This window comes from Onychomys torridus, chromosome 12 (assembly GCF_903995425.1).
Source record: "Onychomys torridus chromosome 12, mOncTor1.1, whole genome shotgun sequence".
Classification (NCBI taxonomy): Eukaryota; Metazoa; Chordata; class Mammalia; order Rodentia; family Cricetidae; genus Onychomys; species Onychomys torridus.
Window position 1 is genome coordinate 1,461,872 of NC_050454.1, and position 68,178 is coordinate 1,530,049.

General features: G+C 49.8%; 4 protein-coding genes and 1 non-coding gene across 8 annotated transcripts in view; all 5 read left to right on the top strand.

Annotated features, from left to right (window-relative positions):
• Eif2b5 (eukaryotic translation initiation factor 2B subunit epsilon) overlaps positions 1-7,551 on the top strand; it is a 9,571-nt gene extending 2,020 nt beyond the window's left edge. The window contains exons 3-16 of the mRNA XM_036203988.1: positions 137-322; positions 402-579; positions 669-749; positions 1,022-1,099; positions 1,336-1,648; positions 3,171-3,316; positions 3,525-3,666; positions 3,786-3,887; positions 4,226-4,333; positions 4,479-4,569; positions 5,045-5,168; positions 6,045-6,170; positions 6,927-7,037; positions 7,165-7,551. Coding sequence (XP_036059881.1) covers positions 137-322; positions 402-579; positions 669-749; positions 1,022-1,099; positions 1,336-1,648; positions 3,171-3,316; positions 3,525-3,666; positions 3,786-3,887; positions 4,226-4,333; positions 4,479-4,569; positions 5,045-5,168; positions 6,045-6,170; positions 6,927-7,037; positions 7,165-7,224 — 1,846 coding nt within the window. The 3' untranslated portion in view covers positions 7,225-7,551. The remainder of the gene's footprint in view (positions 1-136; positions 323-401; positions 580-668; positions 750-1,021; positions 1,100-1,335; positions 1,649-3,170; positions 3,317-3,524; positions 3,667-3,785; positions 3,888-4,225; positions 4,334-4,478; positions 4,570-5,044; positions 5,169-6,044; positions 6,171-6,926; positions 7,038-7,164) is intronic.
• Positions 7,552-13,678: 6,127 nt separating this feature from the next.
• Dvl3 (dishevelled segment polarity protein 3) lies at positions 13,679-31,274 on the top strand. 2 transcript variants are annotated; one of them, XM_036203629.1, is made up of 16 exons: positions 13,679-14,008; positions 18,916-18,985; positions 19,422-19,543; positions 19,664-19,773; positions 19,946-20,081; positions 20,290-20,383; positions 20,577-20,646; positions 21,865-22,004; positions 22,127-22,203; positions 22,300-22,367; positions 22,501-22,650; positions 23,183-23,314; positions 23,465-23,632; positions 28,202-28,417; positions 28,502-28,903; positions 29,681-31,274. In XM_036203629.1, exons 1-16 carry the CDS (start codon positions 13,848-13,850, stop codon positions 29,710-29,712), a joined length of 2,148 nt encoding a protein of 715 aa, XP_036059522.1. In that variant the 5' UTR covers positions 13,679-13,847; the 3' UTR covers positions 29,713-31,274. The 2 variants fall into 2 exon arrangements, with proteins under 2 accessions (XP_036059522.1, XP_036059523.1); XM_036203630.1 differs by having other exon boundaries at positions 19,949-20,081.
• A 1,080-nt stretch (positions 31,275-32,354) lies between these two features.
• Ap2m1 (adaptor related protein complex 2 subunit mu 1) lies at positions 32,355-41,136 on the top strand. Its single transcript, XM_036203902.1, has 12 exons — positions 32,355-32,467; positions 34,645-34,761; positions 36,309-36,574; positions 37,459-37,541; positions 37,897-37,902; positions 38,094-38,229; positions 38,320-38,461; positions 38,817-38,936; positions 39,032-39,167; positions 39,268-39,365; positions 39,876-39,987; positions 40,579-41,136. Exons 2-12 carry the CDS (start codon positions 34,688-34,690, stop codon positions 40,711-40,713), a joined length of 1,308 nt encoding a protein of 435 aa, XP_036059795.1. The 5' UTR covers positions 32,355-32,467; positions 34,645-34,687; the 3' UTR covers positions 40,714-41,136.
• Positions 41,137-44,735: 3,599 nt separating this feature from the next.
• On the top strand, positions 44,736-56,813 carry Abcf3 (ATP binding cassette subfamily F member 3). Of its 3 annotated transcripts, XM_036203824.1 has the most exons (21): positions 44,736-44,940; positions 45,164-45,311; positions 45,436-45,515; positions 46,273-46,319; positions 46,537-46,634; positions 46,722-46,844; positions 46,982-47,248; positions 47,800-47,880; positions 47,963-48,022; positions 48,145-48,201; positions 48,308-48,330; positions 48,443-48,498; positions 48,603-48,803; positions 48,887-48,963; positions 53,905-53,949; positions 54,028-54,160; positions 54,929-55,017; positions 55,126-55,217; positions 55,372-55,504; positions 55,634-55,721; positions 55,804-56,813. In XM_036203824.1, the coding sequence occupies exons 1-21, from the start codon at positions 44,868-44,870 to the stop codon at positions 55,960-55,962; spliced, it is 2,130 nt and encodes a 709-aa protein (XP_036059717.1). In that variant the 5' UTR covers positions 44,736-44,867; the 3' UTR covers positions 55,963-56,813. The 3 variants fall into 3 exon arrangements, with proteins under 3 accessions (XP_036059717.1, XP_036059718.1, XP_036059719.1); XM_036203825.1 differs by lacking the exon at positions 44,736-44,940 and having other exon boundaries at positions 45,196-45,315; XM_036203826.1 differs by lacking the exons at positions 44,736-44,940; positions 45,164-45,311; positions 45,436-45,515; ... (1 more) ...; positions 46,537-46,634; positions 46,722-46,844 and having other exon boundaries at positions 47,149-47,248; positions 47,775-47,880.
• Positions 56,814-63,777: 6,964 nt separating this feature from the next.
• Positions 63,778-63,941, top strand: LOC118594344. The gene has a single exon (XR_004946340.1). It is a non-coding gene; the product is annotated as a U1 spliceosomal RNA (small nuclear RNA).
• The last annotated feature ends 4,237 nt before the right edge of the window (positions 63,942-68,178 follow it).

Here is a 68,178-nt window from a genome sequence, read left to right on the forward strand (position 1 = left end):
ATGAGTCTCTTTGAAGCCAAGGACGCTGGCAGGAACCCAGAGAAGCCATAGAGAAGTGTGGGTGCTGAAGGCAGGTTGACACTCAGGTCTGTGATCAGTTGCTTAATTTACCATTCCTCTCACTACCTTCCTGTAGGAAATCCAAATGGTGCCATCCTACATCCCTCAATGTTGTTCGAATAATTACATCAGACCTATACCGATCACTAGGAGATGTCCTCCGTGACGTGGATGCCAAGGCCCTGGTGCGCTCTGACTTTCTTCTGATATATGGAGATGTCGTCTCAAATATCAATATTACCAGAGCCCTAGAGGAGCACAGGTCAGGGTGGGGAAGTGGCAGGGTAAGACTTAGGGGCCAGCAGAGGAGCCTACGACCACCTGCCTCATGTTCTTTATAGGTTAAGACGGAAGCTAGAAAAAAATGTGTCTGTGATGACAATGATCTTCAAAGAGTCATCCCCCAGCCACCCTACACGTTGCCACGAGGACAACGTGGTGGTAGCTGTGGATAGTGCCACGAACCGGATTCTGCATTTCCAGAAGACCCAAGGCCTCCGGCGATTTTCATTTCCCTTGGTAAGTGGGTATCTGGGGAATTCCAGGTGGGAGGGGAGGAGCTGAGCTTCTAGAAGGGTAAGTTAAAGCCTCTGTGACCTCTCCCACAGAACCTGTTCCAGAGCAGCAGAGATGGAGTGGAGATTCGGTATGACTTACTGGACTGTCACATCAGCATCTGCTCTCCTCAGGTGAACTCTCCAGAACAGGGCCGCAAACCCAAAGAGTAGAGCCCTGGGGAGGGGGGGGGTGTTGTCTTCCAGGGGTCATGTCTTCTCCCTCTTTCTCTCACATGTTGTATATGGTACAGTAAAGAGCTACTATTACCTCATCCTGATGTATCGGAGACCAAGTCTAGGTTTTGTTCCATAGTCAGTCATTGCGAGGTTGAAGGCTCTCTGGGACTTAATCTTTATTTCCTGAGGAAGTACTTAACTTTAGCACATGCTATTTCCCCCCACAGGTAGCTCAACTCTTCACAGACAATTTTGACTACCAAACTCGAGATGATTTTGTGCGAGGCCTATTAGTGAATGAGGAGGTGAGAAATAGCTTCCAAAACCTCTAGAAGAAAGGATTATCTCACTCTGGTAACCTTTGGTTCCCTTTTATGTTTCATTAAGCCTTCAGAGGGAGGAAGTTACTCGAAAGCTGGGGCAAACAGTACACAAAGAAAACATGGGCCATTGTTGACTGGCAGTGAGGTTTAGAAAGGGTTCTGCTTTGGGACTGTCTTCCTGTCTTCTAGACTGGGTGATCTCCCTTTCCTTCCTTTAGATCCTAGGAAACCAGATCCACTTGCATGTGACAACTAGGGAATACGGTGCCCGGGTCTCCAACCTACACATGTACTCAGCCATCTGTGCTGACGTCATCCGCCGATGGGTCTACCCTCTCACTCCAGAAGTAAACTTCACTGACAGCACCACACAGAGCTGCACTCATTCCCGGCACAACATCTACCGAGGGCCTCAAGTCAGCCTGGGCCACGGCAGCGTTCTGGAGGAAAATGTGCTTCTGGGAGCTGGCACTGTCATTGGCAGCAATTGCTCCATCACCAACAGTGTCATTGGCCCTGACTGCCACATTGGTGAGCACAGGTGGGGAACCCAGCAGCAGTCCCACAGATATGGGCCTGGAGTATGTCTCCAGAAGCTAGGGAGGGTACGAAGGGTTAGCCCTTACCAATAAGGAGCTAGAGTGGCTGTCTTAAGACAGGCGGAGAGAGAGGGGAGATGGCCTCATGGTTAAGAGCGCTTATTGCTCTTGCAGAGGACTCGGGTTTGGTTCCCAGTACTCATGGTAGTTCACAGCTATCCTTAACCTCAGTTCAGGGGAATCCAATGAACTCTCTGACCTCCTCAGGCACCAAACATACATGTGGTACACATACATACATGCACAGGAAATATTAAAAATTCAGTTAATCTTGAGAGTGGGAGGAGAAAGGAAGAACGGGAGTCCTTGTGCTTGTTGGCACACTTGTGTTTTTTGAGAGATCTGGCCTTGAACTCACAGAGACCCACCCGCCTCCACCTCCCAAGTGCTGGGATTAAAGGCATGAGCCTCCACAGTGTTGGGCCCACATGTGCAATCCCAGCACCTGGGAGATGGGGACAGGATTACGTGTGAGGCCAGCCTGGAACTGCATATTGAAACCTCTACTGAACAACCCAGGCAGGAGGGCAGGAAGAAGGAAGTTAGCTGGCCACAGTTGTGTATAATCCCGTCTGAGTCAGGGCTTTGAGGCCAGCTTGGGCAACAACATAGTGAGACCCATCTCGAAAACAATTAACAACAACCAAAAAAACAAACAAACAAACAGAAAAGGGCACACAGGAGAGAATAAGAATTTGACAGCTGATACGTGCCTGTGACTTTTTGTGGTGGTGGTCATTATCAAGACAGGGTTTCTCTGTGCAGCCCTGGCTGTCCTGGAACTCTGTAAACCAGGCCTGCCTCTGCCTCCCGAGTGCTGGGATTAAAGGCGTGCCCCACTACGCCCAGCCTAGTGTGACTCTTAAGATGACTGTTCATATTCTGTGATGTCCTCTCCTGTGTTCATATTTGGATCCAAGTGGAGAGTGAGCATGTACCTGTGCTTACCCATTCCAGTTTACAAAGGGCATGTGTGTTCTTTAACCCTCCAAAAGATGGTCTTGCCTGGTAACAGCTAATGTGAGGCAGTGCTGGGTGTTCTGGGTGTGGACTTGAGGTGGTTTTTTTGCTCTCCTATAATGGTGGTTCTCCTCTTGACAGCTCACTTTGGTTGAAGAATATAAGACTACTAGTTAGCTCTTTGAATACAATAGTAGGATTCAAATTGTGTAATACACACATGACTGTAATAAGGTTTATTTATAGTTCATTCTGAGAAATCCTGAAGGTTCTCAGGGAAGCATATGTAGAGTGTAAAATTATTGTAAGCTTAGTAAAGGATGGGCAGTCTGCTCTTGGGGCTGACCTGGGAAGGGTCTGGATGTTTCTAATGTCGGCAGGTGAATGTAAGCGTTAGGTGGGAGCTGGGGCTGTGTCAGTCAGCCTTGTCCTCCGGGATGGGCTGTTTCAGAGGTGGACCCTGAGTGACAGAAGTCCTCCTCATCCTGAGCCAGGTGATAATGTGGTCCTGGACCAGGCCTACCTGTGGCAGGGAGTCCGCGTGGCTGCTGGATCACAGATACACCAGTCTCTGCTCTGTGACAGAGCTGAGGTCAAGGAGCGGGTCACACTGAAGTCACGCTGTGTCCTCACTTCCCAGGTAAGGCCCGTTCCAGGCTGAGCACAGTCCTGAATTGAGTAGCAATTGTGCCAAGTCGAGGAACCAGATTCCCTGTAAACATTTCTCCAACCTTCTGCTTAGCTTAGTATAAAACCAGAACGAAACAGGAAGCATTATTCTGATGGTCAAAATATAGTTCTCCTCATTGCAGTAAGTCTATGCCACTCCATCCTTTTTTCTCTCTCAGGTGGTTGTGGGCCCAGATATCACATTGCCTGAGGGCTCTGTGATCTCTCTGCACCCTCCAGATGCAGAGGAAGATGAAGATGATGGCCAGTTCAGTGATGATTCTGGGGCTGACCAAGAAAAGGAGAAAGTGAGGCTGAAAGGTGTGAGGCTCAACAGGTGTGGGGCATCTGTGCATCTCTCTGCCCCCTAGAAGAGCCTGTCTTTCCAGAGAAGTCGATGCTGCTGCTGGGCCTTCTCAAAATATCAACGCCTTTTCCAGGTTACAATCCAGCAGAAGTAGGCTTTGAAGGGCAGGGACACCTCTGGAGAGCTGCAGATGTGAACGTGGAGGAAGAGGAGGGACTGCGGCAGAGTCTGTGGGGTAAGCTAGCCCTTAGACCTGCCTGCCTGCTGCTTCATCTGAGTCGTTTTGAGAACTTTGACTACCTCAGAATCTAATTATTATTGCATCCTCACTTCATACTGACAGGACACATATTTTGACGTCTCTCATTGTTTAGGTCTGGTCGTTTTTTAAACTTAGTGATGTGTGTGTGTGAGGACCGTGCTTGCTGTGTAGCTGAGGGTGGCCTTGAGCCTCCTGCCCTCCGTCGTCTCAGTGCTGACGTCACAGGCGTGCACAGCGCACCTGGTTTGTGTGGTGCCAGGCTTCTTACGGGGAGCCAAGCACTGCACCACCTGAGCGGTTCCTGTTCTTAGGACTCACGATCAGGATGGAGGAGGAAAGTGAAACTGAAAGTGAGCGAAGTGTGGCCTCTGAGGAGCTGGACAGCCGAGCGGGGTCCCCTCCATTGGATGACATCAAAGGTGTGAACAAAGTGGGAAAGTTTACTCTTTGCTTGACCCAGCTAGCCAAAGGCTCAAGTTTCTCCCATCGAGGCTTTGCTGTGAAAGTCTGAACTAGATGACTTAAAGCAGAGCATTCTGGAAAGGTGAATTTCTTTCCTTTCAGTATTCCAGAATGAGGTCCTGGGAACACTGCAGCGAGGCAAAGAGGAGACTATTTCTTGTGACAATCTAGTCCTGGAGATCAACTCTCTCAAGTAAGAGCAACCCCTTCCTGTTTCTTCTCTGTGCTGCCCCAAGAACAAAGATGTTCTCTCCAAGTGTTTCTTCCCAGAGTAGGAGACTGGATAGGAGAAGGCCAGGAGTGTTTGGAGCAAAACATTAGCATCTAGCCTGAGAGTAGATTTCCTCTCCAGTATGCTGTCAGAACCCTCCTGCTCTTAGAGCTGAAAGACAGCGAACCCTGGAGCCTTGCTCTAGTAGTTACTTCTGCTGCAGCAAAAGGCCTGGAGAGAGCAACTTGGGGAAAGAGGGCTTTGTTTTGGCTCACGGTTTGAGGATAGAGTTTGTGGTGGCGGGAGCTGGGAGCGGCTGCAGAAGTGAATGCTGGTGCTCAGCCCAGAGACTAGGTCTTCCCACATGTCCAGAGATCTGTCTACTAGAAGGATTGATTCCAGGTCCTGTCAAGTGGACCATCACTATTAACCATAACACGTGTGACTCTCCCCACAGGTATGCCTACAACATTAGCCTAAAGGAGGTGATGCAGGTCCTCAGTCACGTGGTCATGGAGTTCCCTCTGCAACAAGTAGATTCCCTGCTTGACCCAAACCGCTACTGTGCCATGCTGCTTCCTGTAAGCAAAGACTGAGGCCAAGTGCAAGGGAGTGAGTGGAGGCAGCTAAATGTCTTTGCAGTGCTTGTCTTAAAGGAAGTTGGGAGTCAGTGGGCTCCCTGTGGGGCATATGTTGCTTCTGGGTCCATTCTCCTGGCTTTTGGAAGGTGGTTGGTTTCTGGAGTTGCAGTAGCAGTTCCAGATCTGGTAATATTTAATACTGAATGGTCTTTGGGACCCCAGGATTGAGAGCATTCCAGGCCCCCAAAAGGACATTCAGAAATAGTACTGGAAATCAGCTATTATGGAACATATCTATAGTTTAACTCTTCCAGGAAGTTAAGGCAAAAGGATCACTGGAGCCTAGCTAGGATAACACAGCAAAATTCCATCTCAAGACCAAAGTCTAAAACAACATGAAGTAGAACTGCTGTTACAGAGCCCATGATTTGACCCAGAACAAGATTAACCCCTGGCTGGGAATAGGTTTTTTTGTTTGTTTGTTTTGTTTTTTTGGTTTTTCGAGACAGGGTTTCTCTCTAGCTTTGGAGCCTGTCCTGGACTAGCTCTGTAGACCAGGCTGGCCTCGAACTCACAGAGATCCACCTGTCTCTGTCTTCTGAGTGCTGGGATTACAGGCATGTGCCACCACCGCCCGGCTGGGATAGGTATTGAGACAGCATCTATCTGACCCACTTTTCCCTTCCCTGAGAAAGGTAATTCTTTCCAGCCTCTCATTGGAGCAGTTCCCAGGTGCCTCTTACATGATTCTGTACTGCCTACCTCATCTCCTCGTGTCCTCCTGTGTCGTCGGTATTGATCCTCTTTGCCGTTCAGCTTCGGGAGCATGCTAAGGAATATCTCACAGTTCACTCCCCTTCCCCTCCTTTCCCCTAGCTGCTCAAAGCCTGGAGCCCTGTTTTTAAGAACTACATAAAGCGAGCTGCTGACCATTTGGAAGCCCTGGCGGCCATTGAGGACTTCTTCTTGGAACATGAAGCTCTTGTTCCTTCCATGGCCAAGGTGAGCACTGTCTCACACTTTGTGCCCTCCGTGTGCTTTGGAGCAGGCCTTCATGACCCTGCAGAAACACAGAACTGAGGTTTGCTTTTGTCTGTCCTAAGTTTGTTCACCCCACCATCTCTCCCTGTGGTCTAGAGCCAGACTGGTGCTGCTGAGGCAGCCTTGGGGCTGGCCTAAGGGGGCCCTAGCCAACCTCTCATCAGGAGGTCCACGGGCCATGTCTGTCTCAGTACAGTTCACTCTTGTCTTTTTCTTTTTTCCCCCGAGACAGGGTTTCTCTGTGTAGCTTTGCGCCTTTCCTGGAACTCACTCTGTAGACCAGGCTGGCCTTGAATTCACAGAGATCAGCCTGGCTCTGCCTCCTGAGTGCTGGGATTAAAGGTGTGCACCACCACCACCACCACCACCACCACCACCACCACCACCACCACCCCGGCTCACTCTTGTCTTTCTTTTGGGTGATGGTGATGATGATTTGCTTGGTGTCTATTTGTTTTCCTCAAACTGGCCTTAAACTTGTGATGCAGTTGACTTTGGATTCCTGATCCTCCTGCCTCTACCCCAACCCCCAAATGTTGGCATTACAAGCACATACCACTCTGCCCGCTCTCTTGTCTATTTTGAAGGGGCTACTTGGTGTGGGGAGGATGCTGAGAGCCTGGGGGTGCTGAGATCTCCTCTCCGATGTTAGCCACTGTTATTATATCCTTGCTGGATCCGAAGGACCCTGAGCTCCCCTTTGCTGACTTCCTGTAGGTTCTGATGGCTTTTTACCAGCTGGAGATCTTGGCCGAGGAAACAATCTTGAGCTGGTTCAGTCAAAGAGACATAACTGACAGAGGCCAGCAGTTGCGCAAGAATGGACAGGTAGGTCAGGCTGCCGCCCCCCTCGCCGGTGTCCTGGCCCTCCCTCCACTCTAGGGACTTTGTGGTCAGAGCTGTTCATCAGCAGCAAGAACAGGGGAATACGTGTTTCCCCTCCGCTTCCTTACAGCTGCAGAGGTTCATCCAGTGGCTACAAGAGGCAGAAGAGGAGTCATCTGAGGACGACTGATGCTGGCTGCCGTCCCCGGGGCGTGTCACTGGCTGCCCTCCTAACAAGAGGAGAACAAGAAAGCTAGCTGCAGAAGCATGAGTGGCCACTGCAGACTGAGACGTAACAGAAGTTGCAACCACAGTATTCTTCTACTGCCAGCAACTGTGTGCTGCTCATCCTGCTGACGTTGGGATGCGGGAGGTTAGGAAGGTTTAGACAGTCCCTGCAGTTGGAGGTAGGCTAGAGGAAGCCCTTTGTCCTCCAGCTTCCCTCGGGGACAGTAAAGAGCAGCTGGCCCTCTCTCTTGTTTGTATTTGTTAATATTAAAAAGAGGGGTGTGTTGGGCTTCTTGCCAACTCTGTCCGATCAGCCAGGAGAGAGTTAGGTGATCTGACTTAGCTGCTTTTCACCGACACCTGGAGGGAAGGCTTGTGGTGGCCACAAGGTGGTGCTGTGCTACCTGATTGATTCCGTTCCCCTGGCACATGGGAAGTGAATGGCTGAACTGCCTTCCCAAGCTCCAGAGACCAGTCTGTGGTCGTGGAGTGGTGCGCCAGAGCCTGTTTCCAAAGCCTTTCCTGTTCTAAACACCCTCTACCCCAGCATGATGGTGCCAAGCATACATGAAGCCATCTGCCACTCTAGCCTTTTCCAGTTGATCCAGTACTGGTTCTGTCAGAGATACTGGGCCACATTCATCTTAACAGATAAGGAAATCAATCCCCTGGATGTGAGCACACGCCTTTAATCCTAGCACCCTGGAGGCAGAGGCAGGTGGAGCTCTGTGAGTTCAGGGCCAGCTGGGGCTACACAGAGAAACCCTGAGGGCAGTGGGGAAGTAAAGAAACCCACCTAAGATGTTATGAATCTTTCAGGGCATAGCTAAGGACTTTGACCTTACAGTTCAGAACTCTGTCTGCTTTAGTGAAGTAGAAACTGTCCCAGAAGCAAATGTACCCACAAGCCAGGGATGCACATGCTAAGAACATAGACATTCCTGTGAAGTGTGCTTTCTCTTAGGCTGAGTTTAACATGTGGCAGGAATTCTGCTAAATAGTCATGTGTTATTTCATTTGACCTTTGCCATCAACCTTGTGAAGTAGTTCTTGTCATTTTCTGATGATGCTTGCAGCTCAGAGAGGCCATGGAACTAATCAATCACTACAGAGGCAGAGTTTGCCTCTGACCTTAGAACTGGAGCTTGTCACTGCTATGCAGCTCCCATGACCTCAACACTCTCCTTTTGTGAGGTCTTTGTTGCCTTCATATAGAGTGGGTCATTAAGTTTTTCGTGACACTAACCTGTAGTAAATGTCACCCTACATACACCTGACATCATATACGAAAGAGGTGCCTTTGTTTCACTTGAGTGGAAAAAAGATAAGCTAAAGAAGGGGCTACTAAACTCTACTTGGTGCAGAGGCATTTTTTGAAAAGGAAAAACAAAAAAATCTTGGTGTGGTAGCAACACTTGTCAGCACTTGGAAAGTGAAAGCAAGCAGTTCAGGAGTTCCAGGCTAGCCTGGGCTATGGGAGACCCTGGCCAGGTCCAAGATCTAATACCTGGAGCGTATACAGAGATGATGGCCTGACCTATGGGACAATTAAGCTGTAAGACATCTTGATCTGTTCCAGATAGTGCGCAGATCAGAAATGACAGAGCTTTAGGCAGGGATCCTTATAGTTATGGTAATAGAGAAGGCTTCACCAAACTGTGATGCTAAGTCAGCTTAGGAAGGGAAGAAGGAAGGTTAGAGCATGTCCAAAGCAGAGATCTCCCAAGTCTGTGAAGGGATGGTAGGAAGGCACGTGACTGTAAGAACAGGAGGGGTGATGAATGGTGTGGCAACCTGTGAAACATTGAAAATGGAACAGCAAGGGCTAGAGAGTGGATCAACAGCTAAGAGCACTTATTCTTACAGAGGACCCAGGTTCGATTCCCAGCGCCCACTGAGCATAACTCCAGCTCTAGGATACACATGATACACAGACACACGTGTAGCAAAACACTCACATGAATCAGTGTTGCTGGGCAGTGGTGGCTCATGTGTTTAATCCCAGCACTTGGGAGGCAGAGGCAGGTGGATCTCTGTGAGTTTGAGGCCGGCCTGGTCTACAAAGTGAGTTACACAGAGAAACCCTGTCTCAAAAAACCAAAAAAAAAAAAAAGAAAAAAAGAAAGAAAGAAAAAAAAATTAATAGAATAGTAAAAGGTGACTTAGACTAGATGGTTCTTCTTACTGGGGTAGTGTTATTAACAAGCCAGTACAAGGTCTAGCACAGTGGTCCTCAACCTTCTTTTGCCTTGATCCTTTAATACAGTTGCTCATGTGGTAACCCCCAGCTTTAAAATCATGTTCATTGCTACTTCATAGCTATAATTTTGCTACTGCTACAAATTGTAATGTAAATATCTATGTTTTGTGGTGGTCTTGGGTGACCCCCCCAAAAAATGGGTCTCAACCCACAGTTTGAGAACCACTGGTCTAGAGCCTTAGAGGAAAGTAAAGCTGTGGAGAGAGGAACTTGCACAGAGATCCACTTACAAAGAAGGCCCTGCACACACCATTGCCACTTACAGATCTAGCCAGGTGACTAGCCGCCTCTCTACAAGAAAATGTACAGTTACGTCTGTGAACGATGGTAGGGAGGAAATCACCAAAGAAATATGCTCAAGAAAGCCATGAGAAACCAGGCACAGAGCATGACTGTAATCCCAAGATCTGTGTATAGAGTTTACTAGTGAGTTTCACTATGGTAATGGAGCACTTGGGACGTGAAGACGGAGATCAGGAGCTCATGGTTATCAGTCATACAGCCAGTTTGAGCTCAGTCCAGGCTGTGTGACACTGTGCCTCAGAAATTGTCACAAGTTTTCAGACTTACAGAGCCTGTGGGTTCCCAGCATGATGAAAGTCCCATGAGATTTCAAGATGTCAGAGCCCTCGACTCAGTCAGAAATATGGTTGGGATGGGTTACTAAGTTGACTGAAGAATTAAGGAAAACTATGTGAGTGCTGGAACACTGCATCCACACATTTACTAGAACCCCAAGTCTGAAACAACTACAGGGGAGAAAATGTGGCCTTTGAATGTTGACACTTTCCTTCCGTTGACCCTCCCGAAGAACAACTTCCCCCCACTTTACCACCCTGCAGTGAGACTTAGTTATTAGTAGTAGCCCTTGTGCACAGAGCTCCCAACCTGCATTTTAGTGCCTTACATGCATTAAAAGCCAAGGCTCAAACATTGAAGAGTCCTCCAGCATGAGAAGAAGAAACCAAACACATGAAGGAGCTCCGGTAAAGTAGGGTACTCTGAGAAGTGTGAGGGCAGCAAGCTATAATCAGGATTCTGAAAACTCAAGAGGGGGAACTGCTGTGCCCACCAAGAAAAATGTCCCAAAGGGGGAGGATTGCAGGGAATAGAGTTCTTAGAACTTCTGAGGGCTGCCAAGATGACTGAGCAGGTAAAAGCACATGCACCCAAGCCTGCTGACCTGAGGTCAGGGGAAAGTTCAGTGCCCAGGACTCAATGGCAGGCGAGAACTGACTCAGAGTTGTCTGGCCCGGACATACTTGGGCCACTGCGGTAATGATAGTGACAGCCTTCAGTGACTGGAAGACTGCACAGGATGGGGGCGCTTCGTTGCATGCTCAGCCGGAGAGGTCAGCTTGATTTCATGCTCCCCAAACCTTGCTACACTTGTTTTTATCCTCTCTAGACGTATGTAAATACCAGTATATCTGATTACTGAACCTGATATATTGGATAAATAAGTGACTAGAAGGGTTCTAATAATAGGAACTCTTATAATAAGATGAAATTGTCAAAAATAGTAGAGGCAAAAAGGATAGGAAGAGTCAGTCCAGAAGGTCCAACATCTAATGAGAATGGCAGAGAGGAAGAAAGGTTAGGACAGTACCCATTCAAGACATTGTTGCATTTCTAGATACTCCAAATGCCTGGCACTGTGAATGAGGAAAGAGCCCCACTAAGCAAAGCTGTTACATACCTCTAATCCAGTTTATCAGACACTGAGACACGAGGATGATTTGAGCACAGGAATTAAAACCATCCGGGCAACACAGAGTCCCAAGGATTACAAAAATGCCCAAAGGCTTCTAGAAAGAAGCCAAACTTTAAGTGATATCAAGCCAACCCCTTATTGATGGAACTAGAAAACAAATGCCTTCAGAATTCTGAAGGGAAATTATTTTCAACTCATTTTTTTTTAATTATTTTGCTTGTATGGAGGTGTTGGCGAGCACACACATGCCAGTGCACCTGCAGAAGTCAGCCTTGCAGGAGTTAGTTCTTCCTCCACCTGGACCCTGGGAATCAAACTCAGGTTGTCAGGTGTGGCCTTCACACTGAACCACTGCACCAACCCTCAATCATAGATTAGCTATGCAGCTCAAACAATCTGGGCCTTAGTGGTAGAATCTCGCTACATTCACAAGACCCTAAAAGGGGTAGGGGCTGATTTCAGTACTTTAAGAAAGTAAAAGGTGGAACATCAGTAGGCAATATCTAGAATGTGTAAATCAAGAAATAGACCAGGTGGTGGTGCACGCCTTTAATCCCAGCACTCAGAAGGCAGAGGCAGGCAGATCTCTGTGAGTTCGAGGCCAGCCTGGTCTACAGAATGACTTCCAGGACAGCCAGGGCTACACAGAGAAACCCTGTCTTGAAAATTTAAATAAATATATTGTAGGCTTTTTTGGACTGCCAGCGCCCAAATCAAGACACGGAAACTTATTTTTAGTTATGAATGCTCAGCCTTATCTTATACTTGTCCCATTAGCTCTTATAACTTAATTTAACCTGTTTCTCTTGATTTATATTTTCCCTCGGGGCTTTTTACCTTTCATTCTGTTTACCCTTACGCATCTGGCTGGCTGGCTGCTGCCTGGCTGCCCCTGGGTATCTCCCTTTCTTTTTCACTGGTTCTCTCCTCTCTTCCCTTATTCTCTCTGCTGGCCAGCCCGGCTTATCTCTACTGCCTGGCCATTCAGCCTTTTATTAGATGAATCAGGTGCCTTAAGCAGGCAGAGCAACACATTTTTACATTGTAAATAAGTGCAGCATAAACAAATGTAACACATCTTTACATCCTTAAACAAGTGTAACAGAAACAAATGTAACATGTCTTTAGTAACACATCTTTACATCATTAAATGCAACAGAAACGAATGGGACACATCTTTGCCTAAAGTAATATTCCACAACAATAAACCTTGAAAACAAGTTTTAATACTGTTTAGTTATGCATACACATTACTTGGAGAAAAAGATTAAATGAAGGATATGAAGTTATGTAACTGCTACTGATTATGTTCTTTTGCCTGTAATAAAAAATTTGGTTATGATGTAATGAGAAAGACTATAGAGGAAGATTGATGTTAGATTATGAAGAACCTTGTGTAACATGTTGAGGGTGAAAGGCCTGTTGGGTAATATGAAGGTTTTTGAGCAGAGGAGGTCGTGACATCTCAGGTGACTGAAATAGGTCCTGAAATGCAGCCATAATAGCACATGAATCCGGGAGTTTTGAAGCCACCGCTGGTATACATTGTTACAACAGAGAAGCTGAACCACAGACTGGCTATTCCCAGTTTTGGTTTTGACACCTACTGTCCCAATCATATACATTCTCTCCCTCGCTCCCCCCCCCCCTCTCACACACACATTTTATTTTCGCATATGAGGGTGGGGGGTCAAGACGGTTTCTCTGTTTAGCCCTGGCTGTCCTGGAATTCAAGAGATCTACCTGCCCCTGCCTCTGCCTGAGTGCAGGGACTAAAGGCGTGTGCCACCAAGCCTGAATGCTTGCATTCTTTCTTTTCTTTTATCTTTTTTTTTTTTTGGGGGGGGGGGGGTTCGAGACAGGGTTTCTTTGTGTAGCCTTGGCTGTCCTGTAGACCAGGCTGGCCTCGAACTCAGAGATCGGCCTGCATCTCTCCTGAGTGCTGAGATGCAAGGCGTGCACCTCCACACCTGCCCAATCCACTTCTCAAACTACTTGCGCATAGGCGCTGAGGTTATAAGGATAAGAACTCGAACTTGCTCAGCCCTCAAGGAGCTTAGTTTAGTATCGTCCTATGACAGCAACTGTGTTGTCAGCAGAACCCAAAGCTCCACGCCGAAACCACCCTCCTCCGGGGATCCAGTTGGGTCTTCAAATCCATCCTCTTCCGCGGAAGGTGGCACCTGCGTCCCACCCCTCTCGGGTTGCACAGGAGCCAGCAAACCGTCCCCTTGGCCCACCCGGTTGAGACTTCACCTCCAGCCGCCTGAACCCGGAGCGCCGCCCGGCGGGTGGGCGGGCAGTCGGCAGAGAGCAGCCAGCGCGGCTCGGCGTCGGGGCGGGGCGGGGCCGCGCCGGGCTCAGCCCAGAGCCGGGAGGGCCGAGGCCACCGGAAGAGTCGCGGTCGCCAGCCGAGCGCCGGGGAGTGGGGAGCGGAAGCGGCGGCGGGCGGCGCTGGGACCCGGGAGCGGCCGGAGAACAAGGGAGCTGGCGCCCCGGCCGGCGGCTGAGCGGGGCTGAGCAGCGGGCCGCGCCGAGCGCAGAGCGCCGCGGGAGAGGCCCGGCCCCGCCGCCCGAGCAGGCCGCGCGCCGCGGGGCCGAGGCCGGAGCCATGGGCGAGACCAAGATCATCTACCACCTGGACGGGCAGGAGACGCCGTACCTGGTGAAGCTGCCCCTGCCCGCCGAGCGCGTCACCTTGGCGGACTTTAAGGGCGTTCTGCAGCGGCCCAGCTATAAGTTCTTCTTCAAGTCTATGGATGACGATTTTGGGTGAGGATGGCCCCCGCCCCGCCCCCGGGGAGCCCCCGCCGCTCCGCTGCTAGGGGCCAACGCGGCCAGTTCGGACTTCCCTCGCTGCACTGGTTTCTAGCCCCGCTTGCAGCAAGGGAGCGGCTCGGTCACTTGGGATCCTCTTGACTTTGAGGGACTCCCGATCACCTCTTGGAGGCCTTGTCCCCCTAGTTCCTACCATTCACGGATCCGCGGCCCCCACAGACGTACATCCCTTCCACTCCAATCCAAAGTCAGGAGTCCTCAGCCCTCCTTCCAGGTGCCACCTTTTAAGCATAGAGTTGGGGTTTACTGACACCCAGCCTGCCTTCTCCATCCTCTGAGCTCGGCGAGTCAGAGCCTTATTTGGAGTGTGCTGTATCTAAGGCCGCAGCCGGTGGGACTTTGAACTGGAGAAGGAGTTGGGGGGTGTTCTGCCAGGCTAGATGCTGGACCTGATGTTTACTGAGCGGTCTCCCTCTCCCCTGGGCTGATGGGGTGTTGCCTGACCCGGAGGAGGAGTCTTCACTGACCAGGTGCTGGGGCCTTTTCTCGCCAGATGGTGATCCCAAAGGAGGTGTTGCATAGGCTTCAGAGCTTGGATGGGAAGGCCTGGGAGGGCCTGTTGGTGTTCCCTTGTCTTCCCCTCCCTACCCAGCTGCAGTTTGGAAGCGGGGACTGCCCCTTTAAGGGAGGTTGGAATGTTGGAGCCTGAGGGTTCTGTAGCAGCTGGCCTGAGAGGACACACACACACACACACACACACACAGACACACACACCCTCTTCTGGACACACACACACACACACACACACACACACACACACACACACACTCTCCTCTGGACCCTCCAGGCCTGAAGGTTCCTCTGATGCACTTGCCTGAGGCCTGCGCTGTACTTGCAGCTGAGGCCCCAGACCTGGGTGAGGGGAGACATTCTTCTCCCCAGCGTTCATTAATCTGGCTTCTCTCCCAAGGCCCGCCCTCCAAGCCCCAGGAGGCAAGCACCTTCTGTCTCCTGCCTGGCTTACTTGTCATCCTCTGCCCAGGAACTCCGCATTTGATGAGCTCTTGAAATAGTGTAGAATAGAATAGATCTGACTAATCCTGATTCCGTTCTTGCCCCAGGATGAGTACTCCAGTGTGGTGATGATTGTCTGTCTTTAGTCTAGAGTTAGGCATACCTGGTTGGAAGATCTTTTCAAGATCTATCCAGAAGAGCTGGGGAGAGGGGGTGAGTGTCTCAACCTGACTTGAGCGAAATAAGGGAAGCAGGGCCTGAAGGAACTGGGATAATATTTCAGGGTATGCTGGGCCAGATGCCTTGAGAGATTAGAATAGTCTTGTATCTCCACCCCCACTTGCCTCTGCCTCTCGAGCAGACCACCGTGGGCTGCTTCCTGCCTTCCCAAGGTTGTTGTGCAAGCAGGCCTCAGTACAATTATAAAAGGCCTCCCCTTGCATCTGCTCACCGCTCACAGAATGTTTTCTTGAAATCAACCTCTGTCCACTCTTTTTTTTCTTAGCTGACTAAACTAATAATACTATATCAGCCAGGCAGTGGTGGTTGCACGCCTTTAATCCCGGCACTCAGGAGGCAGAGGCAGGCGGATCTCTGTGATTTCGAGGCCAGCCTGGGCTACAGAGTGAGTTCCAGGAAAGGTGCAAAGCTACACAGAGAAACCTTGTCTCGAAACCCCCCACTCCAAAAAATACTATCAACTACAGGCCTGATTATTTGTTTCCATTTATTTCTACACTATGTCACAAATAAATATTAAACTATTGAACTGAGCAACGTTTATCATGTACAACCTGAAGCCATCCTGTACCCATCTGTGGTCCATGAAGCCCCCTTTGCAAAATATCAGTTGGCTGTTATAGCAGGGTTGAGAACATGCTAAGAATGAAGTGGATGTGATTAATTGATTGGTTCCTCTCTCTCTCTCTCTCTCTCTCTCTCTCTCTCTCTCTCTCTATCAGAGATTGGCTGGTATGGGGGTCTCACTCCAAAATCTCACGTCTTGATCACACCACTGTAGGGGTGTGTGTGTGTGTGTGTGTGTGTGTGTGTGTGTGTGTGTCAGAGAGGGAGGAGAGACATGACAGTGAGGACTGCTATGTAAATGACCGTTTTATGGATTTTCCTCTTCAAAAAGATAGAAGCCCTGGCAAACTAAGAAACTAACAGGGCGCTCCAGCCAGCCCAGGCCAGGGACCCCTGTTGAGAAGAGAGAAAGCAGGCGGGGAGGAGGAAGCCTGCCTCACCTCAGCCTCGGAGGTTAGAATGTGAGGCCTTCGGAATCCCATCTCCCATCTGCTCTCCAAAAATATTTGTCAAGCTCGGGGTAGACTTAGCTCTCCTAAATTACTTGGGAGAACCAGTAAAGGCCCTTGCCTTGGTGAAGCCTGATGACCCGGGCTCTAGCCCCAGGACCCACATGGTGGAAGGAAAAATCCAACTTCCACAGATTGTCTCTGACCTCCATACACCTGTACACACACACACACACACACACACACACACACTAAAAAGTAATAAAAATCTGGAAAAGAAAGGGGGATTTACATTTAATGAGAGGGTGTAGATCTTACTCAAACTAGAGAGAGCCAGTAACTAGTTTTTATTCTATTCTAAGAGTCTCTTTTACCGGGATGAGACAAAGGCGTGGCTAAGTTAAAAAGACATCTCTAGGCTGGGAGAACTAAGTGGCAGGATAGGGATTTGAGCCCAGTTTTGTTTATCTGACTCTAATCTGATGTGGAGCCCCGACTACCCAGCCCTCCCGCCAAGGGTGCAGTCTAAGCTTCCTCCAAAGCTGCTGAAGTCCAACTGGACATCTCGAGTCAGCAGAGGCTTGTAGGCCCTGTTGGTGACCCCCAGAAAGAGAAGAAACATCTGGAAGATGGAGTGGTGGGGGGACTCAGCTGCACCTTACTGCCGCAAGGACACAGTGGGTCACGGGAACCCTCTTTTCCTCTTGAGCCCAGGTTATCATGCAGGGCTACAAGCTTGGAACCCAGTGGCCAGGCTGGCTGAGAGGTCTGGGCCTCTTTCTTAGGGTTGCTGTGGGGTTAGAGATGGTAGGGAGCCAGATGGAAGGGAGACGATAGCCTTGGCTCGGGAGCTTCATTATAAGTTCAAGAATGTGAGTGTCCCAAGGAAACCACTGTAAGAGTGAGGGGGACTGAGCTTGACTCGTCCTCCCTTGCTGCATTCCCAGAACTCTGAGCATGTGTCCTCCGCTAAGCCATGGTCTACTTGTGCTCCTCGGGTGAGTGAAAATGTGATGGTCCACAGAGTTTCCAGGCCCATCTCTGGCCCCAAACCATAGTCGGTATCTAACTTTTCCCAAGGCCAGACTGCATGCCAGGACCACTTTCTATGGTCCTTCATGCCCCACATTACTTACTTCCCCTCATCCCTCATAGACCCATGATTACATCGTCATCAAATGGGGAAAAAATAGAGTGAAAAGAAAATTGAAGTCAGAACAGCCTGGGGTTCGATTCCAACTATAACAACCATGAATAAGTTACTAAATGTCAGTTTCTTTATTCATGAAATGAGAATTATGTTGTCTACCTAAGGAGGCTGGAGTACAAATTATATATTTTATATATGTATGTATATGCATATTTTTTTTTTTGAGGCAGGGTTTCTCTCTGTATCCCTGGCTGTCTTTGAACTCTCTTGTAGACCAGGCTGGACTTGAACTCAGAGAGCCATCTGCCTCTGCCTCCTGAGTGCTGGAATTAAAGGTGTGTGCCACCACTGCCCAGCTTTTTTTTTTTTTTTTTTTTTTTTGGTAAAATTATGTGTTCTGACTATAGTAGTAGAAGACGTACTAGATAAAAATGGAGAGTCGCGCAGACTAGGATTCAGACACCCCTTTCCACTTGTTAGTGGTGTGTTTAGGTGGATTTTTGAACCTAAGCTTAGTTTCCCACTTTTCTCCCCTTATAGCATCATTGTGGGAATGACATGATGCTACAGCATGATGCTTAGCATGATGCTGGGCACATGACGCATGCTCAGTAAATAAAACCAATTGTCACTGATCATTCTCTTCCTTCTTCAGGGGCAGGGTGGGTGGGGGTCCTCGTGTATCCCAGGCTGGCCTCAAACTCACTCTGAAGCTAAGGTGACCTTAAAGCTGCTGCTCTGGTCTTCACCTCTCTAGTGCTGGATTACAGGCACCCAGTATGTGGTGTTGGGTCAAATGGTGTTGTGAATGCTAGGCAAGCACTCTGCCATCTGAGCTACGTCGTCAGCCTCCTTTCTTCCTTATTGTTTATTCCTGATAAAATCTCATTATATTGCCCAGGCTTACCTCATAATCCTCCTGCCTCAGCTTCCCAAGTGCTGACTGGGATTACAGATATGTACCACATGGATGCTTGTGAATGCCTTCTCTCCTCCTTCCTAGTTCCTTAAACTTCTTGCCCACAGCTCTCAGAATGAAGTCGGGCTTCCTAGTTGAGAAGTGAAGAATAGTAAGAATTGTGCTGCCTTTTCCCAATGTGAAGGTCAGAGGGTAAGGACAGTCACGCTGGGAACAGAGCATGTGCCTTAGGGGTGCTGAAGTGTGGCGTGGGGCCATTATAATTTGCAGTCACCCAGTGGCTGAGCCATGCTCTAGCAAGGCAGTTGGCCCAGATATGGCCCTGCCAGAGGGGTGGCCCAGAGCATAGTGTGTGTTCCTGACTTCTGATTCTCCCCCACAGCTCCTTCCTCTCTGTCCTGCTCTGTGGAGATGCTAAGGATATGTCCCTAGTCCCTCCTCACAGCTGAACAGTCTTGTGTTGATGGTTTGACCTCACACCTAGGGTAAAGGACATCTCAGGTTATGAGGACCCTCAACCCTACATCAGAAAGTCCTTTCTGACATCCTCCTTTCCCTGCAGAGTGGTGAAGGAAGAGATCTCGGATGACAATGCCAAGCTACCCTGCTTCAATGGCCGAGTGGTGTCCTGGGTAAGGCCGTCCGCCTCTGGCTGTATCCCTGTGGTGGCCAGAGGGAGGAGCAGCTTAGCTAAGACTTCAGCCAGTGATTTGATGCCCCCGTTTAGTTTTCTAATGATTTTTTAAATCTAGAGTCTTCAGCCTTTAATGAAATGTGAGAGAATAGTGGAAGGGGGGAAGGGGAGAAAGGGGAACACGGTGTTGATTCAGAGGTCTCCTCTGTCCATCCAGACACCTGCTGCCAGCTGCCTCCCCTGTCACTTGTGCTGTGCCCCAACTCTGCTACAGTAACCCGGGCCGCCAGCCCTCTCCCTCATGCACCTGGCAACTGCCCTGGCGTGGGCCTGACGTCTTCTCTGTCTCACCCTCTCCTGCCCTCCATGTCCTGCTGAAGCCACAGCTTGCTTTTCCCTGGCACCCCTGTGACTACTTATTTTCTTGTTGGCAGCTGGTATCTGCTGAGGGCTCGCACCCAGAGCCAGCTCCCTTCTGTGCGGACAACCCATCAGAGCTTCCACCTTCAATGGAACGCACGGGAGGCATTGGGGACTCTCGACCCCCGTCCTTTCAGTAAGTGGGACTTGAAGGTGGGAATGGCCCACGGAAAAGGCGCACCTCGGCTCACCCCAGGGCTGGATAAGGGAGCCCCCAGCCTGCTCTCTTCTCCACCAAGTTCTCTCTACCTTTTAGCCCTCATGCTAGTGGAGGTAGCCAGGAGAACCTGGACAATGACACGGAGACCGACTCCTTGGTGTCTGCCCAAAGAGAGCGGCCCCGACGGAGGGATGGCCCAGAGCACGGTGTGTATTCCCCACTTCCAGCCCCTCCCCCAGCAGCTTTCAGCCAGCTCCCTCCTTTTCACCCTATTCCCGGAGTTATGGATATGCCCGGCTCAGCCCCTGGCCTGCCCGCCTCATAGCCCTTCTTCCCTACATTGGGCCTTGCATGGACCCAGCTGCCTGCCTCTTGCAGCAGCCCGGCTCAATGGAACTGCCAAGGGGGAGCGGCGGCGGGAGCCGGGAGGCTATGACAGTTCATCCACCCTCATGAGCAGTGAGCTGGAGACTACCAGCTTCTTTGACTCAGATGAAGATGACTCCACCAGCAGGTGGGGCTTGACTTTCATAGGTACTGGGATGGGAGTGGGGGCTGCAGGGGGTGTGGGGGGGCGGCAAGTGACTCATGAGGAGGCCTGAATCCTCTGATGCTTCACCTCTGGGAGGGGTGTGGGCATTGCGTTGGAACCAGGGCTGTGGAGTGCCTCTTACCGGGCCAGGATGGGCCAGCCTGGTGGGGAACGACTTTGGGCCCCACAGGTTCAGCAGCTCCACAGAACAGAGCAGCGCCTCGCGCCTAATGAGGAGACACAAGCGGCGGCGGCGGAAGCAGAAGGTCTCCCGGATTGAGCGGGTATGGGCGACTCGGTGGTCGGGACGCGCAGGGCAGATCATGAGTCCCTCCCACGCAGGACCACAGCCCTCTTCCTCCGAGCCCTTCTGTTTGGCTCGGTGTTGGGAATCTCAGTGGGCAAGGGTGGTGGGCTGAGGAAGAGCCAGGCGGGAACACCCACCCCTGCCTGCTGCTCACAGCCACTCTCTTCCAGTCTTCGTCCTTCAGCAGCATCACGGACTCCACCATGTCACTCAATATCATCACTGTTACTCTCAACATGGGTGAGTCGGGTGAACAGGTTCAAGCGCCTTGGCTGGGAAGGCATCAGGGGTTTCTGGGAAATACAACATACATTTTCTGGGACTTGGGGTGGGATCTCAGTGACAGAGTACAAGGCCCTAGGTCCCATATCCAACACAGGAAGAAAACATATGTTCCCTATTCCCAAGTTCTTTTATGAATAACACTGATAAGTAATATAATCGTTTCAGTATTTCATTGTCAGGGCTATAACAGATAAACTCGGAGCTGTGGGAGCAGAACGTGGCACCCTGGGAGGTTTCCTGTGGGAGGTGATCTCTGAGAGCCCTGGCCCTGCTCATCTTGCCCTTGCATCCTTACCTCTGACTTCTGACTCTTTAGAAGACAGCTGGTGCCTGTGCCGCAGCAGGTGGCCTGCCACTGAGCCTAGTGACAGGACTTCAGTGGTCCCAGAACCCACATGGGAGAAGGAGAAAGCTGACTCCCACGGTTCTCCTCTGACCTGCACACACACAGACACGAAAGAGTGCCCTCCACAACAAAACAAATGGATGAAATCTAATAAAGTTTAAAGGCAGTTAAATATCACAGAAAGAGTTTACCTTGAGTCCCAGTTTCACTCCTGACACCTACTGGCTTAGGAAGGGCACTTACGTCTTGCTGATTTGTAAAAGTAAGTCTGGAGGGCTGGAGAGATGGCTCAGCGGTTAAGAGCACTGACTGTTCTTCCGACGGTCCTGAGTTCAATTCCCAGCAACCACATAGTGGCTCACAACCATCTGTAATGAGATCTGGTGCCCTCTTCTGGCAGGCAGAACAGTGCATACATAATAAATAAATAAATCTTTAAAAAAAAAAAAAATGGGGATTTAGCTCAGTGGTAGAGCGCTTGTCTAGCAAGGCCCTGGGTTCGATCCTCAGCTTAAAAAAAAAAAAAAAAAAAGTAAGTCTGGAATCCCTGCCTCATAACCAGTAGAAAAATCAAAAACATGTTTATGTGCATACTGTACAGTAATATTTACATGGCCTCTCTCTCTGCCCTGTACTAATGGGTAGGAACCCTATAGCCGTTCTCTACCCTGTGCTGATAAGGAGCCCTGCCCCTTTCTACTCTGTACTAATAACCAGTTCTGGCCCCTCTCTACCCTGTACTAACGGATAGGGGCCCTGCCCTTCTCTTCCTTGTACTAATGGGTAGGAGCCCTGCCCTTCTCAAAGTGTTAAATTATTCCCTGCAGAAAAGTATAACTTCTTGGGCATCTCCATCGTGGGCCAAAGCAACGAGCGAGGGGATGGAGGCATCTACATTGGCTCCATCATGAAAGGCGGGGCTGTGGCAGCCGATGGACGCATAGAACCAGGAGACATGCTGTTACAGGTATCATTGCCTCCCGGGGTGGTGGAGAGTGAGACGTCCCTGCTGTCTGGGGGAAGGCCCTCCACCAGTCCCCTCCATCTCCTGAGCCTACTTCTTATCTCAGTCCTAACCCTCTTTCTCAGGTAAACGAGATCAACTTTGAGAACATGAGTAATGATGACGCAGTCCGGGTACTTCGAGAGATCGTCCACAAACCAGGGTACGAGTGGAGTGGGGCTCTGGGGAGATGGGAAGGGCATTTCTGGGAGCAGGCTTGGTCTGGCCTTCATACATCCTGCCATTACATTGTTTTCAGGCCCATCACTCTGACTGTAGCCAAGTGCTGGGACCCCAGTCCACGTGGGTGCTTCACCTTACCCCGGAGTAAGTAGACAAGGGATTCAGCCCTAAAGTTGGTGTTGCTGTATGTCGACTCTGACCCTCATGTCTTCAGCTTACATGCTGAGCACCAGAGTGGGTGGGGTGGGCAACCTGTGACTCCTCGTCTTCCCTGCAGGTGAGCCTATCCGGCCCATTGACCCCGCAGCCTGGGTCTCTCACACTGCAGCCATGACAGGCACCTTCCCTGCCTATGGCATGAGCCCCTCCTTGAGTACTATCACCTCCACCAGTTCCTCCATCACCAGCTCCATTCCCGACACAGAACGTGAGTATTCAAGCCTGTGCCCTGGGCCAGCAGACAAGGCCAGCTGGGAGGCCCGATGACCCGATTGTGCACCGTGGAGGGCCTTTGGGGGGCTCTGCTCATCCCAGGTGCCTCACACCGCAGCCCTTCCCCAACAGGCACTTAGAGCTGCACTGCATATACTTGCTTCCTCACATACAGTGAGCACCCACAGAGCCTCAGTTTCCCCATTGGACTCCAGCATATACTTCACCGGGTTCTTGTGGTGTTTAGTAAGAGGCTCTAAGTAGAGCGTTATTACTGTGTGGTATGAAGGAAACACTCATTTTTATTGTCATAACATGTACATCTACACTGTGCTAAGTACCTTCATGAAATCATTGAATTACTCTTTCATGTGTTCTCTTGGGTGTACATTAAAATACTCATTTTTACAGAAGGGGAAACTGTCCGAGAAGTCAACACTGGGCTTGTCATTGAGTGGGAGAGCTGGGATGCTGCTCTTCCTAACTCCACGGTTCCTCTTTGCCTCACTACCCTACCTCTCCCCCAGGCCTAGATGACTTCCACCTCTCCATCCACAGTGACATGGCGGCCATCGTAAAAGCCATGGCCTCCCCTGAATCAGGCTTGGAGGTTCGAGACCGCATGTGGCTCAAGATTACCATTCCCAACGCTTTCATTGGTGAGAGAACCTTACAGCTGGAAGAAGGACGGGACAGGGTGGGGAATCGTGGAGCAGGACAGGGGTGGGAGGCCCAACAGTTCCCGTGGGCAACTCCTCTGAGCTGTTAATTGCCAGAGGCACCCAAATCAACTGGCACCTTATCCCCAGGCTCAGATGTGGTGGACTGGCTGTACCACAATGTGGAAGGATTCACGGACCGGCGGGAGGCCCGCAAGTACGCCAGCAACCTGCTGAAAGCGGGTTTCATCCGCCATACCGTCAACAAGATCACGTTCTCTGAGCAGTGCTACTACATCTTTGGTGACCTCTGTGGCAGTACGTGCCTCCCCACCACCTTTTCCTTCTTTTTTTTAGAGACAGGGCCTCGCTATGTAGATTATATTGGCTAATACCTGCTGTGTAGCCAGCTTGACTTTGAAATTGCAGAAACCCTCCTGCCTCAGCCTCCTGAGTATTAGATTATAAGTGCACACCACCACCATACCCAGAATCTCCACCTCCTCCTTCTTGTCTTCTGAATGGGAGGGAGAGTAAGGATGTGATATGATAGCTGACTCCAGGAAACCTAGGTCGGCTCCACAGAGCTGGGGGCTGGTTCAGAGCTTGAGCCCTATGATCTAAGCAGCCCAGTCTAACCTCTCCCTTGTTCTTCCATCTCTGTGTTGAGCCTGGCATTCTCCAAGTGCCTGTTTTGTGATTGGCATGGTACCAGTGGTTTCTAAAGTGTCAACCTACATCCCACTCAGTCTTACCTCTCAGTGGGGTGGGGGTGATTCAGGGGAGGCCATGGCTTTTACGATGGCCGCCATGTCACTGTGGATGGAGAGGTGGAAGTCATCTAGGCCTGGGGGAGAGGCAGGGTAGTGAGGCAAAGAGGAACCGTGGAGTTAGGAGAGCAGCATCCCAGCTCTCCCACTCAGTCAAATGAGGAAATAGATTTATTGGTGTAAAGTAGTCTACCCCAGATCCCACAATTTGAAACAAAGGAGTTAGACTTGGATCCGGATCGTTTGGTTCTAGTCCCCACTGTTCTGGGCTGCTCAAGATACATGATGCTCCTCAGACATTGTCGCAGCAAGACCAAACAGAGTGCCTGCCCTTGTCCATGAACCAACAGGTACTACTGGGTCAGGATATGGATGGGCCAGGGAGTCCTGTCTTTCCAAGAGCCTGGGGGTGAACCGTACCCTGGAGTAAAGCTGGAGAAATTGTCAGTCAGGTTGCAGAGGACTTTACAAACTGCACTAAGGAGTTTAAATTTGATTCTGAGAGGGTGCAAAGCCACTGAGCATAATTAAGCCGAATTCCCTATGGAGACCCTTCCTTCTCGGTTGCCTCTCGATGGTGACCTCAAACAGACATTGCTGTTCACACCAGCAGCTAAGTCCCAGCCCCAGTGCTGGCAGCCACCTCTACCCAAAAGAGCTTTCCTTCACACCTGTGGTGCTGGCTGGCACCCAATGACTAACTCAGAATGCTTCTGGGACTAGAGTGGCCAATACCACAGAACGCCATCCCTTGGTAGAGGGTGGGGCTCCTGGCCCTCAGCAGCTCTTACAGAGTTGAGATGGGCTTTGGACTGGCAGTTCTGGGTTCAAATGTTAGCTCTGCCCTTACTGTGAACATCAGTAGGTGCTTCAGCTCCTAAGTCAGAGGTGGAAGGAAGGAAGAGTAGAACCCAGGCCACAGGGCTGTCTCGAACATCATATAATGTATGTAAACCACTTAGAACAGTGTGCAGCCCACAAGAAGTGCTCCGTAAAAGTTGCCTACTGTTCATATATTTAATTGATTATAAGGTGCACTTCTTATTTTCACATTCCATTATCTTTTTTTGTTTGTTTGTTTGTTTTTTGAGACAGGGTTTCTCTATGTAGCTTTGCGCCTTTCCTGGAACTCTCTTTGGAGACCAGGCTGGCCTCGAACCCACAGAGATCCACATGCCTCTGCCTCCTGAGTGCTGGGATTAAAGGCGTGTGCCACCACCGCCTGCCGTTTTTGTTTTTTTGGTTTCTTTTGGTTTTTTTAATTGTGGTTTTTTTTGTTTTTTTAAGATTTATTTATTTATTATGTATACAGTATGTACATCTGCAGGCCAGAAGAGTGCACCAGATCTCATTACAGGTGGTTGTGAGCCACAATGTGGTTGCTGGGAATTAAACATTCCAATATCTTAAATAGGGTATATCTTCCACTGATAGTTTAGTAGACTCATAGAAACTAGTTATTATTGATATTGTTAGCAGACACCAGCCCAGGGTCTCAGATCTCTTGTGACACACAAAGCTTCCAAAACAGCTATGGCAGTTTTGCTCAAAAGATGTTTCTTTCCTGGCCCCAACTGGGTCCTCCACCTAAGCCCCCCAAGGCTCAGCTTAGGATGTACTGACAGAAAAGCCTTTTCCTTTGAAGAGGCTACAAGTCTGCTGAGCTGGGAATGTGACAGGCTCAAAGAGGGACTGTGTGCTCACCCTGGAGTTTACTGATGGTCCCCAGGACAGCGCCCTACAGCTCTCTGCATTTGAGCCAGTACAGGCCACTGCTTCCCTTCATTGCCTGCATGCTGCCACCCCTCTGGACAAGTTAGTGGCTTGGCTGGCAGGCTCCATAGCAGTTTCAGAGTCCCATACCCTGGCTTCTTCCTGCAGAGCTGGCTGGATCACCTTGGTTCTTGGAAGAAGATCTAATGGTATAGAAGGCTTCTGTAGAGCAATTATAGCTTTCTTAGAACTCATATGCACATGAGCAAAGGATGTCCTAGGCAGGTGATCAGTCCTAGTGTCCCTTTATACCCCTTCAAGGAAGTTCTAGCTCTTGTGAGGACAGCTCACCTTTAGGAAGTGCACAATTTCAAGAATGGAAAGGAAGTAGTGTTGTTGGTGAAGTAGTATCAGTTCTGGCTACAAGCAGGGTGGGGAGTTTTTTCCTGGCCCTTCCTACATCATCTCCACTCTCCACAAGAGCACCAGGAAAATGTGATCAGGGCAAGAGCCTTCTACAAAGGAGGCCCCCCAAAACCATGTGTTCATTTAGGACTCCACCCTCCTCTTGCTCTTCTAGTTTACCCTCCATGTGGGTTAGCTGACCTCTCAGTCCTGCTGGAGTGGCACAGGTGTACGCCCCATCCTCTTCTTTTGAGACAGGATCTTTCTACATAGCTCTGGCTGTCCTGGAACTTACTATGTAGCCCAAGCTAGTTGTTTGTTTGTTTGTTTGTTTGTTTGGGGTTTTTTTGTTTTGTTTTTAGAGACAGGGTTTCTCTGTGTAACAGTCTGGCTGTCCTGGAACTCGATTTGTAGCCCAGGCTGGCCTCAGACTCACAGAGATCCACCTGCCTCTGCCTCCCAAGTGCTAGGATTAAAGGCATCTCCACCACCGCCCAGCCCAAGATAGTTTTGAAGTCTCAGGGATCGGCCTACCTCTGCCTCCTGAGTGCTAGGATTAAAGGGGGGTGCTATCACACCCACCTCATTCTGAACTTTGTTTTGTTTTGTTTTTGTTTACTATGTATACAATGAGTGTTTGGCCTGCAGGCCAGAAGAGGGCACCAGATCTCCTTGTAGATGGTTATGAGCTACCATGTAGTTGCTGGGAATTGAACTCAGGACCTCTGGAAGGACAGTCAGTGCTCTTAACCTCTGAGCCATCTCTCCAGCCCCTGAACTTTTTTTTTTTTTTTTTTTAAGAATTATTTTTATTTTGTGTTATGAGTCCTTTGCCTGCATGTATATCTGTGCACCATGTGCATGCAGTGCCCAGGAAGGCCAGAAGTTGCTGGGTTCCTGGAACTGTTGTTACAGATGGTTGTGAGCCACCATACGTGTGCTGGGAATCAAACCCAGATCTGTCAGAGCAGCAAGTGCTTTTAACTGCTGAGCTATTGTTCCAGCCTCATTCTGGACTTTTAATAAATCATCATCCATATATTATTATTATTATTATTATTATTATTATTATTATTATTATTATTTGTCTTGAGGGGGGAAACATTCACCTTAGCTGTCCCAAACATGCCCCTCCTAATTAATCTGAGAAGGTAAATGTATAAGCCCACTCTCTGCTCTGCTCTGTCTGCAGCTAGGTTAACTCAGGCTGCTCAGTTGACCTCTCTGGACTTTTGTTTCCTTGCCTAGAGAATTGACAGTTAAACCTTTGTGAGTTGCTGGGTAGTGTGTATTGTTTCAGGTTTTGTTGTTGTTGTTGTTGTTGTTGTTGTTGTTGTTTTTTAATGTGCATTGGTGTTTTGCCTATATGAGGGTGCTGGGTACCCTCAAACTGGAGTTACAACAGTTATGGGCTGCCATGTGCGTGCTGGGAATTGAACCTGGGTCCTCTGGAAGAGCAGCGAGTGCTCTTAGCCACTGAGCCATCTATCTCTCCAGCCCCATCTGTAGTGTGCTTAATGAATCGTAGGACAATACGTACAGGCTTCTAGTACTTAAGCCTTCCACTCCCTGACTTATTTCCTTCTCAACAAAAGAGAAAATGGCTAACAAGGTGAGAGTGGGTGGGAGGGCCAGGTTGTTTTTGTTTGTTTTATTTTTGCTTTGTTTTTGTTTTATTTTGGAGATTTTATTTTTCAGTTCTTTGAGACTGTCTAATAATGGAGCCTTGGCTGGCTTCCAACTTGCCATGTAGCCCAGGTTGGGCTTGAACTCATTATCAGATCTCTTGCCTCAGCCTTGAACAGTACTTAGGGAAACCTTGAAGGCACTGGGTATTAGATGTGGTGGATTGGCTGTAGAGCTATGAGGAGTGGCCAAGGAGATCTGCAGGCCTTCCATTCTGGCTATAAACTTAGCATTGTTGCCTGCCATCCATCTTTGGCTGCAGACCTGATTGTGGGCATGGGACACAAAACAGACCAGAGTCCTCTTCCCACAGATATGGCCAACCTGTCACTTCACGACCATGACGGCTCCAGTGGAGCCTCTGACCAGGACACACTGGCTCCTTTGCCGCACCCAGGGGCTGCCCCTTGGCCTATGGCTTTCCCTTACCAGTACCCACCACCTCCGCACCCCTACAATCCACACCCGGGCTTCCCAGAACTAGGCTACAGCTACGGCGGGGGCAGCGCCAGCAGTCAGCACAGTGAAGGTAAGTCAGAACACCAGCTGCAGGGCATCTGCAGGGAACCCAGGCTACCTCTGTGCCTCCATCCTGGCCGTTTGTTCCATACAGGCAGTCGAAGCAGCGGTTCCAACCGAAGTGGCAGCGACCGGCGCAAGGAGAAGGACCCAAAAGCCGGGGACTCCAAATCGGGTGGTAGTGGCAGCGAATCGGATCACACTACACGCAGCAGTCTGCGGGGGCCGCGGGAGCGGGCGCCCAGCGAGCGCTCAGGCCCGGCGGCCAGCGAGCGCAGCCACCATTCGCTGACCAGCAGCCACCGCAGCCACCACACACACCCGAGCTACGGCCCGCCCGGAGTGCCCCCTCTTTACGGCCCCCCGATGCTTATGATGACCCCGCCGCCTGCAGCCATGGGGCCCCCAGGAGCCCCTCCAGGCCGTGACCTGGCCTCGGTGCCCCCGGAACTGACGGCCAGCAGACAGTCCTTCCGCATGGCCATGGGAAACCCCAGTGAGTTCTTTGTGGATGTGATGTGATCAGGACCCTTTCCTGCCCCCGCCCCCCCCCCCCCCCCCCCCCACCCCCACTCCCAGCCGGCTGCATCCCTTTCTCCATCAGTCGGTCTTTTTTTTTTTTTTTTTTTTTTTAAACTTTGGTACCTAAAAGGGAAATAAATGGAACTAACTGCTACTGCTTGCTGGTAGCAGCAAGGATGAGGGGGTCTCTGCTCATCCATGCTACAGCCCCTAACCTGCCTCTGGCCCAGCTGGTGCCTCTGCCCACTAACCAGCACCCATTCCATCCGGTCTGGCTTCCCAGAATTCCGTGCCCCTGGCGCTGCACTGCCAGTCACTTCCCGATGCTCCATTCTACATTTAGGAGCTGACCCCAGTGGTGTCACACCCTAATACCCCCCTTCCCCACCTCCTCAAGCATGTGTGCAGAGATCTTGACTTTACCCCACCATACTGACACCAAAAAATGGCCTTCCCCTTCCTAACTGTCCTACCCACTACTCCAGGCCTTCACCTACAGCTGGAACCACCTCTAGTAGGCACCCATGCTGTCTGTCCCTGCTTGGAGCCGGCCCAGAGAGCCCCCCTCAGGTGCCAGGACCACTCATGGCTTGCGGGGAATATCTCTGCTGGGCCTGGACCCTCATCTATGCCTGTCTTGTGTGCTGGCTCTCTCAGATCTAACCCTACTAACCAACAGGCTCATCTGATTTCTGGGCCTGAAATTGTTTTCTTCTTTTTCTTCCTTCAAATTTCCCTGGGCCTGGAGCAGCCAAGAATTTCGGGCTCTTTGACTTTCTGTGAGCCCCCAGGAAAGGGAGGCCCAGCCTCCAAGGAGACCAGGAACTCTGCTTCAGCAGCCCCTCAGGGCTTCCCCAGGATGTCCAGCCCCCACACCCACACAAGTGCAAAGTTACTAGACTTCTGAGAAGGACTCAGCTTCACCCAAGTATGACAGACTGTTCTTTCCAGAGAGAAGTAGAGAAGTTTTCTCCCTACCCACTCACACAGACAGACAGACACACACACACACAGTGTGCCTATGCAAGTTTACATAAGCCTCAGGGCTGGTCCCTGCCCACAGGGCTGGAACCTTTCTCCAAGTCATCTCCTAGATAGTGGGGCTGGTCCCTAACTGCCCTCTCCCCTTCCCGCTTGCCCGAAAGCCTCCCACACATGTCCCCAATACCTTGGTACTTGGATAAAGGCCAAACACAGAGGGCTCTCTGGGTAACTGACAGGTCGTTCTCTACTGCCCTCCTGCCCCCGTGTCCTTACACCCTGCCCTGTCTTCATCTTCACCATGACACCTGAGAACAGAGTCAGGAAACACAGGCCAACTGAAGTTACACAAGAGGACCACTGGGGCTTCCAGAAAGTTCCAGTTATTTTTAAAGTTGTTTTCCACCTTAAACCACAATTTTCTCTTTAACACTCTGCTATAAACTCTACTGACTTCCCAGACTCACATTTTCAGGGCAAAGGTATCAGAGCTGGGGATGTAGCTCTGTAGTAGAGTGCTTGCCTAGCGTGCCCTGGGGTTCAGTCCCCAGAAAATGCCTCCTGCCATCAAGATGCCCTTAGCCCATGTTTGGGGGCAAACTGAGGTGGGGATATTTTGACATTCATTCATTTAACAAGTATTTCCTAGAATTTTAATGAACAAAGGGCTATGTTAGAAGCATGACTCAGTCTTACCTGTCTTCAGTACTCTCTGACTCTGCCATGGCCTGTTCTTTTGAGACCCCTCCCCAGTGCTCATGCATTGGATGCCTGTGTTTCCGCTGCCCCATCTTTTGCTCACTTCTCTTTCCCAAAATAGTGCCATCCATTCTCCTTTCAATTGCTGTTGATATGCTGGCCACTTCCTCCACTCTTCAGATCTCTTTTTATTACTCACTGCACATCTCCATAGGCATGTCCATAGGTCCCTAGTCCAGTATCATTCCTTTTGAATTCCTGTCTTGGTGACCTCCATCACAATCTACATAGGCCCCCCAGCCAGAAACATTTATGCTCTTAAAATCCTTCTTCCTACATGGTGTTAGTCAGCATATCACACCCTTCCACTCTGACACTCTTTCTGAGGTTCAGCTGTTCCTCTCCCCTTCTTAATGTACAGAGCATGGGATTTGGCGTCAGGTTGGTTTGGGTTTGAATTCCAGCTCTCCATTTTTGGTTGTGTAATAGAGTTATTTAACCTCTCTGGAGCCTCAGTCCTCCTGTATGTAAAATGATGATAATAATACCTACCTCACAGGGTTGTTGTGAGGATTTAAATTAGATATTGTACGAAAAGTGCCTAGCACAGTGCCTGGCACACAATAGAGTAGGTGCTCAATAAATGGTAGCTATTATTATTAGTATCATCACTAGTTTAAACTGGCAAACATTTAGGGTATTGGGAAGGCAATGCTTTTGCAAAGAGACATGAAGCCTTGGATGGTGGTTCAAGGGTTAAAAGTATCTGACTTTGATCACTGAATAATGTCCTAAAGTGACGACCCTTTGAGAAGTGTCAGGTCTTCGTCCTGCTATGTCCTGCCTTTTGGAAGGAGGTTGCTAGGAATAGTAAGGTTAGCAACCAGTTTCCCCTTCCTTTCGGCCACAGCAGTCTTGGGCCTGCTCAGGCAACAGGCTGCCTCTGCCTGCTGAGAGAGAAGAACCAAATTTTCTCCATTGGCGAGAACCAGACAGGCTGTTTGTGTCCAGCATTGGCTCCGCCCCATCTCTCGGTTTGGGTATCATGAGAGATGGAATTTCTTAATTCCATGCCCAGCTAAATTGGGGTGGAGGGCAGACAGGGTATCCTCGAACTAACTGTCTCTGCCTCCTGAGCGCTGGAATTAAAGTAGTCCATCACCAGCACACACAGTCACAGGTTTAGCTGATAAAAGCTGTAACTAGTTTTGCCAAGAATTAGTCTCCCTCCCCGCCCTTTGTCTTTGGATAATTATCCCTGGGAAAAGGCTCAGTCATGACTGCAATAGACAACATATACCCTGGGAGAATCAATCGTGGTGTTAAAAAAGCAGTCAATTCAGCTTATGCCAGGTTGTGTTCGTAAAGTGAAGATAGCCAGTCTTCATAATCTGGAGACAATAAAAGACTTATGTACTTCAAAATTTACAACTGGTTTCGACAAACAGCTTTGATCTCTCGAAGCCTGCCGAAACAATCTGGAAACAGGAAGACTTGCAGAGACTACACCTCCCGTGATACTCAGTGAAGCAAAGGAATGGGTGGAGCGTACCACGAAGCGTGTTAGCGCAAGCAAGACGCACTAAGGCCGGCGTCGGCTCTCTCTCTCGAAGGTGGTCGGTAGTTGTAGTTTTGCTAAACCTAGGGCGGTCTGATTTAGCAGCTTGAACGCTGCCGGGGCTGCCGGGACTTGTAGTCGCCGCTGGAGGCAAGCGCGCAGGCGCAGCTGAGATCGGGGCGGGGCGGGGCGGGAGCACTGCAGTGAAAGCCGAGGCAGCGGACAGGCGAGCAGGGGGCGGGCGGACATCTTGGGATCCGAGAGTGGCCAGGCCGGCCTTTGGGGGGCTGCGGACTCCAGGTGAGCTGGGAAGCTGGACTTACGGGTCCTTACCGGGCCAGCGAGGGCGCCGGGGTCGCCTGCCGTCCCCTGCACTGCGCTGGGTGGAACTGCCCGCACTCGGGAGTGGCCTCAGCCTTCAGACCCGGGAGGGAGCAGACGACCGGGCGGGGGTGCCTCGGGCGCGATTGCAGCAAGGGCGGGGAGCGACGCCCTCCGGTGACCCGCCGGGCGTCTCTGGGGAGAGACACGGGCCCGAATCCTTGAGCCGGGACGCCGCGCGGCGCCCCATCCCTAGAATCCTGACAACCGCTCAACCCTGAGGCTTCCCATCTCCCCATCCCCCCAGGACAGTGACACCTCCTGTGCCACTCCCTTGGACGGTGACAGGTCTCGAACCTTGCGATATTCCTTCCTCCTATTTACCCCCACGGCTCTCTCCCCTCATCCTGTGACAGCCCCCGCATGCCACCGTGCCGTCTCCCCGGCCTGGATATCCTCCCTCGGCTGAGAAAGCCCCACCAGCTTCTCATGCCTCGCGAACCTCAGAGTAGGCCCTGCCTCAGCTTTCCCTTTTTCTGCTGTCAATCTTCTCCGCCGTTTTATGCTCCTTTATGTGACCTTTGCCATAGGAGAACTTCTTTAGGGACTTCACGGCCGTGTTTGCTGCTGTGGGGTCACCCTAGTGTATTGCTAGCAAGTACAGCTAACCGTTCCCTTAACTAAATATCCCATTTCTGTCCAGGGGACACACACACACGGACACACACGGACCGACACACACGGACGGACGGACGGACACGGACGGACACGGACGGACACACACACACACGGGACACGCACACGCACACACCCAGCCTGCGGTTCTAGTGCCCTGAACTATCTACTGCTTGATACCTGTGGACTTGGTCCGGACTTGCTCAGGACTCAACCTCCATTTTGCCTTTTTTTTTCCTCTGAGCTTTGGAACTGTGAGATTCGAATGAGTCCACCACCTTAAGAGACTTGTCATTGGTCTTGGGTTTATTTTCCAGTTTCAGAAAGAAGGTCTGTTAAACTAACCCCTGTGAAATTAATACCTGGGCTAATCCAGAAAATCTAGAACCAGATTAACCCCTTTTCTCAAATAGTCTAAATTAGTTTTGACCCAAATAATTTGGACAATGGAGGCACTCTGTTATCCCTGACCATTGCTGATAAACATCAGGCCTGCCATGAGTTACTGCTAGATCTGGAGTCACAATTTAGATGGCAGGATTACTGCTACACACAGACCTTATTTTAATTGCACTTTGAAGTTTTGAAAGGACAGTGACCAGAAATAACTGTAATAGGGAGGGACTCAGAGTTTAAGAGTACTCACTGCTCTTCCAGAGACCTGAGTTCGGATCCCAGCACCCTTGTCAGGTAGTTCACCACTGCTCCCACATCTAGCTTCCACACACACAGCGGACACACTGGCATGTACATTCGTGAAGGTAAAAATTAATCCTTTTTTAAAAGAACTGTAATAAGCAATTTGGATCCTTAAGTGTGGTTTGTCTGCGCTGGGGCCTCTGCTCCTTTGCCTGCTTATCTCACTGGCCTGGGAAAGATGTGCCTGCTTCAGCCACATTCCTGGGTCCATGTTAGAGCCTAAGGGCCGGCTTTCGCTCTCCTGTCCTCCACCCTCCTCACCCTGCACACCCTTTCCTGGAATGTGTAGACTTCTAGAGGTCCGTGCTCTGCTGCCTTCTTGGAAAGGTAGTGCTTGCTCTGAAGGTTGTGCCTGGTGGCGGTCCCAGGCCCAAGCCAGCTAGGGTAATTCCTACCGCCATTCCTGCATCAGCAGGCAGGCCTTCTCGGTGACTCACGGGAAGGAGCCTGAATGAGACTCTTCACAGCAGGAGGTGAGAAGAAGCCTTGCGGAGCCAGCACTGTGGAGAAGGAGTGGGGGTTACTCTCTGGTTCAGCCCTCAGAAAAGGCTGGGTGAAAATGGCCTTAATTCTGGGCCCTCACTCTGAAATTGCTTTCTCCTATCCAGTGTGGAATAAACAGGAACTGGAGCCTAGCTGAGGGGGAGGGGCTTCCCTGGGAGAGCTGCAGGGTCACTTGCTAGAGGACTGAGTCAGGAAAAGAAATCCCAGCCTGTCCAGCCCCGACATGGGCAGGGGTTCTGAAGATTTCCTCTCCCTGCCCCCCCCCCTTTCCTTCCTAGGTCTGTTCTCAGAGCAATGGGTCACAGAGCCTGAGCTGCCACCATGATTGGAGGTTTATTCATCTATAATCACAAGGGGGAGGTGCTCATCTCCCGGGTGTACAGAGATGATATCGGGTAAGTTCCTTGGCTGAGCATGCTGTGCCCCAGCCTCCCTGTTGCCTCAGCCTGAGCATGCGATATAGCCTGGTCCCCATTAGGCACTGGCCTAGCAGCAAGGCTCAGGCCCTCGGAATGACACCCCCAGCCCCCAGCTTAGGAATTCCCGCCCTTCCTGTTCCTGTGTCTTTTAGGTGTAGGTCTGTCTGGTTGCTAAAGATGAGGGTTTTCCCAGTCAGACTGATTCTTCCTCTCAGGAGGGAGCACTGTCTCCAGTGGGTGTAGTTAGTACCAGGGGTACTAATCCATCTAAATCTTGCTTTCAAAATGCTTCTCATATTGAGAGCCTTCCCTCAATCCCTGTCAAATCCTCCTTGGTGTGTTAACTCAGCTGTTCTCGGTTGTCCTGGGCCCTTCCTGGTTGTGAACGGGTTTGAAGCGCTCCATGGGTGCACCGTGTCCTGAGCCCCTCAGACCCTACAAAGAGCTCACTGCAACCTTGTTTCTCATTCTCCTTCACACCGTGGGTCTCTGCTGACTGAGAGATCCTCCACTGCTCTAACCTGAGGCTAGGCTTCTCCAGTACTCCCTACCTCGTGATTCTTTCCCAGAGAGCCTGAGATAAATAGTCAGAATAGACCTGTCCTAGCTCTTCTGTTTTCGTCTCCCTGGCTGATGGGCTAGCCTGGTGTGGCCTTGTGGCTGTACCCATTGTTTGGTGGTAAAGCTGAGCTAGACTTTGTGGCAATGCCTAGCCTAAGTGAGCCTGGCTGGTCCGACCCCTCCCTGTTCCTCCCATCTCTGATGGTCCTGGGTGATGCTACAGCTGGGCCATGTGACTCCCTGCATGCCCTGGTGTGCTGTCTACCTGTTGCCTGTCTTGTCTGCCTCGTCACGGTGTGTGCCGCCCCACTGTGGTGTGTCCTGTGCTCTAACCCTCTCTCTCCTTGCTGTCACTCGCCTCCTCTTGCTGATGTCATTTCTCTCATCCCATCTCATTGGCTGATGTAGCAATAGGTAAGCAGCCTGTCACGCTGCCACTCAGGTGCAGGCGGGTAGGGGGTCCTGCTCCACGTAATTGTTTTTCTTCATCTTTTTCCATCCCCTGAATTTCTGGAGTTGGATCTCAGGAAAGAATTGGGTCGTACGGTCCACAGCCCCTTCTCACCCTATAGAATAAAGTCTTCCCCAAGCTCATTCTAGCTTTGTCCAGCTTTCAGAGGAGTTGGCTTTCCCCACTGGTGGGCCCAATAGAGAGCTCTCTCTTCAGGGTCTGGAACTTTCTGGAAACCTAGAAAGGTGACAACTGGGGTCTATCTGGGAAGTTGAAGTCAGGCCTGGGAGTCACTTCCATCATTATCACTTGACTCCCTACTTCTCACGGCCTTCAGAGAGCAGCCCAACAGGCCTTCTTCCCATGACCCTACTGGGTGCTCTAAGAAGGATACCCTAGTGGTTCAAGCCCTGACTAAATATACGGAGGGTGGAGCTGCCAGCACCAGGTGACCTCATGGGCTGAGGTCTGCCTCGATGCTGAGCAGACTCTTGGCATCCTTTTCCCTCAGGAGGAATGCAGTGGATGCCTTTCGGGTCAATGTGATTCACGCACGACAGCAGGTGCGCAGCCCTGTCACAAACATCGCTCGCACCAGCTTCTTCCATGTTAAGCGGTCCAACATCTGGCTGGCAGCAGTCACCAAGCAGAATGTCAATGCTGCCATGGTCTTCGAATTCCTCTATAAGATGTGTGATGTAATGGCTGCTTACTTTGGCAAGATCAGCGAGGAGAACATCAAGAATAATTTTGTGCTCATATACGAGCTGCTGGATGGTGAGGCTTTTGGGGACTGATGGCCTTGGTGGGGATTAAGCTAATTGGGAGGGATCTGGAGACTCCACCATACTCGGAACTTTGTTTACTGAGCCTCTGAACTCTTAGGTGATGACCTCTGCCCTCGATACATCCAGTCCAAATCCAGACCTAAAGGCTGTTCTGAAGTAGAATACAAAAATAGGCCGGCTGTGGGGTGGGGAAGTTTTGGTCTTCACTGGGGCTGGGAACTTGACTGTGGGCTTTGGCGGCTGAGCCACTGTTCCAGCCTTACCTTTGCAGTTTGAGCCTTAGTTCACAGACTGTCTTCCCAGCTGTCATCTCCACACTTCTGCAAGGCCTGGGGAAGAGGAAGTCTTGGCAGTCCCTTTGCCTGTACGCTTTCCTCTCCTAGAGTCTGACGGCTTCCCCTTTAACAACATCTGTGTTCTGGAGAAAATGAGGACTCGTGATTTTTTAGCCTCTTACCCACTGACCATGTGACTCTTCTGTGATTTTTTTTTTTTTTAACATTTAAAAAAAGTTCTATTTTCTTATGAAGAGCAAATCATAAGCTGAGTGCTCTAAACTGGAAGGCCTTACTGCAGATGGTTATGTATAGGCATGAGGACCTAGCTAGCCAGGTCTACCCAGACCAGAGGAAGGGCTGGATTGAAGGAAGGAGCCTTTGGTTTTCTCTAGAGGCTAGTAATTCCCTTTTTATTCTGTTTTTTGTTTGCAAGACAGGTTTTATTTTCTTTGTGTAGCCCTGGCTGTCCTGGAACTGACTCTGTAGACCAGGCTGGCCTTGAACTCTGAGCTCCACCTGTCTTTGCCTCCGGATTGCTGGGACTAAAGGCGTCTGCCACCACTGCCCGGCTATAATTCCCCCCTTTTTTTTGCAGAGATTCTGGACTTTGGCTACCCACAGAACTCAGAGACAGGTGCACTGAAGACCTTCATCACCCAGCAGGGCATCAAGAGTCAGGTACTTGTATTGGCACTCCACACCCCTTCCCTCCAGTTGGTCTCCAGATTTTCCTGGCTGACTCATGGGCCTGCCCAAGACAGGAAGTGCTGGCCTCAGCCTTCTGCCATGCTTGCAGGCCTGTTTTGCCCTGGGTCGGTCTCCTACCCCACAAGCTGCCAACTCAGCCTGTCTATTACCAGGAATACAGCTCAGTTGGTTTCTCACCGAGGGCAGGGGGTGTGGCTGCTCTGGAGGCCTTGTGTGCCTCTGAAGAGCACGTGGGCTCTCCTCTTGGACTCGAGCCTCATAGCTTTCCCTTTTTTTGCTTACTGTGCTGCTTCCTGTTGGGACCTTGCTGGCTCTGCGGCCTCAGCATCAGGTAAGTTGTTCCTTCCCATCTACCACGGTGATTTCGCCTGTACTGCAGACCTCGCCCTGTCAAGGTTGTGAGGGAGGGTAGGTGACAGAGTAATGAACAGAAAGGAGGGCTTTCTTATGATAAGGTTGGAGTAGGGAGAGGGTAATGGAAGGGAGAGGAGTGAGGTCACTGGCCACCTTTACCCCATATAGACAAAAGAAGAACAATCCCAGATCACCAGCCAAGTGACTGGGCAGATCGGCTGGCGGCGGGAAGGGATCAAGTATCGGCGAAATGAACTCTTCCTCGATGTTCTGGAGAGTGTGAATCTGCTCATGTCCCCCCAGGGTAAGTACCTTCTCATGTGAAACCCGAGGGGGTCAGGGCAGACCCTGGCCTTTCTGCCGGCTTAGCTGCTCCCCCATTTCTCTGTCACAGGGCAGGTGCTGAGTGCCCATGTGTCAGGCCGGGTGGTGATGAAGAGTTACCTGAGTGGCATGCCTGAGTGCAAGTTTGGAATGAATGACAAGATTGTCATTGAAAAGCAGGGCAAAGGCACAGCGGATGAAACAGGCAAGAGGTACTGAGCCGGAGCTCAAGGGAACAGAGATGAGTAGGCCTCTGGGAGTCGGGTAAGACCTAGGAAGCCACAGGTTCCTTTGGACTTCATTTCTTCTGGAATTGCTGTCTTTCCAAGATCATCCAATAAGACAGATGAAGGGACTGTCAGTGTCCTCAAAGAGCAGGCCGCTTTGTTTGGTCCCCAGCAGCAAGGTCTCAGGTGCTAAGGAACCTGAAGGCTCTCCCTCAGCTCAGCCTGCAGGACAGGGAGCCCCGAGTCAGAAGCTACCCCACAATCAGAGTGGCTAGCCTGCTGTGGCGAGGTCTCTGAGTCTGGTACATACTGTACTGTGAGCATCCGCCTCTCTTTGCAGCGGGAAGCAATCAATTGCCATTGATGACTGCACCTTCCACCAGTGTGTGCGACTAAGCAAGTTTGACTCGGAACGAAGCATCAGCTTCATCCCCCCTGATGGAGAGTTTGAACTCATGAGGTGCCACTGGGGTGTGAGGAAGCAGGGTACACCTGGAAGGGGTGGGGGAAGGTGGGACCCGCCCCGTGGTATCCATCTGTTCTCTCCTCCCTAAGATACCGTACTACCAAGGACATCATCCTCCCTTTCCGGGTGATCCCGCTGGTGCGGGAGGTGGGTCGCACCAAACTGGAGGTCAAGGTGGTCATCAAGTCCAACTTCAAGCCCTCGCTTCTGGCCCAGAAGATTGAGGTGAGGACAGGAGACTTGGAGAGGGAGAACTTGACTCAGGGAATAGAGACAGATGCTCTTAGGCCTTCACAGAGCTCACTGACGGGTGTGTCGCTCCTAGGTGAGGATCCCAACCCCACTGAACACAAGCGGGGTGCAGGTGATCTGCATGAAGGGGAAGGCCAAGTACAAGGCCAGCGAGAACGCCATTGTATGGAAGTGAGTCTTGAGGAGGCCACAGCCAGGCTCAAGATGCCATAGTGTACCTTCTCGTTAAGTTTCACCTTCTGCCCTCTTATGTGGAGTATGGGGTGAGAGAAGTGTGCCTGCTTCTCGAGGAACCTGTGCTTGTATTGTCAGCCTTGAGAGAGAGTGTGTGTGTGTGTGTGTGTGTGTGTGTGTGTGTGTGTACGCCTGCCCTTGAGCTTGTCTGTGTGTCTATTTTTCAAAAGTATTTCCCACTGGCCCTTGTCTTGTGTCTGAAGCATACAGTCTGGGTAAGGGAGAGCTCACCCATTCATCTAAGAAGAAATTGAAGCCCCAAGTACTTAAAGGTGTAACGAGTAGTTCTCAGGGACCTGATCTCTCATCCTTATCCTGGCACCTCTCATAAGCTCATATACCCTTATTCCCTCTCCCCCTCTCTCCATGCTTGAAATAAGCAATCCCTACTTTAAAAATTCTCCAAACTGCCACAGGCTGCTACTGCCCATTACCCTGTGTTCCTAGGATCAAGCGCATGGCAGGCATGAAGGAATCACAGATCAGCGCAGAGATTGAGCTTCTGCCCACCAACGATAAGAAGAAATGGGCTCGACCCCCCATCTCCATGAACTTTGAGGTATGGTAGAGACGGCCTAGTGCCTTGGCTGGATATGATGGGAAAGTCAGTGATGGTTCAGATCAGTCTCTGCTCCTTAAGGATGAGGAAGCTGGGCCTCCACTGAGAAGTCTTGAGTTGATAGACCCATTCTCTTTAAGCCTCTTAACAGAAGTTGAAGTTTAATCTGACAGAAAGCTTTGACCTCTCTCATCACAGAACAGCTCTTAAGAAACATTTAAAGAATTTTGTTAGAGATAAGACAACAAGCTGACTTTACTTGTGTGAATTAGACTTAGAAGCTTTCTCCACTTCATTTTTGCAGTCCATAGTGTTGACAAGGTTAAGTATGTTCAAAGGTAGTTCTCTAGTTACCTCCTGACATTAGAGAAATGGTTAGCATCTCAGCTGGGGCCTTCTTCAGACATGATTCCTAGGGACTCTCACTCGGTAACCTCCTAGTGGCTCCCGCTCGAGTGCTCTTCTGTTGCTTCTGGACCCCAGCCATTCAAAACCACCTGTGGTAGATGAGGGGTGAACCATGGCGCTTGCCAGAGTAGCGCTGCTGTGATAGGAAAGCGGTGTTCCTAACTGGAGCTGTCCTCTGCCCAGGTGCCGTTTGCGCCCTCTGGCCTCAAGGTGCGCTACTTGAAGGTATTCGAACCGAAGCTGAACTACAGTGACCATGACGTCATCAAATGGGTGCGATACATTGGCCGGAGTGGCATCTATGAGACCCGCTGCTAGCTGCCTAGTGGCGCTGGCCCACCCCCACCAACCTTTCCATAAGTCCAGGACCCCAGCGACCACTCGCCAGTGTCTCTCCTCCCTCCTGCTCTGCTGCCTTTCCTTCACACCGGCCCCTGAACATAGGTCTCAACCAGCCACAGTAGGACTGGTGAGGCAGTCCCCGGCTTCTCTTCCATCTGTCTGCCCTGGCTTAGTGCCAGGCCCTGAGTTTTGTGACCAAAGCCAGGTGGCCCCCTCTCCTTTCTACCCTTGTGGCCACACCTCTGCAGTGGGAAGGTTGACTACCCCTCACCTCAGAGCTCCCCCAAAGGCCAGTAACAGATTCCCAGCCCTTAGCCCTACTCTGCTTTGGGATAGTATGCTTTGTTTTGTACACGTGTGACTTCGTCCAGTTATAAACCCAATAAACTGTAGAGTGGAGTTGTTGACTAAGTGTTAATGGGGCTGTCGGGAGGGTCAAGTGGGACCCTGGCTGTCCTAGAACTCTGTGTGTAGACCATGCTACCTCTACCTCCTGAGTTAAAGTGCTGGGATTAAAGTGCTCTGGTTTTTGGGTCTTGTCATGTGTAGCCCTGGCTGACATAGAACTTCCTGTGTAGGCCAGCTTGGCCTCCCAAGTGCTGGTATTGCAGATATGTGCCTTCACTCCAGGCTCTGTTTGCTTTGAGGTGGGTTTTCATTGTGCAAGCCTAGCTGGCTACATTCAGGATCCTCCTGCCTCCACCTCCCAGGTGCAGTGTTGCAGATGTGCAGTTTTCCTAATTAGCACATAACAAGGAAGATTTGTATTGGTTCTTGCAACTGTCCTGAAAAGCTGATGTCTCAACTCCATCGTCTCTCTATTAAGCTAGGTTCCAGTCTTGCTGTGTAAAGCACCAGAGGAAAGATGTTTCTTTTCCCCATGCATCTTGTCAACTCCTCTGGTGAAAACCATCCCTCCAGAGTCTCTAAGAGGGTTGTGTGTTAGGACAGAGAGAGTAGGGTTGCCCTCGCCTGTAGCAGGAATCTTAAAAGTACTTGTTAGTGAAACTCAAACCCGAGGCCAGTTATTGGGGTGAATGCTGGAAGATCAGAGAAGCAGAACAAGCCACAGCTATCTCACCTTGCTAGTTCCTCAGGTGATCCTGTTTCCTCAGGCTGGAAGCTTCTGAGTCCTCGTCCCAATGGTTCTCAGCTGAACTGTGTTGCTCCAAAGCCTGAACACTTAACCAGCCAAATGCTTAACTAACTACATGCTTTACTCCTTTAGTTCCTGGTCCTCACGCCTTATATACCTTTCTCTTCCTGCCCCCTCTCCCTGGGATTAAAGGCGTGGGTCACCATGCTTAGCTGTTTCTAAAGTGGCCTTGAACTCAGAGATCCACCTGGCTCTATCTCCCAAGTGCTGGGATTAAAGGTGTATACCACCACCACCCAACTTCTGTTATGGCTTACTCTTCCCATTACCTAGCCACCATTTTTGGCTTTGTTCTAGTGGCTGTCTGTTCTCTGACCCCAGATATGTTTATTTCAGGGAACACACAATATTTTGGGGAACACAATACCACCACACTCGCCTGTTACAGCTTGCCAGGTTTCAGCTTTTTTAAACAGGATAAAAAAAATCTACTAAAAGTAAATTTCAAGCATAAGCAAAATAATATAACAAACCCCACATCCTGTCAACCAGCTTCAACAGTAATTAACTCATGGCCAACTCTAGTGTGTAACTGAACCTAAGGTAGCCTATAACATTTCTACAATTGCATCAGGATCGTTATGGTATCAGATCCCCTGCAGCTGGAGTTAGAGGCAGGTTGTGAGTTGCCTGATACGGGAGCTAAGAACTACACTTGGGTCCTCTAAGAGCAGTATGTGCTCCTACCTACTGAGCCATTCATTTCTCCAGCCCCAACTCTTTTTGGTTGTTTATGTCCTTGAGTGGTGCCTGCACCACATGCATGCAGTACTCTCTGGTGCCAGAAGGGGGCACTGGATACTTTGGAACGGTGCAGAGAGTTGTGAGGTTCTAGGAAACAAACCCCAATCCTTTGAAAAAGCAGCAAGTGCTCTTAACTTTTGAGCCATCTCTCCAGCCGGGTGTGTGTGTGTGTGTGTGTGTGTGTGTGTGTGTGTGTGTGTGTGTGTGTGTGTGTGTGTGTGTGTGTGTGTGTGTGTGTGTGTGTGTGTGTGTGTGTGTGTGTGTGTGTGTGTGTGTGTGTGTGTGTGTGTGTGTGTGTGTGTGTGTGTAGGACAGTGTTGGTTGAACCTGGAACTCTGACTTGGCTTCCCTGTCGAGCTAGTGAGCCCCAGAGATCTTGCCTCTGCTTGCCCAGCACGGGGAATAATACTAGAGACTTAAAGCAAAGCAGTTGATTTTTTGACTTTGCAGAATCTGTCATCACCCTATGATTTGGCACCAAACAGTGGTTTTTAGAGTTCCTGATCATAAATAAATAAATAAATAAACAAGTAAATGAATAAATAAAAATAAATCTTGACCTTCCCCCAGCCCCAGGCTGATATTCCAGAGAGTCACAGTCTCTCCCATTATCTTTTCTAGCACTGTCCCCACCCCAAACACCCCATCGCCCTGGGTTGGAGATCCTTCCTCAATTTCCTGTTATGTAGCTAACTTCTCAGCCCTAAGGTAAACTTAAAGTGCCTAAGTAGCAGTTAATCTCTGCAAGCTAGGGAAAGCAGGGACGTCTTGCCTCCTGCTTGCTGTGACTGATGAGCACTGAGTACACCTCACACTGATAATAGACCATAGGGACTTACTTCTTACAGGTGACTTTCATTTGGATCAAACTCAGGTCCTGGTGCTGGCATAGACGTGCTTTGCTCCGTCATTCCTCCAGCCCCTGATCTGTATTCACTGTACACTGGTTATAACATTGCTGGTTGTGTAGCTGTGGCTGACCTTTTAGTTTCCTTCTGAGACAAGGTTTCTCTGTGTAGTCCTGGCTATCTTGGAACTCACTCTGTAGACCAGGCTGGCCTCGAACTCACAGAGAGCCGCCTTTCTCTGCCTCCTGAGTGCTGGGGTTCAAGGTGTGCGCCACCACCGCCCGGCGACCTTGAATTCCTGGTCCTGTCACTGCCTCCTGATGTTAGGGTCACAACATGCCACCATGCCCAGTTTTATGAGGTGCTGGGGGTCAAACACAAAGCTTCGGGCACAGTAGACAAGCACTGTATCAACCAAGCTATATCCTCAGGCATACTGATAGCTTTTTTTAAACTTTGAACACCAGGACTGCTGCCCATTGCAGTAATGCTTAAGATGGGTGAGTGGGCAGTCCAGTGTAGTGGCTCATGCTTTTAATTCTAGCACTTAGGTGACAGGCAGGAGGATCAGGAGTTCTGGGTTAGCTTGGACTGTACATGTAGATTGTCTTAAACAATACGGGTGTGATTTGAGCACATTAGGAACAATTTTCATGTGGTATAAAGCAGTAGTGTTATTTACAAAGTGTCCTTTTACAGACCCTGGGATTCAGTTCTAGGGTGTAAGAAAGTCTGCTTTGTAGATCCTGAATAAACAATTTATAAGGGCTTCTTGTTGATCGGGTTTTCTGGCGGCGGGTGAGGTGGAGCCTTGGAGTGGTGGAAGACTTGTTGAACACCTATGGAGTGTGAAGGCCTGGGCATCACCAAGCTGATTCAACACGAAACCGATAGATTCCGGACTGAGCAGAGCTGAGCGCTGGCGTGAGTCAGCAAACGCCGCGGCCTGGAGGCCCGGGAGCCGCACAGCGCCACGTGCCTGCGGGGAGCCTCCAAGCGCCAAAGCAGCCCACTCCCACGACAGCGGGGCTCCCCTCGCAGCACCTCCTGTACTCCTCGCCCTGATAAACCTCGGGCGACTCCGCCACACCCCTCGATCCCTTCTCCACTTTCCAGAAGGCGGTGAAAATCGCACAGGTGACGTAAGAATGGCGAAACAGGAACTGCGCAGGCGCACAGCCGCCGCCCCTGCCGGACTCCGCGGCGCTTGTGTGCAGTTCCTTAGCCCCGCCCCCTGAGCTCACGCAGACCCCGGCTTTCTTACGTCATTACTGCGCGTGCGCCTTGGGAGGAAGGGGGCGCGGTTTCGGGGGGGGAAGGGCAGAGAGGCGGTCCTAGACCCAGGTCTCATCACGACTGCGCAGACGGGATTCCGACTGAACATGGCGACTTGCGCCGATATCCTGCGGAGCGAGTTCCCAGAAATTGACGGGCAGGTCTTCGACTACGTGACCGGTGAGCGGAACGGAATTAACTGCCCGGGGAGGCCGAAATGGAGATCGTGGGGGAAGACTGAGGGTGGACAGTGCAGCAGACTGCTACCTGGTCTCTCCTCTGCGTGACCTCTTATCTTGAGGGCCGGTGGGGTCTGGAGCCCCGAGTGGGCTGAACAGACCCTGAAACTGCTTGTCTATCTGCCCTACCCGGTGTCTTTCTTGTTCTGCGGTACCCGGCCCAGGCGTCTTGCACAGCGGCAGCGCGGACTTCGAGTCTGTGGATGACCTAGTGGAAGCTGTGGGGGAACTATTGCAAGAAGTGTCCGGGGACAGCAAGGATGACGCGGGCATCAGGGCTGTCTGTCAGCGCATGTACAACACTCTACGCCTGTAGGTGCTAAGGGAAAGGAGTTGGTGGGCAAAGGGAAGCGAATGGAGTGCAAACGAGCGGGAAAGGCCTGAAGCCTGTAAATCTTTTCTCTCAACTGACTGCTTTCTGTCCCTACCCACGCAGGGCTGAGCCACAGAACCAGGGAAACAGCCAGGTGCTGCTGGACGCCCCCATCCAGTTGTCAAAGATAATGGAAAACTACGGTGAGAGGGAGGGAGATTGAACTAGCTGCCTTCTGCCTCCACCCCCAGCCACCCGCTCCTTGCAGCTCAGGACTCCTTCCATCTCTTCTACAAGTCTTGTAGGAGCTTGTGATGTTTTGTGACCATAAAAGCTTGTGATGAGCAGGGCAGTGGTGGCACATGCCTTTAGTCCCAGTATTTGGGAGGCAGAGGCAGGCATGAGTTCAAGGCCAGCCTGGTCTACAGAGAGAGTTCAAAGACAGCTAGGGCAACACAGAGAAACCTTGTCTGGAAAAACCAAAAACAAAAAAGAGCTTGTGATGAAGAGTATGGTCGGAAGGTTCTCCAGGCTGTTGCCTGTAGTAGGAGGCACAGAGCCTTGGAGCTAAATATACTTGGTTTTGCTGGGTTTGTGCTTTAACCAACAACATAGTCTTGTCTTTAAGTGTGAGATCTTTTTCTTCTTTATTTCACATTCAAGGCTGATAACCATCTATCCCAGTGTCATAATACTGTCTTAAACACTGTCTTTTCTGGGCAGTGGTGGCGCACACCTTTAATCCCAGCACTCGGGAGGCAGAGCCAGGCGGATCTCTGTGAGTTCGAGGCCAGCCTGGGCTACCAAGTGAGTTCCAGGAAAGGCACCAAAACTACACAGAGAAACCCTGTCTCGAAAAAAAAAAAGAAAAGAAAAAGAAAAACACTGTCCTTGGTTCTTGTTAGTCAGAGTCTTCCCTTCCCTCATGGAGAAGGTGACTGCTTTTCTTATCACTTACAGACTGTGACACCAAACTTCCAGGACTGCTAAAGAGGGAACAGTCCTCGGTGAGGAGCAGAGGGGGGAAGGGGCTGTGCATCGGTGGTGGGTGTGAGAGTCAACTGTCTAAAGAGCGGGTATATCTTTGGGGGAGGTTTCTGATGTTCCTCCTGTGGATCTGAGATTCTGTCTCAGTGGGTAAGTGGTAAGGGTTTGGAGTGGTCCCTGGAGTGCCTTTTTGGACCTGTACTCTCTTCTAAACTGCTATGTCTGGAATTCGCTCAGACGGTGGATGCGAAGAAGCTAGAGAAGGCTGAAGCCCGGCTGAAGGCAAAGCAAGAGAAGCGCTCAGAGAAGGAGACACTGAAGACCAGCGGCCCGCTGTGAGCTTGGCAAGGAGGGAGCAGGGCAGGTTCCGGTGTTGAAGGCTGTCGGGAGCCCTAAAAACTGTCCATTTCTCCTTTTAAAAGAGTCTTGGAAGAGGCATCAGCTAGCCAGGCGGGCAGCAGAAAAGAGAGTCGGTTGGAATCGTCCGGCAAGAACAAGTCCTATGATGTGCGAATTGAGAACTTCGACGTGTCTTTTGGTGATAGGTGAGGGAATGGCCAGTGGCAGGACCTTTCTGACTACAGGAGAACCTGGAGTTAGGAAGTGGCACCAAAACAGGGTTAAAGTTCCTTTGCGCCACTTTCTAGATCATTCTTCATAGTGTTTTCTACCACCCCTTCAGGGTACTGTTGGCTGGAGCAGATGTGAACTTGGCATGGGGCCGACGGTATGGGCTGGTGGGACGCAATGGTCTGGGGAAGACAACATTGCTGAAGATGCTGGCCACCCGGAGCCTGCGGGTTCCAGCCCATATTTCCCTGCTGCACGTGGAGCAAGAAGTTGCCGGAGATGACACCCCCGCCCTGCAGAGTGTGCTGGAAAGTGACACTGTCCGGGAGGGCCTGCTCCGACGGGAACGAGAGCTCAGCGTCAAGATTGCTGCTGGCAGGTGAAGGCACCAGGCTAGGGGTGGCGAGCAGTAGTGTTCTGGCCTGGTTCGGGTTAACTTGACCCAAGTTAGGGGTGTTTGGGAAGGGGCACTTCAAGTGAGAGAGTCCTTGCAACAGATTGGCCTGTAGTCAAGCCTGCAATGCATTTTCTTCATTGACGGTTGATGTGGGAGGACCCCGCTCCGTTATGGGTGGTGCCACCCCTGGGCTGGTAGTCCTGGGTTGAATAAGAAAGCAGGCTGAGCAAGCCAAGAGAAGCAAGCAGTGTTCCATGGCTCTGCTTCAGCTCCTGCCTCCAGGTTTCTGCCTTGAGTTCTTGCCCTGACATTCAACAGTGATGGACTGTGACCTGAGTTTTATCATAGCAGTAGAAACCTGGACATTAAGACACGATCTTTTATAGAGTGTCTCTGTAATTTGTGTGGCCTTCTTAGTAAGCAGCAGAGCTTGGGATTTGACCCGTGGAATTGTAAAGCCCTCATTCTTCCCTGCTTTCCAGTGGTGCAAGACTCCCTCTTACACAAGCTGCTTGGGTCTTTTTCCTCCCCAGGGCAGAGGGCTCAGAAGCTGCACAGTTGGCAGAAGTCTATGCCAAACTGGAGGAGATTGAGGCTGATAAGGCACCCGCCAGGTAAAGTCCCCACGTCCTCTCCTCTCTAGTTGCTCTCTGATTTGAACTGTTCTGACTGGATTCTTCTCATTTCCATCCCCAGAGCATCAGTCATTCTCGCAGGACTTGGTTTTACTCCTAAAATGCAGCAACAGCCCACCAAGTGAGTAAACTCACCCTTTCTTGGCTTTGAACACTCCTGGCCCTGGCCCTGGCCCTGGCCCTGGCCCTGGCCCTGCTTGTCCTGATGAACACCCACCCCTAATGTGAGTCTTTTGTCACTAGGGAGTTCTCAGGTGGCTGGAGGATGAGATTGGCCTTAGCCCGGGCTCTGTTTGCCAGGTGAGTCTCCTGAGCCTGAGAATGTGTGACTGGAACACAGTGGGCTCATGGGAAAGCCTGACAGGTCTCTCGCCATAATACTTCATGCATGTGTTCTTTTTCATAGGCCAGATCTGCTGCTGCTAGATGGTGAGTCTGAATGAGCTACCCTGACTTTGGAGATAGACAAGGGTGGCAACATCCTTGTTTCTAGTTCTCCAGACCTTCATTCCCAAGTATGTGTTTCTTGCTTCCTCTCCAGAACCCACAAACATGCTGGATGTTAGGGCCATCCTATGGTTGGAGAATTACCTGCAGGTAAGCTCAGGGAGGGCTTTACATTGGGTCTGGAGGAAGTCTGCCTCCAAGACACCAGGGGCCAGTTACCCTCCCAAACAGCCTGTCATCCTGTTACTCCTCAGACGTGGCCCTCCACAATCCTAGTTGTCTCTCATGACCGCAACTTCCTGAATGCCATTGCCACAGACATCATCCACCTGCACAGCCGACGGCTGGACGGTTACCGAGGCGACTTCGAGGCCTTCATCAAGAGCAAGCAGGAGCGGCTGCTCAGTCAGCAGCGCGAGTATGAGGCCCAGCAGCAGTACCGCCAGCACATCCAGGTGTGTGGGGGCGGGGCGGGGGCCCCAGCCCACGGGCACCAGGCTGGGGACAGGGAGCCTGAAGAGGGCCTCTTCTCCCGTAGGTTTTCATAGACCGTTTTCGATATAATGCCAACAGAGCCTCTCAAGTGCAGAGTAAACTCAAGATGTTGGAGAAGCTGTGAGTACACATCTGTGGCCAGACACCAGCTCCTCTTCACTTCTTCCCTCCTTTTGTGAGACGCCTTTCATCTTCCTTCCCAGGCCTCCCCTCAGCTGGCTGCCAGCTTTCATTAAGCAGAGTATTTTACACTAACCTCACCTAGGCAGCCACAGATTCAGATTTTTTTTTTTTTTTTTTTTTTTTTGGTTTTTCGAGACAGGGTTTCTCTGTGTAGCTTTGGTGCCTTTCCTGGAACTCACTCTGTAGACCAGGTTGGCCTCGAACTCACAGAGATCCGCCTGGCTCTGCCTCCCGAGTGCTGGGATTAAAGGTGTACGCCACCACCGCCTGGCAACACAAATTCAGATTTATTGTCTGTCTTCTATATATTTGCTTTGTCTAGCCTGTTTTTCTCCCCATACTGACGATTAATCTAGTGCCTAGAGCAGACGAATTTATGTGTGTGAGTGTTTTGCCTGCATGTATGTGAAGGCACTCTGTGTGTGTGTGTGTGTGTGTGTGTGTGTGTGTGTGTGTGTGTGTGTATGTGTGTATGTATATGTGCGCGCGTGCGCGCCTGGTCAGGTGTCAGAAGTGAGTGGGAGGTGAGTCCCCTGGAACTGGAGTTAACAGATGACTGTAAGCAACTCTGTGGGTTTTGGAAACCAAACCCGGGTCTTCTGCAAGAGCAGTCGGTGTGTTTAAGTTCTTAAGCAGACATTTATTTGTTTTACTTAGGTACATATCTGGGTAATTTAACTTTTGAGGGGTTTTTCTGTTGTTGTTATTATTGTTCAAACAGTTTCACTGGCTGGCCTGGAACCTGCTTTGTAGACTAGGCTGGCCCTGAACTCACAGGGATCCTTTGTGTCTTCACTTCCCAGGTGCTAGAATTAAAGCATTTGCCACCACAGCTGACCCTAATGTTTAAGTTTTTAAGGATCTGCCAAAGTAGGTTTGTTTGTTTTGAGACAGTTTTGTAGCTCAAGCCTGCCTTAAACTCTTACTTGTTTTTGAGATAGGGTTTCTCTGTAGCTCTGGCTGTCCTGGAACTCACTTTGTAGACCAGGCTATCCTGGAACTCAGAGATCCACCTACCTCTGGCTCCTGAGTGGCCTTAAAGTTCTGTGTAGCCAAGGATGACCTCACTCCTGGTCCTCCTACCTCCTCCACCTCCCAGGCGCTGGGATTATGGGCATATGTCATCATACCTGGTTTGTGCACACGAGGCAAGCATTCTAGCAACTGAGATGTATCCCCAGACCCCTTCCAGACCAAGTTTTGTTTTTTAATTCAATAAATTTATACATTTGTGTTACATTGGACACATTTAACACAAATCTACTAAAAAAGGAATACAAGTCATATCAGACCTCTTTTTTGTTATTTTTGCATTTTTTTTCATGACTTTTTTTGAGGTCATAATCAAATTATTCCTCCATTGCCATTTCTTCCTCCAAACTCTCCCTTATATAATACCTCCTTGCTCTTTTGCCAATTCATGGCCTCTTCTCATTAATTGCTGTTACATGTGCATATGTATGTGAATGTATTCCTAAATATAACTTGTTCAGTCTCTATAATGTTACTTGAGTGTAAGCTTTTAGGGCTGATCATTCAGTATCGGACACCAACTGGTGTGCTCTTCCTTGAGGAAGGTTATTCCTCCTGCTGTCAGCATTCCTTGGTTGCCTGTAGCTCTTTGTGTAGGGCTCAGGTCTCCTGCCCCCTACACACACACACACACACACACACACACACACACACACACACACACACGGGCATGTCTATCGGCGTCATCGGTGTTCAGCTCATGTCTGGGCAGTCAGAGTGTGGAGACTTTATGGCTGTGCTTCTGACACTGGCAGGACAGTCTCAAAGCAGACCCCGCCTCTCTGGCTCTTAGAGTCTCCCCTTCTTCCGAAAGTTCCCTGAACTTCAGATGCTGGGGTGTTTTGTGGGAGTATACCTAGGGACTATGTTCTACAAGTCTATATTTTGATTGGTTGTGGTTTTCTGTAATGGTCTCTGTCTGTTGCAAAGAGAAGTTTCCTTGCTGAGGGGTGAGGCTAGACCTGGAGAAGGACTTGGGAAGTCTGGCTGGGTAGGATGGTTGGGTGCAGTGCAGAAAGGTGGTTGCAGGTCCAGACCAGTCTTTTTGTTTTTAGTTTGAGACAGTCTCTCACTTTGTAGCCCAGGCTAGCCTTGAACTCCAGGTGTGTCTGCTTCCCACAAGCTGGAATCACTTCCACTTTTGGCTTGCCAGACTCTGTTTTAAAGCAGGTGCATTGTCTTCATATGCCTCCCCCAGGGTGTGGGAGCTGTCCTTGTCCTGTATCTTTGCCAGTGCTTGTTCTTAACTTTGGCGGTCTCAGCCACCCTAGGAGATGAAAAGCAACATCTCCTGGTTTTGATAAGCAGTTCCATAACTAATGAATCTGCTCATTGAAGGCTTAATCTTGAGGGAGTTTTTCTAGAAATTCTGGGAGAGAGGGTAAATTCATAAGGCTTACAACTCTGACATGGAAACACTTATCTCTGTATTTTAAGGATGAAAGCTACCAAGACGGACTGGGAGCCGGGGCTGGGGGCACAGACCTGTAGTCTCAGAACTAGAAAAGGCTGAAAGCCAAGGACTTCACGTTCAAGGCTGTCTTAAGCAAGCTGGGGAGACCTTGCCTCACATGCACAGCTAAAGGAATAGCACAAATTTAAGTTTTTAGAAAGATGTTGAAAGATGGGGTCGGGTTTGGTTTGGTTTGGTTTCTTTAACTGGAGAACCGTTCTGCCGGGAGAAGGTACCTGTGGCAAACCTGATGGTCTGACTTTCATCCCCAGGACTCATGGTAGAAGAGGGGAATGGGCTCCAGACTTTTTCTAGGTTTTTTTTTTTTTTTTATATTAAATTGGTATTTAATATAAAAAATAATTAAATAATACTTTTTAATTTTTACTTTTTTTGTTTGTTTTTTGTGTTTTTGTTTGTTTTTTGAGCTGAGGATCGAACCCAGGGCCTTGCAAGCACTCTACCACTGAGCTAAATCCCCAACTCGTTGTTTTGTTTTTTAATGTGCATTGGTATTTTGTCTGCATGGATGTTTGTGTGAGGGTATCAGATCCCCTGGAACCAGAGTTACAGACAGTTGTAAACTGCCATGTGGGTGGTGCTGGGAATTGAACCCAGGTCCTCTGAAAGAACAGCCAGTGCTTTTAACCACTGAACCATCTCTCCAGCCCCAAGTTTGTTTGTTTGTTTTTTAAGCTGCAAAAAAGATGATTCTCTTCCTTAGAGATAGTGAACTAGAAGCATATATTGTAGCATCAGCCAAATGACAGACATACAGGTCTGTTTTCTGCAGGCACTTAGTTGTGTAAGAGGACCAGATTTTAAGTGTTGTTAATTGTTGTTGTTGTGTTGAGTCAGAGTCTACGCAGCACACACTGTTCGTGTAGATGGGCTTTAGCCTCCTAAGTGGTAGGATTGCGGGTGTGTTACCACAGTCAACATGAACTTCATTATTTACTGCTGTTCTTAGTGTGTTATCATACAAGACAAAATGGTTTTGATCATATGCCTCCCATCTGTCTCTCCCCATCTCGTCCCCTTCAGCTTTGATGTCTTTTCTGTCTTTTGGCAACCCTGTAAGTTTCATTGGCTTGCTTACAAGAGCATGGGTGAGGTGTCATTTCACAGGCATGGGCACCTCACTCGTGGCCTCATTCCTGAAGAGAACGTCTCTCCCTCCCCTCAGTGGTCGGACCTCATGAGCTCAGCCCCTCGTGACAGGATGCTGACAGGCCCGGTCTCATGCAGATCTTGTGTAGGTAATCCTAGCAGCTGTGAGCTTGAGTGTCACGGCCGTGACCTACCAGAAGACTGTCCCCAACACTGCACCCCAGCTCTTACCTCTCCTGCTCTCTTCCGACGGCTCCTGAGCCCTTGAGGGGATTCTGTCCTCCATGCTGAGTGCCCGCCAGTCTCTCGGCCTCAGCACTCTGACCAGCTCTGAGTCTCTGCAGTTAGTGCTTTTCAGGCCGTAGCTGACTAACCTACAGGGACAGACGTCCTCATTTATTATACGGCAGTCTGATGGGCACATGGTGATGGTTCAAGACATAGCTGTACCTTCCACGCTAACGCTCGTGTCCTCCCCGGCCACAGGTTTGGTCTGCAGCACAGACGCAGATTCCTCCTGTGGAGCAGGCCTCGGTTTCCCATCAAAGCCCTTGGTTAGCCCTCAGCAGACTTGCCAGCGGGCACACTTGCGTGGGCAGTCAGTGGTGTGGCACCCGGTTCCATGGCTAAGGAAGACTTGACGGCAGTTCTCGCCCAGCAGCCGGCTTGGCACCTCCCGGCACTGTGGGCTAGCCAGCAGGCAGGAGCTTCGCCTCCGTTGTCTTGCTTTCTCTGTGCTGTAACCAGCTGAAGTCTTGCCACGGGTTTCTGCATAGGGGAGTTCTTTACTCCTGAGTCATCATGGCTCGATACTGGTGCTTACGGTTAGGATAACCGTGTGTGTGTGTGTGTGTGTGTGTGTGTGTGTGTGTGTGTGTGTGTCCGTCCGTCCGTCCGTGTGTCCGCCCCCGTCCGTGTCTGTCTGTCCTGACCACCTTGTTCTGGTGAGCAGCTAACTATTGCCTGTATTGTTTTGGGTCTTCAAAGGCCTTCCCGACAACTACTTGTAGGGAGGAATACCAGCCCTGGCCCAGCAACTTTCTTAATAACCTGTGGCTTCTTGGAGTAGCCACACACACAGGATACTTCTGCTTAAACTTTTTTGGTTTTTAATTAGCTTATAAAGTGTCAGGTCTTGTGGCTTTCCCATACATTGTTAGTGTTTGTTGACACTGCCTTCATCTTCCCATCTCCCTGCCCTGCTTCAGCCTATCCACCCCTCGCTGTTTTCCTTTCCACCTGCACATCTTGATAAATAACCCCTTTCCCATGTCTCCTCCCAGACCTGAGCTGAAGCCGGTGGACAAGGAATCGGAGGTGGTGATGAAGTGAGTGCTAAGCCAGGGAGCTGATGGGGAGCCTCTGTTTCTGGCTGCCTCCACACTCCACACTTGCACCTCCTGCAGGTTCCCAGATGGGTTTGAGAAGTTCTCACCACCAATTCTGCAGCTAGATGAGGTGGATTTCTACTATGACCCTGAACACGTCATCTTCAGTCGCCTGTCCGTCTCTGCTGACCTTGAGTCTCGAATCTGCGTGGTATGGTTGCTCTTCCGTTCCGCATCCGGGAGGAGTGGGACAGTAGAAGGAAGGGTACAGGGAGAACTGGGTGGGGCCTGGACATTAAGCTTACACTGTGGTGTCTGTATCTGTAATCTCACAGAGCACCACAGAGGTGGCATTTTGTGAACATATAGAGCAGTCATTTACCTTACTGTTCTTGGTTCTGGATTATGTCAGTCATTGGACACTAAAGTAAGAACATAGGCTACAGGTCAGGGTTTGGAGTGTGCCATTCAATAGCTTGGTTTAGGAAATTTCCTTTTACTCAGAAGGGAAGTAAAGGCTGGGAAAATAGCCCAGCAAATAGGAAGTACTTTCTGCCCAAATGCGAAGGCCAGAGTTCAGTCCCCAGAACTCATTTCACGGTTGAGTGCTCATGGCAGCCCTCATAATCCCTGTGTGCAAGGGGCAGAGACGCAATCACCAGAACAAGATGGCTAGCCAGCTAGTGCAACTGTGAGTTCTAGAAAAGATTGAGGAAGACATCTGGTGCTACCGTGGGCCTCCACGTGCACACATTTGTCCCCAGACGTACCCATACACAGGGACACACCACTCCTGGTTACTGGGAGGAGTAACCCTCGCTCCTTTACAAGTACTCAAGTATCGGTTCCCTTTGTAGCTTTGCATGTGTTACTTCTTCAGAGTTCTGGGCAAAAGGCCGGGACTACCCAGGGCCTCTTAGCCCTTCCCTTCTGTGCCCCGCACATGCTCACTCACTGAACATGCCCGTGCTTCTTACAGGTTGGGGAGAACGGGGCTGGGAAGTCTACTATGCTAAAGCTGCTCATGGGGGACCTGGCTCCTGTCCGAGGTATCAGGCATGCCCACAGGTAAGGGACCCCGCCCCACACACACCATGAACTGCATGCACTCTCAATACACGCTCGGCTGCCTTTCCTACTGCACAGCAGTGCCTTCTGTTTTCATTTTGCTCCCAGGAATCTGAAGATAGGCTATTTCAGCCAGCACCACGTGGAGCAGTTAGACCTGAATGTCAGCGCTGTGGAGCTCCTGGCTCGAAAGTTCCCCGGTACGTTAGGGCTTGCAGCACCGAGTGTTTGGGCTGACCCGTGTCCCTAGGCCTGCTGTGGGTCAGTGTAAGCAGCTTGCCATGTCTCGGTATGAGGACATGGGCACTGAGAAGGAGGACCTCGGGAGTAGTGAAGTCGTGGGGCCTTTTCCAGGGCGACCTGAGGAGGAGTACCGACACCAGTTGGGTCGGTACGGCATCTCTGGAGAACTGGCCATGCGTCCTGTAGCAAGCTTATCTGGGGGCCAGAAGAGCCGGGTAGCCTTTGCTCAGATGACCATGCCTTGGTGAGGCTTATTTTCTTGGGTTCTTACTTCTCATTCCCCCTTGTTGCCCACTACAAAATGACTCTCAAATCTTTGTGTCATAAGAATCCATTTTCTGCCGTCTTGTAACTTCTGTGTTCTTCCTTCTAGCCCCAACTTCTACATTCTGGATGAGCCCACAAACCACCTGGACATGGAGACAATTGAGGCTTTGGGCCATGCTCTCAACAACTTCAGGGTGCGTGTGCTCTAGCTTGCCTCTTCTTCCCTAGGTCTCAGCAGCCTCACTGTCTGTTCCCCTGAACACTTCTGTCTTTCAGGGTGGCGTAATTCTGGTTTCCCATGATGAGCGCTTCATCCGGCTGGTGTGCCAGGAGCTGTGGGTGTGTGAGAAAGGCAGTGTGACCCGGGTTGAGGGAGGATTTGACCAGTACCGTGCTCTCCTCCAAGAACAGTTCCGCCGGGAGGGCTTCCTCTAGAGCCCCGGCTGATTAAGACTGTGCCTCGGACATGGACTGCTCTTGAAAGACCCCTGAGCTACCGTGTAGGCAACCAACTCCAGGCTTAGGACTTCCCTACTTGGGGAAAGCCTTATTCCCCAAATTTCTCTTTTCCTTTCAACTGGAGCATCCTCTACACAATGTGGGGAGACCTATCCAAGGGCCTGTGAAGACAGTCCTGATGGAAAAGGATAAGGGGTGCCATCTGGGGTTACAAGTATCCTACCGCCCAGCTTGACAGGGCCCCACGTGGCTGCTATGTAAATTAAATATCCTCCTGTATCTCTCTTGCCTCATCTCTGCTCCTTTGTGGGCAGGGCTTGCCATGGTTTTCTGCTGGGGTTCTGGGCTCTCCGAGTGGTGTTTTCCTGTGATGTAATGTCAGTCACACAGACAGCAGCAGTGCCACCTCCCTCTCATTGGGAGATGTCATCATCGTCGTCTGCCCCTTGGGTAGGCGTGAGCTGGAGGAAGGGAGAGCAGCATTGTGGGATCACTAGTGCTCATAACCTAGCCTAGACTTAACCTCAGCTGGCAGCATCTTGGGCTCTGCGGTCTCAACCCCTGCTGCTTGGGCATTTGAACTGGTTCTGGAATAGGCCTCGGACATGGCTCACCAACTCCTTTCTCCGGGGGCTCTGGCCCCGCCTCCAGTTCTGCAATCCGGACCTAGGACTCAAGAGAAACTATTGTTCCCAGTTTGTGTTCGTGATTTAATGCTCTGATTTTTCCCTCTAACCGTGTAAAAGCAGCCTGGGAAGCAGGGGATTATCTAAGTGAAAGAAACAGAACACTCCTCCCTTTCAAATAAAGCAGACTTTAAAGAGAAAGACATGCAGTGGCATGTGTCTGTACTCCACCCTGGAGCCTGAAGCTGGAGGACCACTTGGATCGATTTAAGAGACCAGCCTGACCTGGAGACCCATGTCTTCATAAAAGAGGAAAGAGAGGTGTTTAGCAGGAGTCTGGCTCTTAAATCAGTCCTCAAGGACTTGGCTGCTATGGTTAAGCAGTAGGTAGAAGACATTAAATGGAGTAGTCATGAGTCTCAGCCCAAGAACCTTGACCAAGTTGTGCTGAATGTTGTAGTCTAGGGAGTGTGGAAAGAGAATCTGTGGGGTAAGGGAGAACATGTGAGCTAGCCTTGTACTGTGACAGAGTTCTTTATTAAACACCCTAAAACAAGGAAAGCTTTATTCAGCCCCTGGGCACTCGGCTGTGGTGCCTGTAGTGGGACAGAACACAGTATGAGGCATGTGCTGATTCAGTAGCTCAGGGTAGCCATCTCACACTTCCTGGAGTATGCCCCAAGGACCCACTCCCTCCTAAGAGTGCATGACCCTGGAAGCCACAGCTTTGAGCGTCATGCATTGGGCAGACCTTCAGTACATGAGCCTTTGCATGGCATCCCAGGTCCAGAAGGCTCTAATGACCACAGAGCTGGGGCTGGTGGACTGATGAGGCCTGTCCACCCCTCAGCTTCCCTCCCTCAGGTCACAAGTATTCCCTGTACACATCCCTGTGCTTGGCTGTGATGGGAGCTTTTCCAGACAGTTCTCTTCCATCTTGAAGCCCACAGATAAGTACTGGGGAACCGTAGGCCCCATGCCTGTCAGGCTTCCAGGCTCAGCCCTGAACCCCTCTTAGTCTGCAAGCCCCCGAGGAGTCATGCAAGTGCTTAAGGTCCCTGGGAGAGCTTTGAGCACCAAGAACACTGGTGGTGTGAGGAAAGGCTCGGCACTTGCTGGTCCAGTATCAGTGGAAGGAGCCACGGTGGAACCAGAGTAAAGCAAACCACCTGACCGCCGGGTTTTTGTGCCACTTGTAAGGGCCACCACACGATATAAAATCATTCAGAAAGGGTTTGCTGGGCGCCCACACTGGAAGGACTGGGAAAAGGACACTTCTGTAACTAATCATGGACCCATCTGGGCTTACAGAAAGGCTGCAGGCACCCAGGCTATCTTGACAGTGTGCTGGAGCCTATGGGAAGGCAGTAGGTGCTGACTACGATGCCGTGAACCGTGAAGGGCCCAGATGTACAGGGAGGCAAACCTACCCACGCTGCAAGAACTCTGAGATGAGATGGCAGTGTGAAAAGGTAGTGACCTAGAGGCATGGGGAGGCGGCAGTGGCAGAAAACACAAGAGGAAAGGAGCCCCACACTGGAGTGCATTCCGTTGCAACCACCACCTGCTGCCCGGCTGACGCCGGCTGGGAGTAGTCTCTGCAGCTGCCTATGCTGGAGCTGTTATGCCGACATCGGCCTTTGAGCTGACCAGGCCTAGTCAGTGAAGGACCTTAGGCTCCAGTCTTCCCCAGAGCCCTGGACTCCTTGCCTCTCAGCCCGACCACACTCGCCAGCACCACTTGAGTTACTTGGCTGGCCTCAGGAAGAAACCCTGGGTCCCTCAGCACCATTCTCGCAAGGCACTTAGGCCAGTCCACAAGCTGTTCACTCCCACATGCTGTCACTGTCTTGAGGTCTAGTAGACATTTTGCTAAGCTCCCTCTGGCTAGCTCTGCACTGGGCTTGAGCACGCAGATGCCAACGGCGGTAGGAGATGCTTGCAAAGTGGGCCCAGGCTGTGAAAGAACTTCACCTCCCTCGTAGGAGGCCTTGAACCTGGAGTGATGGACAGGTCTGGAGACTGTCCCCCAATTCAGCTGGTTACTTTCCTTTCCCATTGTGATTCTTAGCTTTCATTATGACTGTGGTAGAGCGCACCTTTGATCCCAGCGCAGGTAGATCTCTGAGTTGTAGGCCAGCAATGTGGTCTGCATAGTTTCAGGACAGATGGGTACATACAGAGACTCTGTCTCAAAAAAACAAAACAAAACAAAAACAAAAACGACTAGTTCTGGAATGGGTGAGATCGCTAAGTGGGGCAAGGCATTGGCCATGAATTTTAAAGACTTGAGTTTAATCCCCAGACCCAAATAGCAGGAGGAAGATTCCCATGCGTTGTCCTCTGGCTTGACCTGCATGCATGTGTTGTGATGCATAGGCACACAGACCATGCTTTTAAAAAGCTAGATGCGGGGGGCTGGAGAGATGGCTCAGATGTTAAGAGCACTGTTCTTCCAGAGGTCCTGAGTTCAATTCCCAGCAACCGTATAGTGGCTCACAACCATCTGTAATGAGACCTGGCTCCCTCTTCTGGCCTGCAGGCAAACATGCTGTATACATAATAAATAAATAAATCTTTAAAAAGCTAGATGTGGTGCAAGCCTTAATCCCAGCACTCAGGAGGCAGAGGTAGGCAGACCTCAATGACTCTGAGGCCAGCCTGGGCTACATAGTGATAGCCTGCCTCTACCTCCCAAGTGCTGGGATTAAAGGTGTGTGCCACCACTGCCCAGCTGCCTTGTTAATTTTTAATGAGCTATTGCTTGTACAGCTAAGTGGCTGGAAAAACCACTGCATTTAGTCAGAATTCCTCAGTCAAAAATGAACACCATGAACACCTTCACTTCATGATGCTGGGCCCAGAAAGAACCTCCTCTTGGATTCTTCTCCACTGTACAGATGTTTTCTTGTAATTCTTCTGCACACACATTCACAGACACCCCCACCCACACACACACATCTAGTTCTTTCTGGATGCCCTATACTAAACCTACCCCCAACGCTTTCTTTGTTTGTTTGTTTGTTTGTTTGGGCATTTTTTATTATTATATTTGTGTTTTAATTTCCCAACACTTTTTAGAAGACCCACTTTTCATTTTCATCCCCTCTTTTCCCGTGTGCTCCTCCTCCCCCCACCCAGGTTGGTGACCCTCAATCCCTGGAGAAGTCTGGGTTTTTGTTCTTGTGTAGGACCATGCCAGGGAAGCCATTGTCTTGTTTTATTAAGATAAGGCCTACCCCAGGCTAGCCTTGCTCTTGAGGACAGTCCTCCTGTGCTGCCTCTCTAGTGCTGGGATTATGGGCATGTACCACCACCACCTGGCTGTCAGCTGAATTTCCAGGGATAAACTCTTTCACGGTAGCTTACTCTGGCAATAATAATTTAGGAAAACGTGCCTACCATTGTGCTCAGCTCCTTTTCTCCACATTTAGAGTGTGTCTTCCCACCTCAGATAGCCTGGTCTAGAAACTGCCCACAGAATCGGGAGAAATGTGAAGAGCTCTTGCAGGGGACCTGAGCTCTGTTCCCAGCACCCATGTTAGACAGCTCGAAAATGCCTATGAGTCCAGATCCTAAACACAGGTCACATACACACAACTCATATACACGTAATTTTTTTTTTTAATTTTTTCCCCCCGGAGCTGAGAACTGAACCCAGGGCCTTGTGCTTGCTAGGCAAGCACTCTACCATTGAGCTAAATCCCCAACTCCTAATTTTTTTTTTTTTTAAGAAATTCCCTTCTGGGCTGGAGAGACAGCTCAGCAGTTAAAAGCCCTGGCTGCTCTTCCAGAGGTCCTGAGTTCAATTCCCAGCAACGACATGGTGGCTCCCAACCATCTGTAATGAGATCTGGTGCCCTCTTCTGGCATGCAGGCAGAACACTGTATACATAATAAATAAATCTTTTTTTAAAAAAATTCCCTTCTAGCCGGTAGTGGCACACGCCTTCAATCCCAGCATTCGGGAGGCAGAGGCAGGCAGATCTTTATGAGTTCGAGGCCAGCCTGGTCTACAGAGCAAGATCCAGGAAAGGTGCAAAGCTACACAGAGAAACCCTGTCTCAAAAAACCAAAAATAAATAAATAAATAAATAAATAATAAAAATTCCCTTCTAAGAAATACCAGAGGTTTATCTCTTAGGTGACTGTGGATCCTATCAAGTTCAATATTAACATGATGGTCTCCGATAGCCTTAAATAATCACAATTACTTATCCAGCTTATTTGACATGAACTCCAAGAAAAGAAATGGGTTTTGCTTTTGGGGGGTTCCTGGGGGGTTGTTTTTGTTTTGTTTTGCTAGGATTAAAGGCGTGTGTCACCACCACCCAGCAAAGAAATGTTCGGCTTGGCATGGATGCTTTCAGTGATTCTATAGGGCTGTCCTCCTACTTACTCAGACCAGGGCTGAAGTGTCAGAGGGGAATTTTGAGGTGACTGTTTCTCCACCCAGGCTGCCTCTCAGAATAGGCCACTTAATCATGATGGAGTGTAGGTGTTAGGGCCCTCCTCTTCAGTGTGGTTGTGACTTGGGACAGCAGCAAGGCTTGTTCTTAGGACATCTGGGTGCTGAGGAAAAGGTCGTCCATCTGACTGGACATTTCCTAAGTGTTCATGCTAGAGGCTTATCCTTCCCTTCTGTAAAACTGATCTGCCAGGGACTGCAGATAGAGTTCAGTGGCTAGATACCTGCTTAGCAAGCTCAAGGCCCTGATTCAGTCCACAAAGAGGAGGGGGTGGGTATGTCAAACCCCTGTCTTTTCTGACTGACTGATTTTTGATATAAAGCTGTGAAAAGTATGGGGTTGGGGATTTAGCTCAGTGGTAGAGCTCTTGCCTAGCAAGCACAAGGCCCTGGGTTCGATCCTCAGCTCAAAAAAAGAAAAGAAAAAAAAAAGCTGTGAAAAGTAAAGCTCAGAGATGCCCCTCACGTGACAACTCCCATAGACCTGTTCATCAGTGTGCTTCATTTACCAGTTCACTGGGCCTAAGGAATAGCACTGACTCACATGCTGTTCTTGTCCTCAAAGGTCGTTGTCCCGACAAGGAGGGAGAAAAGTGAGAGGCACACCTACAGGAGCAAGGTGAGGTCTTGAGTGTGCCCATCACCACCACATACCCCAACCCTGCCCCTCCCGAGCCAGCAGCCTATGATGCCCTTCAATGCCTCTCTGCCCTGCTAGATCATGTGTCCCAGCAAAATGGAAGCTGATGTTGATTAGATGGTAAAGCTACATTATTGTTAATGTCTTGTCTGGGTGAGCATGTGGTTGTGCAGGAGTGATGTAGGTAATGTACACTACAATATTCTAGGAGGTTCAATGGTTTCATGAAATAAGTTCTCTGTTCTGTACCAAGAAGAGATCCCTCCTAACTGTCACGGGTTCCAACCAAGGCAGCAGTCTCGCAGCCACAGCAGCCATCTCAGAGCTGGGCTCCGGCGGGAGGAGGCACATGGGCACAGGTAGAACAAACAGTTGAGCATTTATTTATAGCAGTCAGGAAATAAAAGAGATGGCACCTTCCTGAGAGAGGGCAGTGCAGGGTCGCCTGGGCTGTTGGCCTGCTAAGACCGCTCCGTAGAGTCCTTACCCACAATGCAGTCTGTTAGAGTTGGGTGCATAAAGGGGTGACTACTCAGAAAGTTGAGAGGCTCACTCTAAGGGAAGGTTGCCTGTTCGCCCTTCTCTCCTTGGGAGCTAGCCACAGCCTGCCTGAGACTGGCTTTGTTATTTATCTCAGTGCACCAGTCCAACATCTTATATAATTAACTTGGGTATCTTATATTGCCTAATTTTCTGAAGTCCTCATGTATGTGTGTGTGTGTGCACGTGCATGCGTGCGTGCATGCATGTACATGCAGAAAACAGAGCAGGACATTGGATGCTTTTCTTTGTCTCTCTCCACCTTATAGCCTTGAGGAGAGACTCTCATTGAGGCAGAAGCTCCCATTTGCTGTAGGCTGGCTGGCCAGTGAGCTCTTGACATCCTCCTGTCTTCACCCCCAAAGGTTCAGTTACAAGCATATACAATCATGCCTGACTTTTTATGTAGGTGTTGGGGTTCAAACTCAGGTCCTCATTGCTGCATAGCAAGTGCTCTGATGCACTGGGCCAGCCTTCATCAATCCTAAAGTATCTTTAAATACGTAAGTATCAGAACAAGTTATATGCTTAGACAGTTACATCCCGTGGCCCAGCTCCAGGCTGCCAACTCCATATGTATCTGTCTTACTTTCCTATTGCCATAAAGAGACACTGTGACCAAGGCAACTTAGAAAAGAAAACACTTGGTTTGTAGCTCATGATTGCAGAGTGTTAGAGTCCATGGCCATCATAGTGGGGAGCAGTAGCTGAGATCTACATTCTCCTCCAAAAGTAGGAGACAGAGAGCCCTAAGGGAATGCACTGAGTCTTTTGACATCTTGAAGCACACCCCCAGTGACACCCCACCTCCGTCCAGCAAGGCCTAATCCATCCCTGTCCCACCAAGTAGGGACCAAGTATTCAAACACATGAGTCCATGCCGGGCATTGTCATTCAAACATTTCACTCCCTGGCTCCCATAGGCTTGTGGCCACATCACAATGCAAAATGCATTTGCTCCAACTTCAGACATCCCCTATGGTCTTAACACTTTAATTAAAAGTCCAAGTTCAGTCGTGTCCCCCACTCCACGTGGCACCTCCTGCAGTAGGCTGTGTCGGATGAAGTTGATCTCCTTCCTAGCCACCTGCTGGGAAGGCCAGCCTGATCTGCAAAGCAAGTTCCAGGACAGGTTCCAAAGCTACACAGAGAAACCCTGTCTTGAAAAAACAAACAAACAAAATTTAAAAATCCAAAAACAAAAAACAAAAACAAACTTGTTTTAATTGTTTGCTTTAATTAATTGGGCCATGATGATTTGGGTTAGTAGTCTTTCTCCTCCCATCTTTGGGATTAAAACCAGCTGACATGGAGACCTTCTATTGGTTAGAAACTATGGCTTAGTGACCATTTCTGGTGGACTACCTGTAACATTCAGGTTGAATTGTGGTTGCCAATCTAAGTATTCTCAACTTGGTTATTGTAAAAGAGAGAGAGAGGATATTCCTTGTTGGCTGGGGCTCAAAAGAGCTGGCAGAATCTGACAGATTTTTAATCTCTAAAGAAGATAACGTGCCATACTTACCTGGCAGGGGAGATACCATGATCACGAAGTTGGTTTTCCCAGGGCGAGGTTTATCCATTGCACTCCGGATGTGCTGACCCCTGCAATTTCCCCAAATGTGGGAAACTTGATTGCATCATTTGTGGTAGCGGGGGACTGCGTTCATGCTCTCCCCTGTATAAAAAAAAAAAAAGATAATGTGTCTACCAACATCCTGTCAGAAAGCCCTTAAAGAAAAAGCCCAGGACCAACACACCCAGTATTCAGTGTCTTGTAACTCTAATGTCCTGCAATACAGCTTTAGATGTATTGATCAGAAGAAACAACGCACTAAGAAAAATGAGGAGGCTACAGGCTTAGAGGATGGAGCCAAAGAAAAGTACCAGGAACAGATTGCCAAAAGATGTAGGCCGTCCTTGTTGAGAACTTCTGCTTCTGAGTCCAGTCAAAAATAAGTCTTGCCTAGTAACAAGATGCTGGGCATGGTGGCGCACCCCTTCAATCCCAGCACCTAGAAGGCAGAGGCAGGCGGATCTCTTCAGGTTTGAAGCCAGCCTGGTCTAGGCCAGCCAGGTCTACATTGAGTTCCAGGATATATATATAGTGAGACCCTTTATAAAGAAAAATTAGAAGAAAGAAAGAAAAGGAAAAGAAAAAAGTAACAAGTAAATAGTCAGACTTTGTGCGGGGTGAGGGATACAGAAACCCATCAGAGCAAACCTCAAGTCCTGTAGCTCCATGTCTGGTGTCAAGGGGTTTAAATGGCTCTACTCTCCAATTTTGCTGACTACAGCACATATTCCTGCTTGGGCTGATTCTACTTCCTGTTTCCCGCTCTCCCTTGTAGACATCCCACATCTCTAGCACCTCTACCATCTTGGGGCTCCAATGAAATTCAAGCTTCACTTTCACAGTTTCACACACAGCTTCTCATGTCTCCATGCAGGAACTCCCCTGCCACATGCCTGGCCTCAGAGGCTTTCCTTAACCACAGAGGAAGATTCCACACAACCCCTTTATGATCCTTTATGATTCTAAAGTCAGAACCACATGGATGACATTTCCAGTTTTTGCTATCAACTTGGGCTAAACTCTGGCACCCTTGAATCATATTGACTTTGCAGCTTTGATTTGCAGTTGCTTTTTAGGAGCAGAAAAATCCCTCAGGCCTTGCCTGAGGTTGGGAGTCGGAAGCTTGGCTGGATGGGGTCTCTTTCACTGAGGGCACTGCTCCATTTATTCCATTTGGAATCAGGCCTCACTCTCCTTCCATCTCTGTTAGCAGAGTCCTTGCTGTTGTTCTGTCTCTGACACAGTGACCGCACCTGAATCTACTGCTGCCCAAGTCCTGTAGAGGTAACTACAGGACTTGGTAATTGTGGCTCCGCGGTAACTAGCCCACTTATCCAGTAGTGGCCCTGTGGGACTTTTATATCCTACTAGATCTGCCTCCTTCCCCTGCCACCAAATATAGTTTTAACTAAATCTTTATTGTTCTATTTATCAATAAGACTCAGGAATTAGAGGCTGGGGTGAAAACCTGCTAGCTCAGAGGTTGAGGAGCAACTAGCTGACCTTCCCTCTTCACTGGCATCTCCAAAAGAGAACTTCCTTCCACTCCACCAAACAAAAAAAAAAAGACCACCACAAAGTCCCTCCCTACTACTTCCTGTATGTCTCTCTGTCTTCTAGATGCTCTCTGACTCTCTATGATTACTTCCTGTCAACCAGTTGCTGGCTCTACCTCCTGATCAAAGGTTGATCTTATTTAATTAACACACATGCAAACTCAGGGTTCACATGCCCCCTTTTGTCTAAATAAAAAGGAAAGGTTTTTAACTCTAACATAGTAAAACTATATAGAGAAAGAATTGTATTCACGATGTCCAGTCCACCTGCATTTGACAACTTTGGAGAAAGTATTCCATTATCTATCCCATCTTGATGAGTCCAAAGTTTTGTACCTAAATCACTTTCTATCATAATTTGTGTTAACATCCTAAAAATATCTTTTTAGACCTTAAAATATTTTCTTAGATAAACAACCTTTTATGTCTCTCAACCTTTATAAACTTTATATCTCTTTTGTGAGTTTCTTTTCTGAATTGACAAGAAAAATTGTAAAATATAACTATCTAGACTTCAACCCCATCAGAGACCTGAGGATAAAATATTACCTGAGTAAATAGGAAATACAGAGCAAACAACTATAAAAATGACAGAGACAGCTGGATGCCTGGACAGTCACCCAAGATTCCTCTGCAATGTTGGGGAATCCATATTCAGCCTATAGGTCCACAATAGACTTTTCTGTTCCAGAGGGTTAGAGTCCATGATGGAGGAGTGGGGAGCTTACATCTTGATCTGAAAACACAAGGCAGAGAAAGAGCACTGGGGATCACAGGAGTCTTTTGAAATCTCAAAGCCCACCCCAGGTGGCATACATCCTCCAACAAGACCATACCTCCTAATTTTTTCCAAATCTAATAACTGGGGACCAACTATTCAAACACATGATCCTGTGGAGGCTGTCTTAATTAGGGTTTCTATTGCTGTGAAGAGTCACCATGACCACAGCAACTCTTACTAAGGAAAACATTTAATTGAGGTGGTAGTGTACAGTTTCAATGATTTAGTCCATTATCATGGTGGGGAGCATGATGATATGTAGGCAGACATGATGCTGGCTACATCTTAATCAGAAGGCAACAGGAAGTGGACTGTCTCACTGGGCAGTACCTTCAGCTTAGGAGACCTCAAAGCTCACCTCCACTGTAGGTGGAGTTTTCCTCTCCCAACTGCCTGCTCCCAAATAACTACTCAGAGTCTTAAATTAATTGTAAATGATCAGACAATAACTCAGCCTCATTACTAGCTAACTCTTACATTTAAATTAACCCATATTTCTTATGTACTCTCTCATATGGCTCATGGCTTGTTATCTCATTTTCTACAAGTCTTGCTTCCTCTGCATCTGCTGGCATCTCCTCTGACTCCACCCTTCATCCCAGCATTCTTAGTTTGGTTGTCCAGCCTATACTTCCTGCCTAGCTACTGGCCAGTCAGGTTTTTATTAAACCAATTTGAGTGACAAATCTTTACAGTGTACAAAAAGATTATTCCACAATACTCCACATTGACACACTTCCTCCATCAGGGCCAGACTTCACTCTAGTGCCACTCCCTTTGGGGTCATTTTCTTTCAAACCACCACAGCTAACTCCCAGAGTCTTGTAGCCATATCATAATGCAAAAGTGCATTCAGTTCAACTTCTAAAGTCCCCATAGTCTATCACGGTCTCAACAATGTTTAAAAGTCCAAAGTTCAAAGTCTCTTCTGAGATTCATGCAATCTCTTAACTGTAGTCCCCTATGAAATCAAAATAAACAAATCACATACTTCCAACATATAATCTCACAGGGTATACATTGCCATTTCAAAACATACAGAAGAGAGCATAGTAAGAAAATACTGGACCAAAGCAATACCAAAAAACATCTGGGCAAACTTCAAACTCTGCTTCTCCATGTCTGATGTCAAAGTGCTCTTCAGACCTCCAACTCCTTTCAGCTTTGCTGACTGCAACACACTTCTTTCTGTTGCATTGGTTCCACTCCCTGTTAGCAGCTCTCCTCAGCAGGTATCCCATGACTCTGGCATCTCTAATATCTTGGGGTCTCCAAAGTAATTCAGGCTTCAACTTCACGTCAGTAGAGCATGAGACTCTTAATCTTAGGGTCGTGGGTTCGTGCCCCACATTGGGCACCAGATATTGGTGAAATTATTAAGGCCACTCCACGTAGTTAAAAGGGAGGTTTATTTTGTGGGGTAACTTACAAATGAAGGGGTAGGTTGAGGGTCTGGCAAAGGTATAGCGCAGTCCGGCTGTGTTCTCTGGAGAACTCTGCTCGGTCTACCTCCAGCGTCCAGGGTCCCGGAACCAAGAGAGAGATCTCCTCCCGATTCTCGGTCTTCCGCTTCCTCCTCCGCCCTGCCTTGTGGGCGTGACCATTACTGAAGCCTCAATGGGGGTTGGAACTTCCAGGCCAATGCTGGGATGGCTATCCACTACAGGCCTCTCTAGGCCTCTACTCAGGGACATCCCTGACACACACCTGGCCTCAGCAGACTTAGTTTTGGGCAAATTCTTTTTTTTTTTTTTTTTTTTTTTTTGTTTAAATTATATTAATTATGCATACAGTAGTCTGCCTGCATGCCAGAAGAGGGCACCAGATCTCATTATAGATGGTTGGGAGCCACCATGTGGATGCTGGGAATTGATCTCAGGATCTCTGGAAGAGCAGCCAGTGCTCTTACCCTCTGAGCCATCTCTCTGGCCCTAGTCTTGGGCAAATTCTATCTTTCTTCTATTCTTAGCTCCAGAACCACATGGTCAAAGCTGCCAAGTTCTAC

Coding starts and splice junctions, on each gene's coding strand:
- Dvl3 (XM_036203629.1), top strand. CDS start 13,848: ATGGGCGAGACCAAGATCATCTACCACCTGGACGGGCAGGAGACGCCG. Junction 19,544..19,663: donor TCTCGACCCCCGTCCTTTCA/GTAAGTGGGACT, acceptor TCTACCTTTTAG/CCCTCATGCTAGTGGAGGTA. Junction 22,651..23,182: donor CTCCATTCCCGACACAGAAC/GTGAGTATTCAA, acceptor CCTCTCCCCCAG/GCCTAGATGACTTCCACCTC.
- Ap2m1 (XM_036203902.1), top strand. CDS start 34,688: ATGATTGGAGGTTTATTCATCTATAATCACAAGGGGGAGGTGCTCATC. Junction 34,762..36,308: donor GTGTACAGAGATGATATCGG/GTAAGTTCCTTG, acceptor CTTTTCCCTCAG/GAGGAATGCAGTGGATGCCT. Junction 38,462..38,816: donor GCGGATGAAACAGGCAAGAG/GTACTGAGCCGG, acceptor CTCTCTTTGCAG/CGGGAAGCAATCAATTGCCA.
- Abcf3 (XM_036203824.1), top strand. CDS start 44,868: ATGGCGACTTGCGCCGATATCCTGCGGAGCGAGTTCCCAGAAATTGAC. Junction 48,804..48,886: donor AGTACCGCCAGCACATCCAG/GTGTGTGGGGGC, acceptor CTTCTCCCGTAG/GTTTTCATAGACCGTTTTCG. Junction 55,505..55,633: donor GCTCAGATGACCATGCCTTG/GTGAGGCTTATT, acceptor TCTTCCTTCTAG/CCCCAACTTCTACATTCTGG.